The sequence below is a fragment of the Malania oleifera genome, chromosome 9 (assembly GCF_029873635.1).
Source record: "Malania oleifera isolate guangnan ecotype guangnan chromosome 9, ASM2987363v1, whole genome shotgun sequence".
Lineage (NCBI taxonomy): Eukaryota > Viridiplantae > Streptophyta > Magnoliopsida > Santalales > Ximeniaceae > Malania > Malania oleifera.
In genome coordinates this window covers 56,244,870-56,316,958 of record NC_080425.1, presented here as the reverse complement: position 1 = coordinate 56,316,958, position 72,089 = coordinate 56,244,870, and the positions used below count along the sequence as shown (strand labels likewise).

The following is a 72,089-nucleotide window of genomic DNA, read 5'->3' as shown; positions in this document are numbered from 1 at the left end:
AATTGGTAACATCAGAAACTTATAGTAATCTTACTATATACTCAATTCTATTTTTGGGATGTGTAATTTTCCAAATCTTAATTAGTGATAATTTAATTGCAAATCAATCTTTAAAAATTTTGGGATTTTACCAATTAATCAAATAATCCACCAATCCCTGAAAGTCGTTATCAATTCTTAATGTAACATGATTCAACTTCCAATGATTAATGCATAACCTCAAGATCCCATTATATCTCTTAGTGAATAACATAGGTACAACCTATAATGATATACTAGGTTGAACAGATTCCTTGTCTAGAAAATCTTCTAGTTGCACCTTAGGTTGCCTTAGTTCAATTAGTGTCATTCTATATTAAGCAGTTGACATAGGCTCTGTTCCTAGCACCAAATCAATATTAAATTCAATCTTCTCTTGGAGGTAACCCCAATAAATTATTTGGGAAAAATATCTAAAAAATCATCACCTATGGGTAAAGAAGTTGGGATTCGTTAACTCGTATATTTCTTTCATTGCTACTACGAAGCCCAGACATGTGCCCAAATTCTATCCTTTCACAAGCACTCAAGATGTCAAATATGAGAGTTTGTTAGTTGGAAAGAAAACCCTCACTCCATTTGGATCTTTGAGTACTATTTTCTTTTAAAAACAATCAACTAGGTGTATGATAAATAGTTAACCACCAATGGTTAGCCTCATCTTTAAACAAAGAACTTGCAATAGTGACTCATACTCATCAAGAACCATACCTATTGGGACATCTCAGACCAAGATGTGTAATCATTAGCCTGTCAGATCAAATGTATAAAAGACACTTGAAACTCTTATCATAACTTTGTAATTCGTTTGAGTAAAAATTATTTAAGCTTCTAAACATTCTCTAAAATTCTAATCACCCAATTCCTTTTTATTGTCTAACTAATAGACATACTTACACTTTTAAATCAAGGTAAGGTATCATTTTCCTACCAAATTGGTCCCTAGATTTTTTTTTTCCTTGCTTTAAACAGTTTTTAAGACTCAACTTCTAACCTATGGTGGCACACATTGAATATCAAAACATAGTTGGAAAATATCCTCAATGAAAACACGGATTGCAATTATGGCAAATCTAAGTCCTGATATATTGACTTCAAGTCAACCATTACCTTGCTCCAGTGATTGGAAAAATATGCAATAAACACATACCTTGGTTTTTGGTGCAAAATACAATACTAATGAAGTTGTTTAGTCAGTTATGATCAGTGATTGGACGTTGTCTAGTAGCATGAATCTTGTGTGAAATGGACTAGGAAGGAAAGAGTGACATTTATTTGTACTAGAGAGTTGCTAAAGGTATAAGAATCAGATTCTGAAGGTGGCTTGAAAAGCCATAATCAATTGTAGACGATAACAGAAGATTCCACATTAAACTGTATACAAATCAAATCCCAACTGAGTCGATGTTTTAAGCAGTTAAATGGGTGTCCCATTGCCAAGTAGGATTCGCACGGATAGAGTTAAAAAAAAAAACTCCAGGTCCTAGCATACATGGTTTTCCTTCTGGATAACAGATTGTTAAAGATCCGAGTATCATTAGGATTTTTCTTCTAGATAAAGATGACTATGTTAGGTGTTATTTGATTCATAGGATCCTTCGGAAGACTTGGCAACATGATGCCCATGACATCTTATTCCCATGGTTGGTTTTTCAGGTTATGGTGATGACATCACTTCCTAGGGTATAAAGAATTCCTACAAAACATAAAAGTCCAATTGTTGCCCACTTAGTATCTTATAGTCTTATGGGAATCTTAATTTTAGGATTAAACTGTCTCCACTATTTTGACCAACTTATGGAAATATGAAATTATGTAGTTGATGCACATTCTCATCGACCCATCTTTATTTTCCCCAAACAATATCGGTGCTCGCCAGGGTGACGCACTGGCCAAATAAACTTCTTATCCAATAGTTCCTGCAACTGTTCCTTCAACTCTTTTAGTGTTGTCGATGTCATTCTATATGGAGCTTTAGAATTTGGTGTTGTCCCAGGAATTAGATCAATAGCAAATTCTACCTCATGTTTAGGAGGTAGTCCCGGCAAATCCTCAGGGAACACATCAGGAAAATCCCTCACTACTAGGATATCCTCTATCCTCAACTCTCCTACTGATACCACCTTCACACAATCCAAATATCCCTGGCAAACCTCTAGCAATAACACCCTTGCCTGAATGGCGGGTAAAAATTATGGTGTGGTGTGCATATATGATCCTACAAGTCTATACCCCTATCCTCCTGGAAATCTGAATACTACCTCTTTCTGATAACAGTCTATACTGGCGTAGTTAACAGCTATCCAGTCCATCCTTCCAAAATTATCTCAAACGCATGAATATCTAAAATTACCAAATTAGCTGGTAAAGACCTCCCCTGAATTCAAACAGGAGAGTTCCTGTCACGACATCTCCTGCCGTCTCATCATCTCCCGATGTCAACGCATAGACTTGTGCTGGGGTGGTATTCCTATGTTATCTTCCTCGGGGTGTCTGGCGACCTCCTCAGTATGGTCTAGGAGCAGGCGTAAAACTGGTGGTGCTCGGTAATCTCTCACTATGTGGCTAGGCTGACTGCATCGATAACATACCATCTCTTTGACCCGACACTATTCCGAGTGTCTCTTATAGCATATAAAACAAAGAGGGGGCATTAGTCTATCTTGTACTACTTGACCTCCCATCCCCTGTCTCTGACCTCCTCTGCTATCCTGCCTCCTCCACGATCCCTGGCTGAACCCTACCTGAAAATCTAGAGGCGCGGGCCTCTTCCTCTAACTCTATGCCGCATCACTTCTCTATAGGCCACTCTCAATCACTGTGGCTCTATCAACTATCTCCAAAAATTTTGGGCCCGAAAGCCTACAACCTGCTCATAAAATCCCTGACTTGTGCCCTCCCCAAACTTCCTCACCTTCTTTCCTTATCTGGCACTAAGTGCGGAGCAAACCGAAACAACTCAATAAATCTAGCTACATGCTACTGTACCATTATATAACCTTGCGTCAAATGCAAAACTCTACTACCTTCACATTTCTAACGGTAGCGGGGAAGTATTGCTCGAAGAAGAACTCTCTGAAGTGGCTCCAAGTCACCGCTATAGGCTCAGGTCTCTGCTCCTCTACTAGTTTCATTGATCTTCGCCAACATTTGCTTCCCCAGTCAACTTGAATGCAGCAAAGGATACTTTCTACTCCTCAATACAAGGGAGCACTGGCAACATGTCCTCAATATCCTGAACCCAATTCTTACCCACTAATGGGTCGGCCCCTCCGAAAAATGACAAGGCTTCATATGCATTAACTACTCAATCGTGCAGCTCCGTTCCCCTAAACTCATAGTCATTTCTATCATCACTTGTTGGGTGACGTTGCGTAATACCACTAATACACTTAGCACACTAGGATCCAAAAATAATCTTCTATGACCATTCATTTTATCATCCTCAATCCCAAACTAGGATTCAGTCCTACCACTCAAAAACAAGACCCAACGATAGTTTACCATGGTTTTCTTGAAGTCGTCACCCTAAGAAAATCACAGAAACAATCACGGAATTTCCTGCCTCCAAGTTGTAAGATAGAACCCTAAATTCCAATCTCATCCTCTAACAATAGCTAACTTATATCTCAATCTACACATTTCCTATTCTCCTCACAATCCATTCCTATACTCTAGTATTGTATTCCACTGTTTACTAAAGTCTACAGAACCTTGCAACCTAGGCTCTGATACCAAATTGTAACGACCTGATTTTTCATGCCATTTTATTTTTTTCTTTATATATATTTAAAATTTTCACTGCTCTGATACTCTGTAATATAATCCATAACATCATCACGGTCCAAGTGAGGACCGTGGAACCGGTATATTGATATTTTACCTATGCAGCGGAATACAAAAATGCACATAAACACATTATATACAATACTAGATGTCAGTACTTCCCCAAAATATACATACAAAATCTTACCCAAAATGCCCCACCCAATCACCTAGGGGCCACTAAAAAATGTCTCTCCTAAAATACTCACCCTACAGACTGAGCGGCACAAGATCCCTTTTATCTCTGTGCCTAATCTGCTCGCCTACCTGGATCACCTGAAAAATGTTAAATTACTGGGATGAGATAACTCTCAGTAAGACAAAATATGCTATTACCAGTGTGTAGCAGATGAGTTTGCATAACGGTAATATTTGATTTAAAAGTACTGTATGTTGTAAACAACTAAGTCTAAGAAACCACATATAAATAAAACACAATATAATTCCCACCTATGTTGCTTAACATAAACTGTTTCCCTGAATATTCTATTCAAAATACTTTTAATATCTGTAGGTATGACTGCGGTTTCTGTAAATCTAGATAAATAATAATATCCGAGAAAAATTCCCTGGATGGATAACTAAAAGTCATGATTTAACCCCTCATGACAGGTTAGTGCGGCTCATAGACGATACTTAACACTGGTCGGCCGACCAGGATAAGTCAACTGAACTCCGATTGTCAAATCGGTCACCTCAACCCTAACTGACGGGGAGCCTGTCCACAACAATGGCACGATCGACTACTAAAAATTCACATACTATCTGAGATATGTGGTTACACTCTGAACTGAAATAGCAACGGTACCGTGCTCTACTAACTGAATCTGTCTGAAATAATTCATCAGGGATCTGATATTGTATAATACTAATATATATATATATATATATATATAATTATCTTGTTATTTTATCATGATTCCAAAATAACCATAACATTATAAATCTGATTTGAAATGCTGAAATATCTGATTGAAATAACCGTAATATCTTATTGGAATATCTAACTGAATAATCTATAATGTCTGAGTGTTATGGTTTTGGAAATCATGGAATTCTATAAATGCTGTAAAATATCTGTAAAATATCTGTCTATATATATATATACTGTAATTTATAATTCTATAAAATTTGGTACAACATATTTATGTGCAAAAAATACTGTAAATTATAGTATTCTGAAAGACTACATAAATTCTGAACTGTCCTGATATTAACTCATGCCACACAACTAAATAAAAACTCTCTATACTGAAATCTGTATTTTCTAATGATAAATATAATTTATACCCCATAAAGCATATCCCAAAAACACACATACATTACTGATAATATTTCTAAAAGTTCTAGCATAACATATTTCCCTTACCTGGCAAACTAAGCTTATCTGCTAATTCTAATTCACACCCACGGTGTTCATAATTCTAAAATCCTGAAATTATACACACACACACACACACACAAATATATATATATATATATATATATATATATATATTTCCACGTCAATCAACTGAAAACCCAAAATAATTTTCATACTTATGTTTCCTGAATTATAAACTGTTCATCATCTTACCTAAGTTCCTGGGAACACCCTTTAGGTTTCCTAACTTGCCTGCAAGGATCCCGAAATTATACCCACGACACTCACCCGAACCCTGAATTCAATAACCTAGTTCAATCAATTTAATCTCAAATAAAATATTATTTTAAAATTTTCTAGGTCCATAAACTTCAAATAACCAATTTGTTTAATTCCGTTAATCTCACTCTCACTTTGGAGTGGTGCCTAGGACTCCCAAATTGAAAATTCGCTCTGGCCAAAATGTCGACGATCGAGACTAGGACCCCGTGGTGGTGCCCGATCGTCAATTTAGCTGAAAATTTAAGGATATATTAAGAAAAGAGAGAGAGTATACTTTTCCCCACGAGTGGTGCCTACGCCACTTTTACGACAAATCCACTCTGGTAGAAATGTCAACGACGGAGAATGGAGCCCACTGGTATTTTCTGATTTTCGATCGTCCGAATATTCGTTGAAAAAATGAGGAGAGAGGGAGAGAGAACGAGGAGTGAGAGAGACGAGATTCAGAGGGGGCTCTGTTCGCAGAACAAGATTTCAATTGAAATCTCATAAGCTTCAAAGCTTCCTAATACCTTTTTGTTATATATATATAGACATTTACATATCACTTATCCTTATACATATATCTTTCATTTTATTCATTTAATTAATTCAATTTAATAATACTTAATTAATTAATTAATTCATAATAATAATACTTTATTATATTTTTTATAATTTAATTAATTAATTAATTTTTATTTTTTTTACATTTCCAAACATATCATTTTCTGGGACGTTACATGATGAGTTCATGAGGTCTTTTCATAGTTGTTTTCATTGCTACTTGGTTCAGTGGATAGGTCGCCTTGAATTAGATGCTACATGACTTATTGAGGATAATGTTCGTGACAACGCTTCTAACTTGTTGAAGTCATATTTACAGTCCTACTCAACAAAGAAGTGTTCCTTTCAGCCTGGGGAGAATGTTGGAGGACCTTCTGTATCCCTTAGGTCATCTATTCGACACACACATTTTAGGTGTAGGTTTTAGAAGATTTAGGAAAGGTGCATGGAGGACCTCTTTGTATTTTTTTTTTAAGAGACTTCTTTTTAGTATTTGTAATTATGTGTTTAGCTGGGTCCTATTTGTAAATATGTGTTAGTTGTAATAGTTGTTTAAGTGTTGGACATGCTAGTGGATTTATAGTTATTATTTAAATCAAATTATAGTTTCTCTCTCTCTCTCTCTCTCTCTCTCTCTCTCTCTCTCTCTCTCTCTCTTCTAATTCTTCAACATTTAAGTAATTCTATTCTAGCATGCTAAATATTGAGTGAAAATTTAAGATAAAATCACAATTAACCATGAAAAAAAAGTAATAACAATAACTATATTCAAAATTAAAAAAATTTGTGAAAAATAATTTTTTATTTTTTATTTTTTATTTCCTAAATAATTATTTTAAAAAATTAAGCTTATTTTTAGATTTTTCAAAATTCATAATAAAGTATTAAAAATAAGTATTTGTTTAGTTGTGTAGTTATTACTTTTTCATTTCTAAATTTCAAAATAATTATAAAAATAATAATTTTTTCTCAATTTTTAAAAATTATATAAGGTATTATTTTGGGATTACGGAGGGTTTAGATTTGGATTTGTGTTGATTTCAAAAAAATTCATTACAACTCAATACCATTTTCACTACACAATAAGAAATCCAAAATCCAAAAAAATAATAATAAAAAGGATGATTCTCAACATTCCTACATAAATTTAAAAATTTGAAAAACTATGTCTGTTACCTAATTATTTTAAAAAATAAAAATATATATTTACATAAACAAGTAATATGAAAACCTTTTATTTTTATTTTTTAATACAGATGTTGTCAACCTAAAAAATTAAATTTTTATAATTACTTTTAAAAAATAAAAATTGTTTTACTTGAGCCTTATTATGAATAATGGCAGCTTGAGTGATGACGTGCCAATGTTGGCTGCCACATATAAGAAAATTAAAAAAGGAAATGACAGATGCCCATGCAAGATGTCACATATAAGAAAAGTAAAAAAAAAAAAATAGTTACTTACTCCTCCACTATATAAGAGCTGAGAATGCGAGAGATTTGTGAGTAGAAGAAAAGTAAAGCAAGTACAAATTGAAAGAAAAGAACGGGGAGAAATATAAAAAATATAAGAGAGATAAAAGAAAGTTTGATGGATATATATTTTACAAGGTCAATTATATAGTATTTTGTAATACCTCCTAAATAGAAATTTTGATCACATCCACCCGTGGAGTAGGTATATCCAAACTACAAAAAAAATTCAGTCTCATCTCTATTTATTTTTTGTTTATCTCTATTTATTTTATTATTAATTTCTACATCATTTATAACACATTATCAGTACAAGATTCTAACCAATTGACACGTTTATTTAATTTTTTTAACCAACCAATATATTTCTGTATATTTATACTGCCTTAATGGGCAATTTTATTTCTATATATTTATACCGCCTTAATGGATGGTTTTATTTCTGCTTTGCCTATATATATTTAAAGCATCAATTTCCAGAAGAGATGGTAAAATAGTCCTCCTGAAGAGGCTATATAATTTAATCTCCAGAATAGATAATGATTTCTGCTTTGCCTATATATATTTAAAGTATCAATTTCCAGAAGAGATGGTAAAATAGTCCTCCTGAAGAGGCTATATAATTTAATCTCCAGAATAGATAATAAATATTTACTTCTTGAAGAGGCTATATTTTTAATCTTCCAAAAAGACGTTATATTTAACCTCCAGAAGAGGTGGTAAATTATTACCCAATTTAATATTGTAAAATGCAATCATACTCCTGAAGAATACAAATTGAGAAAAATAAAATAAAATAATGTTCCTCAAAAAACATATTTAAATAATCCCAGAAGGATAAAAATTTTATATTATCCCAATTTTATTTTAGTTTTATATTTTGTTTTTCTAAATTGCTTTATTATTGTTAATTTATTCAGATGTCGAGCCTAAACAAAGTAGAGTTTGTTTCCCTTAACATCAAAGGCAACAACTATCTATCATGGATTCTTGATGTAGAAATCCATTTAAATGCAATGAATTTGGGAAATACAATATTAGACAGAAATATCGCATCCCTGTAGGATCGCCCAAAAGTCCTAATTTTTATCCGACATCGTTTAAAGGAAGAATTAAAAACGAAATACCTCACTGTTAAAGACTCACTTGTCCTATGGAGAAATTTAAAGGATAGGTTTGACCATCAAAAGACAGTGATTTTACTAAAAGTTCGATGTGAATGGTTGCACCAAAGGTTGCAAGATTTTAAAACAGTTAGCGAATATAATTCATCTTTACATAAAATTAGCTCAAAACTAAAATTATGTGGAGAAAATACTACTGATGAAAACATGCTAGCAAAAACTTTTACTACTTTTCATCCCACTAATGTGCTCCTACAGCAGCAATATAGGGAGAGGAAATTTACTAAATTTTCCAAACTTATATCATGTGTTCTTGTCGCTAAAAAAAATAACAAGCTTTTGATGAGAAATCACCAAACATGTCCAACTGATTTGACCTCATTCCCTGAAGTGAATGTAAACACATCTCGTGGTCGAGGACGAGACCGCAAGAATGGTCGTGAGTATGGTCGTGGCCGAGGTCGAAATAATTACTGGCATCGATGTGAGATAACAAACCCCCAAAAGAGGGATGACCCCCGGAATAGGGATGGCCCCCAGAAGCAGGAAAATGATCATAATCAGCGACCTAGACATCATGAAACTAAATTTTACAGATGCGGAGAAAAAGGTCATTGGTTACGTACCTATCGTACGCCCAAATACTTGGTAGATCTATAGCAAGCATCTATAAAAGAAAAGGAAAAGAGTAAATAAGTTGAAACAAATTTTACTGATAATGTTATTCCAATAGATATTAATGTTGAACCATCAAACTCTGTATATCTTGATGTTGTTGATTTTCTTATGAATCAAGATGAAAACAATGATGTAATAATTTAAAGTAAGCAATATTATGTGTGAATTTATTATTTAAAATATGTATTGTAGTGTGGATTGTCCTAAAGTTTTGAGCGAGTCTAAGATGTTTACGTGTTGACCTCATAGGTCATACCCGGTTTTGATAATGACAAATACTCAAGTATTTGATGGCTATCCAGTTTATGTGCAGTTTTATATTAGCAGATACATTGATGGCATATGAAATAAAGTTTGAAAATCCTGAAGAATATTTTATATTTTAATTTATATCATTATTCAATTCAGGTCTGTAATAGTAATTATAGGAAAAAATGTCTGTAATAATCTCTGCATATCATACATATAGGTTTGTTGTAAGCTCATAGACCTTAGAAAAGACCTTAGGTGTAACGCCCCAGACCCGCCACGTGGGGCCCAGAGTGTTAAGAGACCGACGCGCGTCTCAGATACCATTCACGTAGTGGAAACATAATAAAAATAACCTCAAACATAATATACCAGAGTTCTATATTTAAACATTAACAAAACTTATATCTTATAGCCATATTTACCATATTACAAAACCTGAAAGAAATATAAAGAACTATAAAAACAAATACATATCCGTTCTAGTTTCATTCACAAAATTACCCGCCCTGGAGCTATCTAAGCTCGATCTCATGGATAACCTGAAAAGATTTAACATAAGACGGGGTGAGACACCTCTCAGTAAGGAAAAAATAGTTTACAATAGTGTGTGGCTGAAGTGTTTATCATACAATTAAAATATTCATTTAAAGTGTACACAATTCCCAAGAAGCCCAGATAACATGCCCATAATCACACAGGATCAGCGTCTTTATCATCCAATCACATACCCATAACCATCAGTATTTTAATGTTAATTTTCGAGAATAGGGAAATCTACTCGCCCATACAAGTAGGTTCCCTCTGCTCTAGTGCTAACATTAGGGCACTCACCTTTCTCAGTAAGCCCTCGGGTTATGTATCCAGGTAAAATAACCGAGAATGGGGAAGATCGCCCGCCCATACAAGTGGCTTCCCTCTACTCTAGTATCCACAAATAATTACCAGAGTACTCGCCTTTCTCAGCAAGCTCTCGGGTGGAGTAATCTACCTTACCAAAAACACTTAATTAATTTAATAGCTTACGTTGCCGATCATATTTGATTCATAGGACTCCACACATATAACATAACACAACCAATCCACACAGGATCAAACACAACATAAATGTTCACAATGGACAAATCAAACCACAGCATCAATGTCCACACAAGACTAGTCCACACAGGACAAATCAACCCATAGCATTAATGTCCACACAGGACAAATCAAACCACAGCATTAATGTCCACACAGGACTATACAAACCACACAGGATATAAGACAACACTTCATCCATGGTAAATAGGTAAACAACCTCCTCATACCACTGCCAATGTTTACCTCTCAATATAAGCGTCCATATAACGACCTCCTCATACCACAACCAACGTTATATGAAGGTTATACCAAGTACGATACAACGACCTCCTCATACCACTGCCAACGCTATATCGTAATTTACATGAACCATAACCGAATCAACAAAAATCAACCGTTCAACATACCCAAGATTTCACCACAATATACCCAACATCAGCATATTCAATCAACTAGAATTTCACAATCAATCAATATTCACATTCTCAACAATTCCTCATTCCACATTATTCACAATCATTTATTTATCAAAAATGATCTCAACCACATGGTTTTTCCCAATATAATTTATCTATCTAAAAACAACATTTTCAATACCAATAAAATTTAGAAAATTATACTTGTATATATATAGAACTTCATAATTGAAATTAGTTGTTTAAAATTATTGAAAGCCATTATAAAATATTTCCCCTTACATGCTCCTCAAAATTCGACCCAAAATTAACAAAACAAGACCTTGAAATCCAAAATTCCAAGTTCCTCAAATCTTAGTATAATACTCCTATAGTACTTCCTAAGCTCCAAAGGACAATATTTGTTAAGGAAATTTCAAAATAATTCACTTACCTTAGTTTTGGGATGTTTCCCAAACTACTTAAATCAAATATCCACTCCGCCTATATTGCAGAGAATCTTCCTAGGAGTCTTGTGGTAGCTTCTGATCGTCGAACCGAGCTAAATTCGGCTCGAAATCAAAGAGAGAAGGTGGTATGGCCGAAGGCTTTAGAGAGAGAGAAGGGAAACATGCAGAAATTTCGCATTGGAATGAAAGGAATCCATTATTTATACTCAAGGATTCATCAACGAGACACGTCGATTCGTTGACAAGTCCTAGTACACAGTTCGTCGACGAGACAGCCAACTCGTTGACGAATTTCAATCATGCAAAGAACCCCTCTCGGTAATTCCTCGTCGACGAGACATGTACCCTCGTCGATGAGCTAAGAAGAACATTCGTCGACGAGACCAGTCTATTCGTCGAAGAATGTTTGCTGCCACCTTTCAAATTTGTTCTTCCTTCCCTTTCTAACTTCCTTATTATCTTAAATTATTTAAAAAAAATTACCCAAGTTGTTACATTTTCCCCCTCTAAAAAGAATTTCATCCTAGAAATTCGTTAATCACCCGTTTATACACCAAAAGCTAACTAACCACATTTTTACGAATTTCAAACAATTCAAATATATACAACATCAAATCACATAAATTCAAACAACATTAATGCACATACTAACATAAACGTATTACCTGGGCCTTTAGTCTTTCCCTCCTCAGGTGTACCCAACATGTAGACACGCACCGGGCCTCTGCCGCCACAAGGCGCCGAATTGTTCCTTTGGTTCTGGTTTTGGTTCGGGGCTGGTGCATTATTTGGCAATTCTTGACATTCTTGAGCTATATGTCCCTGTTTGCCGCACCTATAGCATATAACGCTCCTACCCCTGCATTCTCCCCAATGCCGTTGATTACACCTAGGACAATGGAGGCGTGACGAGTTTCCCTGTCAACCCCGATCACTTCTTTCTAACCCCTGGCCTACTGCATCTCTGTCTCCCCTCCACGACCAATGTCTAACCCCTCCATGACCCATGTCTGACATTTTTTTGGGATCGTGGAGACACAGGTCTCTTCCTTCGTTCTGATGCCTCCGTACCTTTTTGCAGACTTGACTCTACCACCGTAGCTTTCTCCACCAACTCCATGAAATCCTGAATCTTCAAACACATCATATGTTCATGGATCCTCTGATTTAGGCCCCTCTCAAACCACCTCGCCTTCTGATATTCATTTGGAACCACAGAAGGTGCAAAACGGGATAACTCCAGGAATTTAGCAGTGTACTGCTAAACAGCGAGGCACCCCTGAGTCAAGCTGAAGAATTCTTCCACCTTTGCATTTCTAGTGGTGGTAGGAAAATATCGGTCGTAGAAAACCTCCTTGAAGCGAACCCAGGTCATTGCTATTGGTACCGCTCGCTGCTCCTCTAATAGTTTCATTGCACGCCACCACCGTTCAGCTTCTCTAGCCAATTTGAAAGTGGCGAAGAGGACCTTTTGCTCCTCAATATAATTCAACAAAACAAGAATTTTCTCCATTTCTTGCATCCACATCTCAGCCTTAATTGGATCGGTGCCACCCTCAAAAGACAAAGGTTTCAGATGTGTAAACTGATCAATGGTGCAGCCCTGGTGTACCGGTGGATAACTTGTTCCCCCAAAATCCCATCTCATTTCTTCCCTAACTTGACGAGCTATTCCTCGTAACAATCGAGAGGTGTCAATCTCGTCCCCGTTGGAGGCTCCCATCTCGCTTCCTCCTCCTTCATCCACACCCATGCCTTTAGAATCCATCTCTAAATATATATATATATATATATATATATATATATATATGTATATATATATGAAAAAAATAATAATTTAGAATCTCCACATCTTTATATATTTGACATAAACACCAAAATGTAAAATCCAAATTAATATACATATCCTCAATCAAACATCCAACATTTATTTGTCCATAATCATCTAAACTTTCAAATTTACATTCCAAATCTCAGTTTCACAACTCAGAAACATCACAGTCGATGGATTTACCATGGTTTTCTGAAAACCGTCGACTGATTCAGAAAATCACAGAAGTCTGTCAAAAGATTTCTGCCTCCAAGCTACGAAACAACCTCAAACTCTTGTCAACACCCTATTCTACCCATTCCTACTGTTATTCAATTCAAACCTATACTCTGGTATTAATCCTCCTAAAGTCTGCAAGACCGTTATTCAATTCAAACCTATACCCTGGACCCGCCATGTGAGGCTCGGAGTGTTAAGAGACCAACACGCGTCTCTGATACCATTCAAGTAGCGGAAACATAATAAAAATAACCTCAAACATAAATACCAGAGTTCTATATTTACACATTAACAAAACTTATATCTTATAGCCATGTTTACCATATTACAAAACCTGAAAGAAATATAAAGAACTATAAAAACTAATACGTATCCGTTCTAGTTTCGCTCACAAAACTACCCGCCCTGGATCTATCTAAGTTCGATCTCATGGATAACCTGAAAAGATTTAACATAAGACGGGGTGAGACACCTCTCAGTAAGGAAGAAATAGTTTACAATAGTGTGTGGCTAAAGTGTTTATTATACAATTAAAATATCCATCTAAAGTGTACACACAGTTCCCAAGAAGCCCAGATAACATGCCCATAATCACACAAGATCAACGACTTTATCATCCAATCACATACCCATAACCATCAGTATTTTAATGTTAATTTCTGAGAATAGGGAAATCTACCCGCCTATACAAGTAGGTTCTCTCTCCTCTAGTGATAACACCAGGGCACTCACCTTTCTTAGTAAGCCATCGGGTTATGTATCCAGAAAAAGTCACCAAGAATGGGGAAGATCACCCGCCCATACAAGTGGCTTCCCTCTACTCTAATATCCACAAATAATTACCAAAGTACTCGCCTTTCTCAGCAAGCTCTCGGGTGGAGTAATCTAGCTTACCCAAAACACTTAATTAATTTAATATCTCATGTTGCCGATCATATTTGCTTCATAGGACTCCACATATATAACATAACGCAACCAATCCACATAGGATCAAACATAGCATAAATGTCCACACAGGAAAAATCGAACCATAACATCAATGTCCACACAGGACTGGTCCACACATGACAAATCAAACCACATCATTAATGTCCACATGGGACTATACAAACCACACAAAATACAAGACAACACTCCATCCATGGTAAATAGGAAAACAACCTCCTCATACCACTACCAATGTTTACCTCACAATATAAGCATCCATATAATGACCTCCTCAAACCACTGCCAATGTTATATGACGGTTATACCAAGTATGATACAACGACCTCCTCATACCATTGCCAATGCTATATCGTAATTTACATGAACCACAACCGAATCAACAAAAATCAACTGTTCAACATACTCAAGATTTCACCACAATATACCCAACATCAGCATATTCAATCAACCAGAATTTCACAATCAATCAATATTCACATTCTCAACAATTCCTTATTCCACATTATTCACAATCATTTATTTATCAAAAAAGATCTCAACCACATGGTTTTTCCCAATAAAATTTATAAAATTATACTTGTATATATATATAGAACTTCATAATCGAAATTAGTTGTTTAAAATTATTGAAAAGCCATTATAAAATATTTCCCCTTACCTGCTCCTCGAAATTCGACCCAAAATTAACAAAACGAGACCCTGAAATCCAAAATTCCAAGTTCCTCAAATCTTAGTATAATACTCCTATAGTACTTCCTAAGCTTCAAAGGACAATATTTGTTAAAGAAATTCCAAAATAATTCACTTACCTTGGTTTCGGGATGTTTCTCAAACTACTCAAATCAATCCACTCTGCCTGTATTGCATAGAATCTTCCCAGGAGTCTCGTAGTAGCTTCAGATTGTCGAATCGAGCTAAATCCGGCCCATAATTGAAGAGAGAAGATGGTATGGCCAAAGGCTTTAGAGAAAGAAGGGAAACATGCAGAAATTTCGCGTTGGAATGAAAGGAATCCACTATTTATACTCAAGGATTTATCGACGAGGCACGTCGATTCGTCGATAAGTTCTAGTACACAATTCGTCGACGAGACAGCCAACTCGTCTACGAATTTCAATCATGCGAAGAACCCCTCTCGGTAATTCCTCGTCAACGAGACACGTACCCTCGTCGACAATTTAAGAAGAACATTTGTCAATAAGACTAGTCTATTTGTCGACGACTGTTTGCTGCCACCTTTCGAATTTGTTCTTCCTTCCCTTTCTATCTTCCTTATTATCTTAAATTATTTAAAAAAAATTACCCGGGTTGTTACATTAGGTCCCTACACAAATGCACAAAATAGTCCCCATAATCACTTATAATATGAGGGGAATAAATTGAAGTGTAAATTGACTTAACAGAAAAAAAAAAAAAAAAAAATGTGAGATGTCGGGGGACCGAACCCATTATGTTCAAAACACATCGAGTGCTTGAACCATGGTATTAGAATTTGTGTATTCCCAAGAGGGGGGGTGAATTGGAATTTTAAACTTTTTTCTCCTAGGTTAATCTATGCAATTTCCAAATGCATAGATAAATATAATATGAAAATTAAGTCATACGCATCATCCACCCATAACATACATGTGCGGTAAATGTAAAGTGCGGAAATGTAAGCAAACACACGATATGTTATTGGGGTTTGGCCAACTGTGCCTACGTCCCCACCTCAAGCTCGCAAGCAGGAGGATTCCACTAATAGCTCACTTAAGGGTGGAGCGACACCGTATACAACCAGGTCAAATTAACACAGGGCTGACCTCAACCTTAACCAGGTCAATTAGCGGGGCTGAGCTCAACCTACACGCCTTAACAGGACGACGCACCTAGCTTTCCTAACCAGGTCTAAGCCAATCTGAGACTATTCCAGGGCTAGTCTCCTTCTTCAGGCCCGTGCCTGAAAATACAACCAAAGTGTATTACAATGAAATGGTACAGTGATTGTGCTTTCAAGTAAAGCAGATAAGTACCCAAATTCGCGCAATAATATACACCACAAATATGATTCAGTATGTAAGCTCAATGTGGTCTAAGATGTCAACTCTCAAATAGATTTACTATCGTTGTAATGAGTGCGTGAGAGTGCAAACTTAAATTATCTTTGTATCACAGGATATTCAATCTAAGTGCTCAAACAAAGATATTATCCAAACTTCATATATTTCAATCAACAAGTTTTCTCAATACATATATGTATATGAAGCTCTTAACAACGTATAAATTTGGTTTGTAAAAAGGATACTCAATCTTTGTATTCAGCAAGGGATATATGAGTTAACGAATATTGCAACAAAGATTTTATCACACTAGCAAATATCTCATCAAATATTTTCAAGATAAAAACACAGTAGATATTTGAAAATGTTTTTGCAACCAAAATGCAATTACCAACTTCTTAAGATGTTGCAACGAAGGTGCAAATCTTAGAAGATCTATCAAAGTCTTCTTAGGATAGACTTATTAACAAAGTCTCCTAAGAATACTTAGGTTTAGCTCTCAATCAAAATAACTCAATCAAATATGAATGGGAGAGCAAACCTATTAAATTTAAACACTCAAAACCAACTTACAAATGATGTAGGCAATATAAGAACGTAGGATTGAGTGTGTGGAGCTTGGAAATGAGTGTTATAGGGTTTTGGTTTTTCAAAGAATTTTCCCTAATCAAAGTGACTAATCCCACACTAATTTTCTCGAATGAACTTGTATATATAGGCAAGGGAGAAAATATGACCATTGGGGACCTATTGGGTATTATTAGAAAGGTTTAATGACATTTAAGGCATTTTAACCTTGTTTAGAAAAATATTAACCACGGTAAAAATTGGACCAACCGGAGAGGTCCGGTCGACCAGAAATGGTTCGGTCGACCAGGACTCAAGTGGCTCGGTCGACCAGGGGCATTTTGAACTGAGTGGTCGGATGACCAGGCAAGAGCGATTTTCCAAAACTCCGAGGTTTGGTCGACCGGGGCCTTTTTGAATTGCATGGCTCGGTCGACCAGACCGTTAGGAATCCTCCTAAGACCCCTCGGTCGACCAGGTAGTTGGAGTACAAATCTAGTCGGTCGACCGGGAGGTCAAACTATTGACTCCCAAGTGGTTCGGTCAACCGAAGTCAAATGACCTATAAGGGCTCGGTCGACCGGGCCTGGGTCAAATAGTTGACCCGGACCGGTTTCGGTCGATCGGGCCAAATTGAACTGAATTGGCCGGTCGACCGAAAGTGCACCAAGTGTGCATTTCGGTCCCGTATCTACCCAAACAATTCCTATTCAAGTGCCTAACAAATATATGTGAATATGTGTGTGTTCTAAGGTCACTTGGGGTCCAATTTGAAAGCACCGAAAAAATTCGGTGTCGGTCGACCGAAGGGCACTCTAAGGTCTTTCTACAGTCCTTTCTCATTCATGGTTCGGTTTGAGCTTACGTAGTAAATCATACATGTGATGTGCGTGAGCTTATTACAAACCGAATACCCTAATTACTATTACAGACCAATATAAGTATATTACAAAGAATATGATTTGGTCTTCAAGTTTTTCTTGCTTTGTGCACATCTTGATCTTATCATTCTTGATTCCTGCACAAAACCTCAAACGTTCATTAGATACAATGAGTATTTGTCATAATCAAAACCGGGGGTGACCAATAAGATCAACACATGGATCGGTCAACAAGTTGACCAAAGTTCGGCAAATCGAACTGAAATAAACACACTGTCCACGGGCGACCGAACTGCTGACGTGACCCTTTTCACCAACTCAGCCAACCGAACATTTACGTTTAAAATGGCCCTGGACAACTGAACACTTGAATTTGGTTAACCGAATGATAGACCAAGCAACCAAAATGCGGACAGAATGAAATCACCTTAGTTCAGCATACCGAGCCCTGATTCAGACACCTAAACAATCAAAAGAGCCTTTTTTTAACTGAGTCTATTCGAGCGACCAAACCATGGTTCAGCCACCCAAAAACTCTTGGGTTGTTTATTTTTTATTGAGGTTAAAATTGGTTAAACGAGGTTATTTTTTTCTAAATGGCTTTTAAACAATTCTAATAATGCCCTATGAATCCTTAACAGTCATAATTTGGGCGACTTCTATATATAGGGCCTCATTTGTGCAGATTAGCAACAAATTAGAGAAATAATTAGCAAAAAATCCTCTCAAACTCAAAAATCTTTTCTTGCCTATTCTTACTCAAAACCTCTCACATATCCATTCCTTTGATAAATCCTAACATTGTGAGAGTTTTTATTGTGCTATTGCTTTGTTATAGTTTGCTTAATACTCTCAATACTTTGATTATTGATTGTTATTATTTTTGGAGAGTTAAGCAAAGAATTATCCCACGAATTTAGATTTGATAAATCTTGTGCTGGTAAAACTCAGTAGCTTGAGGATCTTTGCATTGTTATTGAGGATTTTTTCAAACAACTCTTGTGTTTATTTCATTGAGGAAAATATTTTGAGTTGGTTTAAATGTTTGATTAGCATCTTTGAAACCCTAATCTATTATTGAGATGTGTTATACTTTGTTTCAAAGAAATAGCTTGTTAGAACACTCTTGAGCATATTTGTGATTATACTTTGTTAAGTGTTTGCTTGCACAAAATCACATCACTAAGCTTACAATTTCCTATATTATTGATGTGTGGTTGATTAATTACATTTGGTACATACCTGCTTGATTGAGAAGCATAACCAATGTACCTAGTTTATTATTGAGAAATATTATTGTATTTCAGGGGTGGCCCGAGGGGGTGGTAATCCAACCTGGTAAGGATTGTATGTAAATGTTAAGGTTAGCTTTATGCTAATTGACCTGGTTGTTTAGGTGCCACTCCACCTGTTAAGTAAGCTTATAGTGTAATCCTTATGTTTGTTAGCCAAGACGGGGATGTAGGCAGTTTTCTGAACCTCGATAACATTTTTTGTGTTGTGCTCTTTACGGCTTTATTGTGCATGCTAGGTTAAATTTCTAGTGTAGTTTAATTTCCACTGAAAATATGTACACTGATTTACTTTATACGCATTATATTGACGTTAGGCTTGTGTAATACTACTATTAGTGGATTGACTTAGGGAACAAATTTTAAAATACCAATTCACCCCCCTCTTGGGATTACAGTAAAGATAACATTTGGTATCAGAGCCTAGTAGCTTAGACTTAATAGTTATTTTGCAAAATATCTAGATGGCTCATAGCACTGTAACCCCTTTCCCTGAGAGACCCTCTTCCACACGCCCTCCGATTTTTAGTGGTGTTAATTACACCTTCTGGAAATAAAGGATGCGCATCTATCTTCAGAACACTAATTGGAAGGTGTGGAGAGTTGTCTCTAGGGGTAATTATGTTCCTATGAAAATAGAGGGTACAACTAGAGTTCCTAAAACTGAGGAAAAATATAATGATGATAATATGAAAGCTGTTAGTTTGAATGTCACTACTATGAATATTTTGTATTGTGGTCTTGATGTAAATGAATTTAATAAAGTTATACCATGTTCATTTGCTAAGGAGATACGGGATAAGTTAGAGGTCACATATGAGGGTACAAGAGATGTAAAAGATAGTAGGATTGATATGTTGACCAGTGAGTATGAAGCATTTAGGATGAACACTAGTGAGTCCATTCAGAGCATGTACACTAGATTCACACACATCATTAATTCACTCCATGCATTAGGTAAGACCTACCCTACATATGAGATGATTAGGAAAGTCCTTAGAGACTTGCCTCCTATTTGGGAAGCTAAGGCTATAGCCATTTCTCAGGGTAGAGACCTTAAGGCCATGAAATTAGATGAGTTGATAGGTTTACTAATCACTTATGAATTAGCTATAACTGAGAGACTTAAAGAACATAATAGGTTGAAAAAAGTGACTACATTGAAAACTTCCACTAATACATCTATTGAGTGCAGCGAACCTGATTCTGAAGATGATACGGCCATGCTAACTAGGAAATTTAGTAGATTCTTTAGGAAGAATAGTAAACCATACGAAAGGTATAGGGATTCTGCATCTAAGAAGGGAGAGTTGAGTAAAAGAAAGGAGAAATCAAATGCTCCTACGTGCTATAACTGCAACAAGGTTGGGCGTATCAAGTCGAATTGCCCCTTACTGAAAAAGGAAACTAAGAAAAAGAAGAAAACTATGAAAGAAGGCACTTCATGGGATAAACTAAGTAGCAGTGACTCAGATTCAAACCACAGTGATTCAGAGGTTGCTAACTTGTGCTTGATGGCACATGGTGATGAGGTATTGTCTTCTTGTTCTTTATCTTCATATTATTCTTCTGATGATGATTGTGATTCTAATACCATGCCTACTTTTAGACAATTGCAAGTTGAATATATTCATGTGTCTAAACTGTTAAATAAAATGACCAAAGAAAATGATGCTTTAAAAAAGAAATGCAAAAATTGGTCAAAATTGTTTGAAATTCAAAAAACCTCTTATGCTTCAATTCTGAAGGAAAAAGATTTGAAAATTGGTAAACTCGAGAAAAAATTGGAGGATAGCTCCAAAATTGTTTTTAAATTTATCGAGGGCCAACGTAATTTTGAAAACTACTTGGAGCCTAAAGAAACTCTCTTAGTAAAGAGGGTCTTGGTTTTAATGGTGTTGAAAATGTTAGACAACCTAATCTTTATTTGGGACATTTCACACGTGAATCAAAACCTAAAATCCCACCTAAAAATCCAAGGTGTCGAATAAATTGTTTTAAATGCAAGCAAATCAGTCACATTCAATTTGATTGCCCACTTATTAATAAACATGTAAAAATTAAAAAGGTATGGGTAGTTAAGGGTGATCCAGTCACTAACCCCCATGGATCCAACAAAATTTGGGGACCAGCATCAGTTACTTAGTCTATCTTGCAAGTGTGTTTGAGATCGTCATCGTCAAAGGACAGGTGGTACCTGGATAGCGGGTGCTCACAGCATATGACCGATGATAAAGCGAAGTTTGCATCCATCACTCCCAAGGATGGAGGGTACGTGACGTTTGGCGACAATGCAAAGGGACTCATCATCTGCGTAGGTAAGGTCGGTAAGGATCCTTCCCTTATTATTAATAATGTTCTATTAGTTAATGGCTTGAAGCATAATTTGTTGAGTACTAGTCAATTGTGTGATAAAGGCTATAAGATTTCATTTGAAAATGATAAATGCATAGTTGAAAGTAAATCAGATCATAAAATTATTTTCACTGCAGATCACCATGAAAATGTATATACTACTACTTTTGATAATCTGGTTTCACAACAAGTGACTTGTTTTTCTGCAATAAATGAAACTAGTTGGTTATGGCTAGGCGCTTAGGATACTCTAGCATGGACTTGTTGTCAAAACTAGTGAGAAAAGACTTAGTGAAAAGCTTGCCTAAAATATCATTTGTGAAAGATAAAATCTGTTAAGCATGTCAAATGGGTAAGCAAACAAAATCTAGCTTTAAGAAAAAGAAATTTATATCTACCACTAGACCTCTTGAAATGCTTCACTTGGATTTATTTGGTCCTAACTCTGTGCAAAGTCTAGGTGGAAAATCATATGTTTTTGTTATTGTTGATGACTATTCTAAGTTCACATGGGTGCTATTTCTCTCACATAAAAATGAATCATGTGAACGGTTTACTAAGATATGCAGGAAAATTCGAAATGAAAAAGGCTATAAGATAACTCACATAAGAAGTGATAAAGGCACTGAATTTAAAAATGATGACATAGAAAATTGTTGTGACCTAGAGGGCATATCACACAACTTTTCTGCACCTAGGACCCCTCAACAAAATGGTGTGGTAAAAAGAAAGAATAGGTCATTGCAGGAAATGGGTAGGACTATGCTGAATGAACATAAATTACCTAAATATTTCTGGGCCGAAACTATAAATACTGCATGTTATGTCATGAATAAGGTGTTAATTAGACCTTCATTTAATAAAACCACATACGAATTGTGGAACAACCATAGACCTAATATTTCCTATTTTCATGTTTTTGGTTATAAATGCTTTGGGCTTAGGGATAATAAGCATCTAAGCAAATTTGATTCTAAATCTGAGAAAGGCATTTTCTCAAGTTATTCTCTTAATAGTAAAACATATAAAGTTTTCAATAAAAGAACTTTAACTGTCATTGAATCTATTCATGTTGTATTTGATGAATCTAATCCATTTTCTAAGAAAGATGATAAAGATGATATTGACATTACAAAATACTTAGACAAGTTATCTATTGAGAACAATATGAATGAAAATTCAAAAATAAATGATAAATCATCTGAAGATAATCAAAATGAGAATGAAGCTCAAAAGCTACCTAGGGAATGGAAATTTATTAGGAACCATCTTATAGATCAAATCATAGGTGAACTATCCCGTGGTGTAGCCACAAGATCTTCCTTGAAAAACCTAGTGAGTCACTCTGCCTTCTTGTCCCAAGAAGAACCTAAAAATATTAAATAAGTCATAGAGAATGAGTCTTGGGTGATGTCTATGTAAGAAGAACTTAATCAATTTGAAAGAAGAAAAGTGTGGACCCTAGTTCCTAGACCTAATGATCATACAATTATTGTAACCAAATGGGTATATAGAAATAAGAAGAGAAAATGGGATAGTAATTAGGAATAAGGCTAGACTAGTTGCCCAGGGTTATAATCAGGAAGAGGGTATAGACTTTGATGAAACCTATGCTTCTGTTGCTAGAATTGAAGTTATTCGTGTGCTACTTGCTTATGCGGCTTTTAAAAACTTTAAATTATATCAAATAGATGTTAAAAGCGCGTTTCTTAATGACTATATTAATGAAGAAGTGTATGTAGAACAACCATCTGGTTTTGAAAATCATATATATCCAAATCATGTATACCTGCTATCCAAAGCCTTGTATGGATTGAAACAAGCTCCTAGAGCTTGGTATGAGAGGTTTAGTGGTTTTCTACTAGAAAATGAGTTTACCATGGCAAACTTGACACTACACTTTTCATCAAATCTAAAAATGATGATCTGCTTATTGTTCAAATTTATGTTGATGATATCATTTTTGGAACCACTATGAGTTGTGTAATGAGTTTATCAAATGCATGCAAAGTGAATTTGAAATGAGCATGATGGGTGAACTTAGTTTCTTCCTAGGACTTCAAATTAAACAAGCTAAATATGAGACTTTCATTTTCCAATCCAAATACATTAGGGATTTGCTCAAGAAATTTAATATGAAAGATAGTAAAATTCTTGGTACTCCTATGAGTTCTTCTATCAAATTTGATAAAGATTAGCAAGGAATTCCCGTTGATGTGAAATTGTATCGTGGCATGATTGGGAGTGTTCTATATCTTATAGCTAGTAGCCCTGATATTATATTAAGACCGCTCCTAAGGAATCTCATCTATTAGCAGTAAAACGAATCCTTAGATATCTAGTTGGAACCATAGAGTTAGGATTATGGTATCCTAAGTATACGACTTTTGAGATTGTTAGTTATACTAATGCTAACTTTGCCGGTAGTAAGGTTGATAGGAAGAGTACTAGCGGCACTTGTCAATATTTAGGACAATCTCTGTTTTCTTGGTTCTCCAAGAAACAGAACTCAGTGTCTTATCCACAGCCGAAGCAGAATATATTGCGACTAGTAGTTGTTGTGCTCAAACTCTATATATGAAACAACAACTTGTGGATTTTGGGTTGCATTGCGACACAGTACCGATTAAATGTGATAATACTAGTGCAATCAATATATCAAAGAATCCTATCTCACATTCACGAACTAAACATATTGAGATTAGACATCATTTCCTTCGTGATCATATGTAGAAAAAGGATGTGGCACTTGAGTTTGTGTGCACAAATGAGCAATGGGCAGACATTTTCACTAAATCACTTCCAGAAGATAGGTTCATACAGATTAGACGTGAGCTAGGTCTAATGCTCAGTAGGGAAGTGTAATGACCCGAAGAATAATAGTATTTAAATAATGATTAAGAAGGTGGAAAATGGAAACAAAAAGAGAAGGGGGCAGTAAGCCATGTCGACGAACGCTTTGACGAAATTGTAATTGGGCTCGTTGACAAGGAAATGCCAAGAGAGGTTTTGGGCAGTCTGAATTTCGTCGACGAGGAGTGGGTTTCATAGACAAAATTATTAAAGGACTCGTCGATGAGATGACGTAACTCGTTGATGAGATGACGTGACTCGTCGACAAGATGACGTGGCTCGTCGACGAATCCAGCCCTATAAATAGTGAAAAACTCATATTTTTTATGGAAATTCAGCGCAGAACCCTCTTTTTCCTCTCCCATTCCGTTCCCTCTCCTTCTCTCCTCGATTTTGGGCCGAATTTTCGCCAGTTCAACGATCTGAAGCCACCACGACGCTTCTAGGAAAGTTCTCTGCAAATCTGCCGGAGCGGATCGTTGGTGGGGCTGAGTTGGAAACCATTTCAAATCCAGGGTAAGGTTTTCTACTCACTATTTGAATTCTTGACAGTTGTAGAAAGCGTAGTACGCGTAGAAAATACTAAACTTTAGTTCTAGGAAACGTTGTTTTCAGGGTGTTAAATGGGGAACCTTGCGGGTGCAGAACAGATTTTCTTAGGGGCTTTTCAGGACACAGGTAAGGGGATAAACTAAGCTAGTATTTTATGAAAGATATGTATATTGTTATAGCATTTGATTTCAAGAAAATAAATATAATTATATATGATTTATATTTGGGAAAATGCAGTTGAAAGTGATGATATGTTAAATATACGAAAAACTTGTTTAGTATGGCATGAGTAGAAATTAATATAAATACTGTTTTCTGGGAATGTGTTAATGATACGGATTTTTATAATGGAAAACCGGCGTATGGGCCAAGATTTTGATATATTTGTCGTTGTACGGGCCAAGCTATGTGTATGATTTGTCGGCATACGGGCCAAGCTATGTGTATGATTTGCCGGCATACGGGCCGAGCTATATGTATGATTTTTCGGTGTACGGGCCGAGCTATGGAAATGATTTGCCAACGTACGGGTTGTGCTATGATTTGCTAGCGTATGGGTTGAGCTATGGTAAAATGTGAAATACCGGCGTACGAGCCGATGATTTTCATAATATATGTATATATGCTAAATGATATGATTGATTTGAAAATTAATGATATGAAATATCCATGTATCACGGTTTCAATATATGTTATATGGTATCAGAACCTGGTTGGCTTGGTTTAGGCTAGCACTTGCACGGTACCGTTGCTATGTATCCATGGTCATCATGATCATGATATCTATGTTAACGCCACTGTACAGAGTGGTGTGAGATTGGATGGTCGATGTGGTTTTAAGAAGTGTGTGAACACCCCTGGTATACAAACTAGGTCTGGCAGACCCATTAGACTTACAAACTGTACTTTTGACTTGGCAGTGGTCGACCAACCATAATCAGGTCCTGCCTTCGAGCCACACAACCCAGTCATGTGGGGGTAATACATGACAACAGCGAGCTAACATACCAGGATTGTTTTTGTATTACTATTATATGAGATGATATATGTTTATGAAAATGCAATATGTTCTACCATGTGTTGATGATATATATGTTTTCCCAGATCTGACATAACAGTTTACTCAATATGTTTTGTATGGTATATGTATAACACGGAATACTCATGTTGTCATACACTAGTATTAGCTTATTTCTCTTACTGAGAGGTGTCTCACCCCAAAATTTTATAAACTTTTTAGGAGCCCCAGATAGGAGAGCGAGAAAAGCCCCGTTGATCTAGTGCTGTTTGTCTGCCCTCTTTGAAGGGTAAGTTTTAGTAGGGACAGTTGGATTTGGTGGGAAGTGTCCCTAGATCTTATTTTTGGGATGTATATACTGAAATACAGTGGATATAGTGACTCTGGTATTTATGGTATTGTGATGTATGGTATAATGAGATGTATATGATTATATGTTTCCTGCTGCTTAGGCTTCTGCTATATGTTCCGATATATCCATGGTACCCATGAGTCTAGATGGGCTATGATCTGCCGAGCTTTGTGATATTATATTTATTGTATAAAAAAATTTGAAAATTAAGCAGGCCACCACAGGATGCCTCCTAGATATTTGATAGATTGCATGAACTTAGGGGGAGCTTTCTAACAATCTTAAGTCTAACAATTGATATAACAAGTATCACTTTCAATCTTTCATTGGTTTAGACTTTATGAATTTGGTTGTGTTTTGAAATGCATAATCTTCATATCTATTGCATGATGATGATTGTATATATGTTTTATGTCTTGATCATACTGGACTGCTCGGGTTAAGTAGTTGTGGTTAAACTATTAATTTTTAAAACTCAAAACAGGTCATTCTTATACAGGTATTTTTGGGAATATGTCTTATTTTCAAACGGTATGCTACCGAAATTTCTAAAAAATTCCCAAATCTGTCTTCTATATTAATGCATCATACCCAATGTCGATGACTCCACATTTTATATGTTTCATAGCCCTTTTTGCTATTGGCAAAAGGGGGAGAAAAGGTAAAAATTGGGTACTTAAAAAAATTGGGTACTTAAAAAATGTTTGTATTGACAAATCCTTAACATTATGCATATTGCTAGGGGGAGTCTTTCAAGGCTATACCCACTTTTTGCATGGTGTATTTGTCATCATCGAAAGGGGGGAATGTTGACCTCATAGGTCATACCCGGTTTTGATAATGACAAATACTCAAGTATTTGATGGCTATCTAGTTTATGTGCAAGTTTATATTAGTACATACATTAATGGCACATAAAGTAAAGCTTGAAGACGCTGAAGAATATTTTATTTTGTAATTTATATCATTATTCAATTCGAGTCTTTAATAGTAATTATAGGAAAAAGGTCTGTAATAATCTCTATATATTATGCATATAGGTTTGTTGTAAGCTCATAGACCTTAGAAAAGACCTTAGGTCCCTATACAAATGCACAAAATAGTCCCCATAATCACTTATAATATCAGGGGAATAAATTGAAGTGTAAATGGACTAAATAGAAAAAAAAAATGTGAGAGGTCGGGCGACCGAACCCATTGTGCTCAAAACACATCGGGCGCCCGAACCGTGAACCGGTCAACAAGTTGACTTGAGTTCGGCAAATAGAACTGAAATAAACACATTGTCCACGGGCAACCAAACACTTAAGTTCGATTAACCGAATGATAGACTAGGCAACCGAAATGCAGATAGAATGAAATCGCCTTAGTTCAGCATACTGAGCCCTAATTCGGGCACCCGAACAATCAAAAGAACCTTTTCTTTAATAGAGTCTGTTCAAGCGACCGAACCATGGTTCAGCCACCCAAAAACTCTCGGGTTGTTTATTTTTTACCGATGTTAAAATTGGTTAAACGAGGTTATTTTTTCTAAATGGCTTTTAAACAATTCTAATAATGCCCTATGAATCATTAACAGTCATAATTTGAGCAACTTCTATATATAAGGTCTCATTTGTGCAGATTAGCAACAAATTAGAGAAATAATTAGCAAAAAATCCTCTTAAACTCAAAAATCTTATCTTGCCTATTCTTATTCAAATCCTCTCATACGTCCATTCCTTTGATAAATCCTAGCATTGTGAGAGTTTTTATTGTGCTATTGCCTTGTTATAATTTGCTTAATACTCTCAATACTTTGATTATTCATTGTTATTATTTTTGGAGAGTTAAACAAATAGTTATTCCACAGATTTAAATTTGATAAATCTTGTGTTGGTAAAACTCAGTAGCTTAAGGATCTTTACGTTGTTATTGCAAGATTCCTATAGCAATATTTTTTGTGTGCAAAATATTTTACAAGTTATAATTTTTTCAAACAACTCTTGTGTTTATTTCATTAAGGAAAATATTTTGAGTTGGTTTGAATGTTTGATTAGCATCTTTGAAACTCTAATTTATTATTGAGATTTTTTATACTTTGTTTCAAAGAAATAGCTTGTTAGAATACTCTTGAGCATATTTGTGATTATACTTTGCTGAGTGTTTGCTTGTACAAAATCACATCTCTGAGCATACAATTTCCTATATTGTTGATGTGTTGTTGATTAATTACATTTGGTACATATCTGCTTGATTGAGAAGCATAATCACTGTACTTAGCTTATTATTGAGAAATAATGTTGTATTTCAGGGGTGGCCTGAGGGGGCGGTAATCCAGCCTGGTAAGAATTGTATGTAAATGTTGAGGTCAGTTCTATACTAATTGACCTGGTTGTTTAGATGCCGCTCCACCCGTTAAATGAGCTTATAGTGTAATTCGTGTGCTTGTTAGCCAAGGCAGGGACGTAGGTTGTTTTCCGAACCTCGATAACATTTTTGGTGTTGTGCTCTTTATTGCTTTATTGTGCATGCTAGGTTAAATTTCTAGTGCAGTTTAATTTCCGTTGAAAATATATATATTGATTTATTTTATACACATTAGATTGACCTTAAGCTTATGTAATACTACTGTTGGTGGATTGACCTAGGGAACAAATTCTAAAATACCAATTCACCTCCCATCTTGAGATAACAGTAAAGCTAACACTATGGAAGAAGTTTGTTTAGCTAACAGTGCTACAACACACACAATTCTTCGTGATAGAAAATATTTTCATCATTTAAATATATCCTCAACGAATGTTAACACAATATCTAGGTCTACAAATTTAATTGAAGACTCTGGATGAGCTAATATAAAGTTAGCCAATGGTACTTTATTACAAATCCATGAATAAAGTAGTACTTTATTACTCAATGGGTATCACATTGAAACCATAAATGAAGGTAGTAAAGAATTTCTTTATATTACTTCTATTATTTCTGGGAAGAAACAAATTTTAGAAAAACTGTCAACTCTACCTTTTGAATTATATTAGATAAAGATTAAAGTAGTAGAATCATATAATGTCTTGCACCAGAAGTGCAATGACCCAAAGTTATTTACACTTTGGCATGATGGTCTTGGACATATTATTGATGTAATGATGCAAAGAATCATTGAGAATTCACATGGTCATCCACTAAGGAACCAGAAGATTCTTTTGTTAAGTGATTTCATGTGTATTTCAAGGGAAATTAATTGTCAAACTGTCTATTTCAAAAGTAAGTCTTGAATCTCTTAAATTCTTACAAAGAATTGATGATGATATATGCGGACCAATACATCCATCATCTGGATCATTTAGATATTTCATGGTTTTAGTTGATGCATCTACTAGATGGTCACATGTTTCTCTGCTTTCTACTCGTAATATTGTTTTTTCTAGACTTTTATCTCATTTAATCAAATTACGAGCTCATTTTCCCAATTATCCAATTAAATCAATTCGTTTGGATAATGCTGGTGAATTTACATTCCAAAAATATGATAGCTATTGCATGTCACTTAGAATAGATGTTGAACATCCTATTGCTCATACTCATACACATAATGGTTTAACTGAATCTTTTATTATGATATTTCAACTCATTGCTAGACCAATGATTATGAGAACCAAATTGTCTCTATCTGTTTGGGGACATGCTATTCTTCATGCTGCATGTTTAGTCCATATAAGGCCAATTGCTTACAATAATCTTTCACCTACGCAACTAGTTTTTAGGCAACAACCTGATATTTCTTATTTAAGAACTTTTGGTCGTGTTATATATGTTCCTATTGCCCCTCCTCAAAAAACTAAAATGGGTCCTCAACGTAAGCTTGGTATCTATGTCGGTTTTGATTCTCCTTCTATTATTAGATATCTTGAACCTTTAACAAGTAATTTGTTTAAAGCACGGTTTAAAGATTGTCATTTTGATGAAACAATATTTCCTATATTAAGGGGAGCAAAATCAGTACTTGAAGCACAACATAAAATCACATGGAATGCCATGAGTTTATCTTATTTAGATCTCATACAAATCAAAGTGAACTTGAAGTTCAAAAGATTGTACATTTGCAAGGAATTGCAATTCAGTTACCTGATTCTTTTACTGATACCAAGGCTATAATAAAATCTCATATACTTCCTGCAAATATTCCAGCATCTAATTGATGTCCCTGAAGGACAACAGCCAGCTAATAAATCTAAGACGCAAGTTAAACATGGAAGGCCTATTAGTGCAAAAGATAAAACTCCTCGAATGAGAAAATTGAAATTTGTAAACACTCCAGAAGAGGTTACAGAGGTAAATAATCCAATCGACATTCACAAACCCATTTCTCTTGAAAATGAAATCTCTATTATAGAATCTCTTGAAGAGAAATCTCCTCCACAAGAAGTACCTCCAAAAAAGGAATCTCCTAAAGAGAAAACTCCTAAAGAGACATCCTTTGAAAAGGGACAAACACATGGAAATAATAATGAGATCTCAATACATTATACAGGAGAAATGTGGGATAGAAATAAAGTTGTTGTCAACAACACATTTGCATATACAGTTGCTACTAACATTACCAAAAGTAATGAGGATCCTGAAGCTAAATCTATTAATGAATGTGGATATAGAAGTGATTGACCAAAATGGAAAGACTCTATTACAACAGATATAAACTCTCTATTAAAAATAAAAATTTTTGGACCCGTAATCCAGACACCAGAAGATGTCCAACCTGTTGGATATAAATGGGTATTTGTGGGCAAGCGAAATGAAAATAATGAAATTACTCGATGTAAAGCAAGACTTGTGGCACAAGATTTCTTGCAGAAACTCGGAATTGATTATGAAGAGACATATTCTCCCGTAATGGATGTAATCACTTTCAGATTCCTAACTGGACTAGCAGTCGCTGAACGACTGAGCATACATCTTATGGACGTAGTAACATCATACTTATATGGATCGTTGGATAGTGAAATTTATATGAAAATCCCTGAAGGATTTGAATTGCCAGAAGCAAAGCTGAGTAATTTATATTTAGTCAAATTCCAATGTTCCTTATATGGATTAAAGCAATTAAGACACATGTGGTACAATCCGTAACGACCTAAAATTTCATACCATTTTTTTTCATGAATATACTACAAAATAAAATACTCTGATACCCCTGATAATATTTGCTATAACATCTCAAGCCCTAGGTAGGCATTGAGAAAATTTCTGTTTACAGAATAACATACCTATACAGCGGAAAACGTAAAGTCATACATCCATAATTAAAATACCATAATCCAATATTTTCTAAAAGTATACATACGTAATTACACATCATCCCAGTATCATGTACCAAAAACTCCTAACTACTGTTCAAAAATACAATTTCCTAATAACACTTACACTACAGGCAGGGTAGTGTGAACGACTTCTCCACCTACAAGCTTGATCTGTTCGTCTAGCTGAATCACCTGAAAAATGTTAATTTACTAGGATGAAACAATACTCAGTAAGAAGAAATATGCTACTACTAGTGTGTGGCAACTAAGTCTACATAAATAATTTATTAATACATAATTGAACTGAGATATCATATAAATACTGTGCAACTCACACCTACATGGCTTAAAATACAATTGTATTATCTGAGTTTTCCATTTATCCATACTGATAAGAATATAATATATCTGTTGTTCTTCGATAAATCTGTATGTATATATATATAATATCCTTGGAAATCTGTATATCATGATTTAACCCTTCATGACAGGGTTGTGCGGCCCGTAAGCTGGACTTAACTCTAGTTGACCTACCAGGATAGGTCACATGAATACTCTATCAATCCTTAGTCCAGCCTTCTCTACAATCTCTCCAAAGGCACGGTACTAGTATTTACCTCGTCAAACCGACCTCCTCAACCCAAGATCCTGGGAAGATTGCAATCCCTCCACACACTATTTGAGATATGTGGTTGCACTCTGATCTGAAAATAGCAACAGTACCGTGCTCTGCTGATTAAATCTTTTTGAAATAATTAATCTAATTGAAATAATTCATCAAGGATCTGCTACTGTATAATACTAATATATACATATATATATATATATATATATAATTATCTTATTGCTTCATCATGATTCCAAAATAACCATAACACTATAAATCTGATCTGAAATATTGTAATATCTGATTGAATAATCTGTAATATCTGAGTGTTATGGTTTTGGAAAATCATGAAATTCTATAAATACTGTAAATTATCTGTCTGTAAAATATTTATCTATGAAATATATCTGTCTGTATAGTATCTGTCTGTCTATTTGTAAAATATATCTGTCTATATAATAAATTATAAAACATATTTCTATGCTAAAATACTATAAATCATGATATTCTGAAAACTACATAAATATTGTACTGAGCAAATACCTACTCATGTCGCATAAATAATAAAACTCATATTCTGAAATCTGTAAAAGTGTATAGTTTATACCTTGTATCTTAATAAACAAATACTATACCTTACTAATAAAATTTTCTGAATTTACTAGCATAGCCCCTTACCTTGACTAACTGAACTCGCCTGCTAATTTCCTAACTCACGCCCATGACGTCCATAATACCAAAATCTTGAAATTACACATATATAGATTTTCTTGTCAATCAATTGTATTTCCCAGAATAATTTCATACTCATATTTCCTTAATTATAAACCATTCATTATCTTACCTGGTTTCTTGGGAACGCCCTCTAAGTTCCCAAATCTTCTGCAGTAAAAATCCCAACACCTTGAATTCACAATACCCACATAAATCATCTCAAACACCATTGTGACAACATCTACTACTAAATTTGGGTTCAGAAAAACCTACAAACCAAATAACCCTTAAATAGTCTACCTACCCTAATTTTGGGATGATTCCCAAATTTCTCAAATCGAAATTCTGCTCTGACTAGGTTATAGGGAATCTACCTAGGATCATCGTGGTAGCTTCTGATCGTCGAACTGAGGAGAAATGGGGCCGAAAATATAGATAGAAGTGAGAGAAACGGAAACCTAGTGAGTGAGTGAGTGAGAGAGAGAGAGAGAGAGAGAGAGATTTTGCTGAATTTTTCGTCAAAAATCTGATTTTTGCACTTATATAGATGGCTGGCCACGTGTCCTCATCGACGAGCCACGTCGCCTCATCGACGAGACCAAGAAGGAGGTTCGTTGATGAGCATATAACCCTCATCGACAAATCCCAGGCCCTGAAATCAATCACTTCGGTAAGTTCTCGTTGACGAGACACATGTCCCCGTCGATGTGCCCAAAAAGACTGCTCGTCGACGAATGCTCTGCACTCATCGACGAGACCCTACTGAGTCCCCCCTTTGAAATTCTCTTTTTCCTCCTTCCATTTATTATTTAATTTCTATAATTATTTGGGTTACTACATTCTCCCATCCTTATAAAATTTTGTTCTCAAAATTTGCTATCTATGTTATTCATTGTCCTCTGAGAAAAATTGGCTACTTATTTTATTACTGACCCTCACTTATGGCGAAGGAATACCGTGGTTACATTTAGGATTCTGGGAGATTACAAATATATACATAAAATAAAATTCTCCCAAATCCAAGATACTAACTGACCTTTATTCCACTATACCACTTATACATCAACTATTCTGTTCAATATTAAAATAAAACTTACTCTATCTGTACTTCTGTTGTTCCTTCCCTGACTATTACTTATCCCCACTAAAAAAATGTGGGTATTTCTATCGTATCTCCTCTTCTAACTCCCACGAGGCCTCTTCCACTGCATGATTTCTCCACAAGATCTTTACTAATGGAATGTTCTTAGTACGCAATTCTTGCTCTTTTCTATCTAAGATCTGCACTGGCGTCTCCTCATATGTTAGTGTATCTCTGAGTTCTAACTTCTCATAGCTAATTACATGGGAGGAGTCTGGGACGTATTTCCTCAACATGGTGTATTCTGGATAGAGCTGGTGGTAAAGCTAGCATGTAGGCTACTGGACCCACTCTTTTTAATATCTCGAATGAGCCAATGAACCTAGGGCTCAGCTTACCCTTCCTCTCAAATCTCACAACTCCTTTTAATGGTGCTACTTTCAAAAATACCAGATCTTCAAGATCAAAGTCCAATTCCCAACAACGCGTATCAGCGTAACTTTTCTGCCGACTCTAAGCTGCACTGATTCGATCTTTAATTAGTCAGAATTTATCGTACGCCTGCTGCACCAACTCTGGTCCCAGAACTCGCCTCTCACCCATTTCATCTCAATATAAAGGTGAACGACACCTCCTACCATACAACGCCTTGTAATGCTGGCCTGATAGCTGTTATGATAGGCAAACTCAACAAGCGGCATTCATTGGGTCCAACTACCCCCAAAATCCAATATGCATGCTCGCATATCCTCCAATATCTAGATCATTCTCTCCGTATAACCATCAATCTAAGGATGATATGTCATACTGAATGATAACTGAGACCCCAAAGCCTCCTGCAAGCTCCTCCAAAATCGTGATGTAAAATGTGGATCACAATCTGAAACGATGGATACTGGCACTCCATAGGGTCGAACAATCTCTTGAATGTAGATCTCTGCCAGTCTGTGCATAAGGTAGCTAACTTTAATAGGTATAAAGTGGGTTGTTTTTGTCAACCAGTTAACAATCACCCAGATAGCATTTTGACCATGCAGTGCGCGACGGTAACCCAGTGACGAAATCCAGGAATATATGATCCCACTTCCATTCAAGGATGTGGAGTGACTGCTACTGTCATGTCGGCCTCTGGTCCTCAGCCTTTATCTACTGGCACATCAAACACTGCTGCACGAATTCAGTTATCTCCCTCTTCATTCCACTCCACCAGAAAGTCTCTCGAAGATCCTAATACATTTTAGTGCTACCAAGATGTACTGTGTACAAGGATATATGAGCCTCCTCCAAAATAGTCCTCTTGATCTCAGCATCCGTAGGAACGCACAGTCTGGTACGGAACCTCATGGATCCATCATCAGAAATGCTGAACTTTTCTCTCTATTTGTCCTACACTTTCTCTATCAACTCTGCTAGTTCTACATCATTCTTCTGGGCAGTTTTAATTTTCTCCTGCAAGGTAGGTTGTACCGCCAAGTTGGCAATGAATGCCTGGTGATCACCCTCTATCAGCTCCACACCTAACCTCTTCAAATCCATCTGGATAGGGCGTTGAATCTTCACTGTTGACACTGCTGCTCTTGTTGTTTTCCTGCTCAGTGCATCAACTACCACGTTTGCTTTCCCTGAATAGTAGCTGATAGTACAATCATAATCCTTGATGAGCTCTAGTCATTTTCTCTGCCTCATATTCAAATCTTTCTGGGTGAAGAAATACTTTAAACTTTTATGATCAGTGAAGATCTTGCATTTCCCATCATAAAGATAATGCCTCCAGATTTTTAAAAGCATACACCACTGCAACTAACTCTAAATCATGCATAGGGTAGTTCTTTTCATACTCTTTAAGTTTTCATTATGCATAAGCAATAAATCTTCCATGTTACATTAACACACATCCGATTCTCTTCAAAGATGCATTACTATATATAATAAATCTTTCATCCCCTGATGGATGGACAGTAGCGGTGCAGTGATCAACCGCCGCTTTAACTCCTGGAAGCCCTGCTCACATTCATCGGTCTAATCAAATTTCACGTTCTTTCTCATGAGTCGTGTTTGTGGACCTAATAATCTAGAGAAGCCATCCACAAAATGTCAATAATACCCTGTCAGACCTAGGAAGCTTCTGACCTCATGAACATTCACTGGTCTCACCCAACTCACTATTGCCTCTATTTTACTCAGATCAATTGATATACCGTCCTCGGAGATCACATGCCCGAGGAAAGTAACTTGCCTCAACCAGAATTCACATTTCTTGAATTTAGCATACAATTTCTTTTCCCTTAGCACCTGCAAAACCAGTCTCAAATAACCCTCGTGCTCCTCAAAACTCTTCGAGTATACCAGTATATCATCAATAAAAACTACAACAAATCCATGGTAAATTCGATCTCTCGATCTAGTGGTAAGCCAGGTAATTTTTCTAGAAATACATCTGAAAATTCTCTAACTACTAGAATATTCACCAGTTTCAATTCTTCCTTCGGAAACTTTTTTATGTAAGCTACATATCCTTAACATCCACCCTGAATCAGTCTCCTCGCCTGAATAGCTGACACTAGCTGTGGCGAAGCATGCACACGTGAACCTACAAATCTATATTCTTGCTCACCTGGGGGTCTGAAAATCACTTCTTTCTGATAGCAATCTATGCTGGCGTGATTAGCTTTCAGCCAGTCCATACCCAATATTACATCAAATCCCTGCATGTCCAGTACCACAAGATCAGTTGGTAGTACTTTCTCCTGGATACCCACTAGAAAATTTTTAAATACCCTCCTATATCTCATTACTGATCCAGTCGGCATAGCAACCAACAATTGAACATCTAACTGTTATGCCTCAATCCCAGATAACTTCGCATACCCCGACGACACAAAAGAATGAGTGGTACATGTATCAAACAAAATAACAACTTTATATGGTCAAGCAGTAATAATACTTGTCACGATGTCTCCATCAGCCTCAGTGTCTCCCGGCGTCAATGCATAGACTCTCGTTGGTGTTGTATTCCTCTGTTAGGCCTCCACAAGGCACCTGGTAACCACCCTGGAATGGTCTATAAACTGGTGCTTGGGTCGGTGGTCCCTGACATGACCAAGACCTATGACCAAGTCTCCCACAACGGAAACAGACATTCTCTCTCATCCTACACTCTCCTGGATACCTCCAGCCACATCTGGGGCAAATGGGGTAAGGCTGCTCACCCTGAAACCCATGGTGTCTTGTCATCTGTCTCTGGCCTCCTCTGTACCGATCTCCTCTCCATGGGACTCGGCTAGAACCCACCTGAAATCCTAGAGGCATGGGTCTCTTCTCTGGCTTGGTACACCTACATCTGTCTGCTCGCTCTTATATGCTACGGTGGCTATGTCAACCAACTCAAAGAAGTCTTGTATCTTTAAAACCACCACTTACTTGTATATGTCTTGCCTCAATCCCCTCTCAAACATCCTGACTTTCTTAGTTTCATCTGGCACTATATATGGAGGAAATCATGATAGCTCAATGAATTTCGCCGCATACTGCTGAACTGTCGATGATCCCTAGGTCAAACTCAGAAATTCCTATACTTTAGCTCTCTAACTGTGGCAAGAAAGTATCTTTCGAAGAATATGTCTCTAAATCGAACCCAGGTCATAGGCGCTAGTATGAGTCTCTGCTCCTCCAATAATCTAATAGCTATCCACCACCTCTTATCCTCCCCTGCTAACTTATAATGGCATAAAGAACCCTCTGCTCATCTGTGCAGTGAAGCACTACCAGTATTTTCTCTATCTCCTGCATCCAGTTCTCAGTAACTGCAAGATCAGTTGCTCTAGAAAACGTTGGAGGATTCACTTTTGTGAACTTCTCTTTCATGCACCCCTATGTTGTAGATGGACCTCCCTGCTCCCTAGAGCTTCATGCAATGTCAACCATGACCTACTGAGCTACACTACATAATACAGCATCTGAATCCCCACCTCCTACACCAGAAGGCCCTACTCCATCGTCACCACTAGCGTGTGCGCTACTTCCTCCAGGGTCCATCCTGCAACACACCAAATTATTCTGAGATTCCAACCCTCATAATTCTATTCTAACTAAAATATTCCCCAGACATCCTATCACTAATTTAAGGTCTAGTCTTACCATATGGAAAAAGAAACCGACGATAATTTACTATGATTTTCCTGAAATCGTCACTAAGAAAAATACAAAAACCACCCCGAAATTCCTTCTTCTAGACTGCAAAACAGAATCCTAAATTCTCATACTAGTTTCCCAACATTAACTCACTAATATTCTGTTCTATCCTCCTTAAATTTCATTCCTATATTCTGGTATTGTTTTTCGCTGCACTCTAGATTCTACGGAATCTAACAACCTAAGCTCTGATACCAAAATGTAACGACTTGAAATTTCATACCATTTTTTTTCATGAATATACTGTAAAATAAAATACTCTGATACCCCTGATAATATCTACTATAACATCTCAAGCCCTAGGTGGGAACTGAGGAAATTCCTGTTTACAGAATAACATACCTATGCAGCGAAAAACGTAGAGTCATAAATCCATAATTATAATACCATAGTCCAGTATTTTCTCAAAATATACATACGTAATCACACACAATCCCAGTATCATGAACTAAAAACTCCTGAGTACTGTTCAAAAATACAATTTCTTGATAAGACTTACCCTACAGGCACGGTAGTGTGAACGACTTCACTACTTGCGAGTCTGATCTGCTCGTCTAACTGGATCACCTGAAAAAATGTTAATTTACTGGGATGAGACAATGTTCAGTAAGAAGAAATATGCTATTGCTAGTGTGTGGCAACTAAGTCTACATAAATAATTTACTGATAAATAACTAAACTGAAATATCATATAAATATTGTGCAACTCACACCTACATATCTTAAAATACAATTGTATTATTTGAGTTTTCTATTTATCCATACTGATAAGAATATAATATATCTGATGTTCTTCTGAAAATCTATATATCATGATTTAACCACTCATAATAGGGTTGTGCGGCCCGTAGACTGGACTTAACTCTAGTTGGCCTACCAGGATAAGTCACCTCAATACTCTACCAATCCTCAGTCCAGCTTTTACTACAATCTCTCGAAAGGCATGGTACTGGTATCTACCTCATCAAACCGGCCTCCTCAACCCAGGAACCTGGGGAGGTTGCAATCCCTCCATAGGCACGGTAGACGGAATCCACACACTATTTAAGATATGTGGTTGCACTCTAATATGAAAATAATAACAGTACCGTGTTATACTGATTGAATCTTTCTGAAATGATTAATCTAACTGAAATAATTCATCAAGGATCTACTACTGTATAATACTAATATATATATATATATATATATATATAATTATCTTGTTGTTTCATCATGATTACAAAATAACCATAACACTATAAATATGATCTGAAATACTGTAATATTTTACTGAAATAACTGTAATATCTGACTGAATAATTTATAATATCTGAGTGTTATGGTTTTAGAAAATCATGGAATTTTGTAAATATTGTAAATTATCTGTCTATAAAATATTTATCTATAGAATATATCTGTCTGTATAGTATCTGTGTGTAAAGTACATTTTTGTCTATAAAATATACTTGTCTGTATAATATTTGATAAAACATATTTCTATGCTAAAATACTGTAAATCATGATATTCTAAAAATTACATAAACACTGTACTGAGCAAATACCTACTCATGCCACACAAATAATAAAACTCATATTCTGCAATCTATAAAACTGTATAGCTTATACCATGTATCTAAATAAACAAATACTATACTGATAAAATTTTCTGAATTTACTAGCATAGCATATTTCCCTTACTTCGATTAACTGAACTCGCCTGCTAATTTTCTAACTCACCCCCACGGCGTCCATAATACCAAAATCCTGAAATTACATATATATATATATATATAAATTTCCCTATTAATCAACTGTATTTTCCAGAATAATTTCATACTCATATTTCTTGAATTATAAATCATTCATTATCTTACCTGGTTTCTTGGGAACATCCTCTAAGTTCCCAAATCTGCCTGCAGTAAAAATCCCAATACCCTGAATTCACAATACCCATATAAATCATCCCACACACTAGTATGACAACATGTACTACTAAATTTGGGTTCAGAAAAACCTACAAACCAAATAACCCGTAAATATTCTACTTATCTTGATTTTGGGATGATTCTCAAATTTCTCAAATCGAAATTTTGCTCCAATTAGGTTGTAAAGAATCTCCCCAGGATCATCGTGGTAGCTTCTGATCGTCGAACCGGGGAAAAACGGGACCGAAAATCTAGAGAGAAGTGAAAGAAACTGAAACCTAGTGTGTGTGTGTGTGTGAGAGAGAGAGAGAGAGAGAGAGAGAGAGAGAGAGAGAGAAAGATTTTGCTGAATTTTTCGTCAAAAATATGATTTTTGCATTTATATAGATGGCTGACCACGTGTCCTCGTCGACGAGACACGTCGCCTTGTTGACGAGACCAAGAAGAAGGTTTGTTGACGAGCACATAACCCTCGTCGACGAATCTCAAGCCTTGAAATCAGCACCCTCAGTAAGTTCTCGTCGACGAGACACGTTTCCCCGTCGACGTGCCCAAGAAGACTGCTTGTTGACGAACGCTTTGCGCTCGTCGACGAGACCCTGCTGAGTCCCCCTTTGAAATTCCTTTTTTCCTCCTTCCTTTTATTATTTAATTTCTATAATTATCCGCGTTACTACACAATCGATTAAGTGAGTATCTTGTGAAAGAAGAATTTATAAATGATCCAATTTGTCCATGCGTTTTTATTAAAAGATCAAAATTCGGATTTGCTATAATTGTTATTTATGTTGATGATTTGAATTTAGTTGGAACTTCTGAAAAGCTCACTAAAACTGCTAAATATTTAATGGCGGAATTTGAGATGAAAGATTTGGGAAAGACAAAATATTGTCTCGACCTACATAATGAACATGTAAATGGCGGAATTCGTGTTCATCAATCTAAGTATACCAAAAAGGTATTAAGACAATTTTATATGGATAAAGTTCATCCTTTGGGATCTCCAATGATGGTGCGATCACTTGATGTTAAGAAAGATCTATTTCGACCTCATGATGAGAGGGAGGAATTACTTGATCCTGAAGTACCATATTTAAGTGTTATCGGCTCTTTGATGTATCTGGCTAATTGTACAAGACCTGACATTGCATTTGTTGTAAATTTACTAGTAAGATATAGTTCTGCTCCTACTCGACGACACTAGAATGGAATTAAACACATTTTACGTTATTTGAGTTTGATTCCAAATCTCAACTAGTAGGATATGCAGATGCTAGATTTCTATTCGAACCTCACAATGCTAACTAGGCATGTATTTCTTTATAAAAAAACTACTATATCTTGGAAATCAGTGAAATAGACGATTAGAGCAACATCTTCCAATCATTCTGAAATACTAACTATCCATGAAACTAGTAGAGAATGTGTGTGGCTCAGATCAATGATTTCTCATATCCAAAATAATTGTAGTCTTCAATCAATCAAAGATATTTCAACAGTTTTATATGAAGACAACACCACATGTATAGCTCAATTGAGAAGATGATACATAAAAGATAACAATGAAGCATATCTCTCATGAATTCTTCTATACACATGACCTCCAGAAGAATGGTGATATAGATGTTCAGCAAATCCAATCAAGCGATAATTTATCCGATTTGTTAACCAAAGTTTTGCCAACTATTACATTCAGGAAATTGGTTCATTTCATTGGAATGAAACATCTTAAAGATCTTAACAAAAGGAGTCAATATATGAGTGACAATCAAGGGAGAGTATTATGAATAATGACAGCTTGAGTGGAGGTTGCCAACTACCAATGTTGGCTGCCACATGTAAGAAAAGTAAAAAAGAAAATGTCAACTGCCCATGCAAGATGCCACATGTAAGAAAAGTAAAAAAAAAAAAAAAAATAGTTACTAGCTCCACTATATAAGAACTAAGATTGCAAGAGAATTGTAAGTAGAAGAAAAGTGGAGCAAGTACAAATTGAAAGAAAAGAACGGAGAGGAATAGAAAGAATACGAGAGAAAAGAAAGCTTGAGAGATATATATTTTACAAGGTCAATCATATATTATTTTGTAATTCCCCCTAAATAATGAAATTCTAATCCCATCTGCCCGTAAAATAGATATATCTGAACCACGTAAAAAATTCGGTCTTGTCTCAATTTATTTTCTATTTATCTCTATTTATTTTTTTTATCAATTTCTGCATCATTTATAACAAGCTTTTATTTCTTGTTTTTTTTTCCAACCAAGGATGTAAGATCAAACCAACCACTTGGTCCACTTTGGATTGTTGGATGTCTCATTTCATATTGTTAACACGATCAAAAAATGATTACATTTGCATGTCATAGCAAAAGCCACCAATATAGATCTTCACGACCATCCTTTTCCAATCACATTTCCCCCAAATCAAAAACAAAAACATAGAGAAAAGGGAATTGCTTTACAGATATCTAACGGGCACAAAACCAAAAAATACACAACCAAGCCTTGACCCTTCGAACCCTCAAATGGGATTCTGCAGAACATCTAATATCAAGGGAAATATAGCCACAGCATCCACTAAATCTCGAGCTCCATACTCTAGCTTTCCAAACAGAGTCGATCAGATTTCCCCCCACCCCCACCCCCCCAAACACCTTAAAAATAAAAAAACAAATAAAAACCAGAGTACCCTTGATTTAACAGCCATTAGTCAGCACAATAGGGCATCCAGCAGAAGAAAAGTCCTACCAGAAAGAAAATACACGTAAAATCAAAGGGTGGACAATATTAGCCAGAAGTCTCCTCTGTAATAACTAAACCAGAGTTTCAGAATTGAGAGATGAAAGAGTTGGTATTTAACATAAATTTAACTGAATTAAAACACTCAAAAATAAATAAATAAAATAAAAAACATACTACAGGGCCAGGAAGGGGAAATGCAAAGAGTTCCAATTAGCAGATCAAACCTAAGAAGAGCACGAGGTGTGTAGCCAGACCCTTACTCAGCTGCCCCTTCCTTTGCTTGCATGTCAAGTACTGGCAAGTTGAAATGATCGACAGTGGCTCCATAACCGGTGGCAGGAGCAGCAGATTCAGGGGCCACTGGAATAGCATGCTCAGCTCCTCCACCATTATCCACAGGAGGATTGAATCCTGTAATCTGAGGCTCTGAAATACCATTTACTGGGTTTGTCTTTACGATCACAGCTTGCTTGGCTTCTGCATCTGCTGCCACTGGCTGCCACTGAGCTTCAGGTACCATTGTAGTAGCAGTCTGGCTACCATATACATAAGTTTCCAAACCTTGAGGCATGGGATTTTGTTGAAATTGGGCATTTTGTTGAAATCGAGCATCTGAACCTGCAGCTGGTGGCAGCGCTGCTTGGTGAGCTTGTGGAGGCATATAAGCCCCTGGCGGGGGGAATGATGCTTGAGGACCATATAACGCCTGTGGAGGACCCTGGGGAAGAAAAAGAGCTTGTGCAATTGGGTTAGGCGGGTAAAGGGCCTTAAGCCCCATTGGACCATACATTGCTTGATGACCTTCAAAACGTTTAAGCTTAGAAATGTGCTTTTTACCAGCAAGATGGCGGTCAAAGATCTCCTGTGTGTCACACTTGACATTGCACAAGTCACAGATTAGGGGAATAACCACTTTAGGTTTCGGAGGTTCCATTGGTCGCCTGGGTGCATCAAAAGTTCTCATACGCTTCCCTCCCCGACCACCTCTCATCTTGCGCTTCATGCCACGACGCCAGCTATCAGACTGATCCACCCAAGGTTTCTTCACTTGTGAATCGGAGAGCTGCTCCTGAGGGATTTCAGCTTGTTCCGCTGTATCATTTTGCTGCTCAGTTTCTGTCTGAACTTCTTTTGAATCAGCTTCGGCAGGCAAACCTTCTGGAAGGGTTTGATTGGTCTCTTCACTTTCCTGGTTATTGTCAGGCTGCAAAGTGACTTCTGGCTTGGAGTCAGCTAGAGGATTTTGCTCAGTCTGAGCTTCAGCTATTGGTTTGTTAGCATTTTTTGACTCTTCTAACCTCTGCAGGTTCTTTTTATGCCGCTTTCCATTCTTGTGCTGCTCAAGAATTTCCATACTCGTGCAATCAACCCTACACAGTTCACACCACACAGCCTGTGGAGGTCGCTTGTTTGAAGCTGCCTTCCCTGATGCTAGTTCAGATACTGCCTCTTGAGGTGTCTCCTCGCCTACAGCTGGTGCGGATTCATCCTCCTCTTCAGTCGATCCTCCATCTTCAGCGGTAGGTGGGCCCAGTTGAGAAGATGTTGATGCACCATGTGATGGGAAGCGCTTTGAACCACCCCGACCATGACCCCTTCCTCTCCCTCTCCCACGAAAAGGTGGACCCGAGCCACCTGATCTGGGATTTGGAGGGCCAAAGTTTCCACGACCACCACCCCTAAATGGTCCACCACCCCTTCTACCACCACCCCTGTATGAAGGCCGACCAACCTGAAAAACAGCTCTTCTAAGGTTTATGGCAATATTGCAGAGATCAATTAAAAGTGCAGATCTAGAAGAAAATAAAAAGGATTAAGAATAAATGCTCGCTAGTGACGTGGGCAACACATTAAATGCAGATGAAATGGACCATACTTTCAGTACAGCACCTCAAAAATGCTGCAGGGCATGCTTAAGCCTTTAAGGACCTTATGATCTACATTGTGAAAAGCAATTGGAACAATCCAGACCAGGATTAAGACCTAACACCTGGTTTAAAAATTGAACATAAGTATTTGAACATATAACTCTTCCTGTCCCAGTTCCACGATAAGCATCAATTCTACTCCTCAAAAAGGTTGAAGACATCCTACCATGGTTTGTAATTATGTCTCTTCCAGTAGGAGCATAGATGATTCACTAACTGGTATTAAAGCATCTTTTCAGCTACAAGGGAAACTTGCCTGAGATTAGGGCAACTTGAACCTAGGACCATGAGGGAGTACCAAGGCCTAAGTGAGAGCTGCCACCACTGGGCCAACCCATCTCATCACAACTCAGTGTTCCTGAAACACCTATCAGACGAGGAACCATAGATTCTAGGTCTAACTTCAATGCATTTATAAAAGGAGGCCTCAGAGAGTTTGGACATGATGCAACACAAATTTATTTCGAATACAACAAAATATGACATATATGCAATTGAAAATAAGGTGAAAATCACAATAATATCATCTCCATGAGCTGTTTTAAGTGTGCATCAAACAAATTTCAACTTCACGAACAGACTGCACAAATCAACATTAGCACAACGGGCAAGAAAGAAAATATGCCCAGAAATCAGAAATGGCCCACACAAGCATGTTTCTCCAAAATTGAAGTGGTTTCAAAGGGAATATCTCAAGCCCTCTGAGAGGGTGACAAAACTCTAGAATTAGTTTGATAAAACCACAGCAAAGTCTCTCAAGTTAAACTGCATCCAATATTTCCATAATAAACAGCCTCATTTTACTAACCAAACAAGTTGCACTGACTAATTTCAAAAATAATGAGTAGGACTCGCATCATAAGACAACTGCATCAAAATTGTAGGGTGATGATTGATTTGAGGGATTCACCCCTACTAACAAAACCCCAACCCATCCAAAGTAGATTTTTTTTTCCTTCTTTCCTTAACCAAGGGTCTTAGAAGCTAAAACTAGTCACCCCTTGCACTTGCACATTAACTAAAAAGCAACAAAAGTTAAAATTGAGCTTGGTAATTAGAAAAGGGGGCTTTAAAAACAGAGATGAAATCAGACGCCTTTTTTTTCAAGCAACATAAGAATAACAATTCATCAAAAAATCTAATCACTAAATTAAGCCCATGCATCGATAGAAAGACTGTTCAGCAGGGATTTCCAACACCACCACCACCACCACCCCCCCCCCCCACCCAAAAAAAAATAATAATAATCATAAGCATCCCCTTCTGACTGGGAACCACCACCAGGATATAGCGAAGCCAAACCGCCCCGCCCCACAACAGCAGCCAACCTACTAACCCAAAAAATAGTTCCAACTCCAAACCATAACCCCCACGCCTTGCCCTTTGTTTTCCCCACCATCTAGTACTATGCATAATTATCATGGTAACAGCAAGACAAACATGGGAGCATTTGGAGTCTTCTCTAAGCATTTTCAGAATTTGAAAACACTCTAGAACAATGGATATAAATATTTTCAGGTAGAGAATACATCCACGATCCATTTACCATAGGTTAATTTCACATGTAGTAGGAATCTCCAAGGATTCCCAAAGATGTTGAGAGAGAGAGAGAGAGGGAAAGTGGGTAAGGGAGGCAGATGGACATGGAATTATGCCAAGATAATTCGGTTCAAATCAGACTATAATCTCGTCATAACAATTTTGATTAACAGAACAGTCAGTAAGAAAGACAAAAAGCAAAATTACAAGGGCTAAACGTTCTTTGAAACCCTCTGAGCTAAAATTATCTAAAAATATGCCTAAAATGTATAACATAGTTACCAGAAAACATTAATATGCAACGAACTGTGAAGCGGTGCAAGTGTTCTGAAACATGGCACATTTTCCTTTCAGACAGCCAAGTCTAGCAATCCAAAGTTTTAGTTTAAAATAATATGGCATATTTTTCTTGTAAAAGTGGGGCAGTATCACATTATATTTGTTTTTTGAGCATTACTAATTTTCTTGCCCTCTTTTAATTTAGAAACACCTCACCGTCCTGTTAGGACGTCCCATGTTTCACCTATATGAGCACACCCCAATGTACTGCATTTAATAATGTGTGATGCACCACGATACTGTTCCCATACCTCAGACTTGAAAGTTTTGCATTCTAGAAAATCAATATATAAAGACTTCCTAGAAGGGAGCAATCAACATAAACATCATCAAGATCCCAATAATTAGAAATCAGTAATCACTCAAAACAAACAACTTGAGCTGTGATTTCCAAGAACACACCCTGATACATTTTCTAAGATGATATTTGCTCATTATTTGATATTCAAACATGCCATAACCAACTAAAAGTTTGATCTGCAATTTTCTTAAGAATTCAGGGGCATACTACACCGTATGAAGGGGCTACCCAATTATACAAAGTCCATTTACCCCCAAAAAATATATTCAATTTAACAGGAAATTATTTCCTTGACTCTTCTGTTGTAATCTTTGGCTATATGATCACTATTTCACTTCGATCAAAATAATGACAAACAAAAGAATAGAAAAACCAACCATTTCTCCATATCTTCACTGCATCCATCTTGCTCCAAAAGGTTATGCAGCATGAAGAGATAATGTCTTGCACTCCACAAGTACTCTCAAATAAAACCCTGAACAAATAGTCACCTAAGTCCAAAAGATAACAAAAAAACTTGTTCAAGTCAGACCCCTCACAGATGGTCTCCATAATTTCCATAAATTGAGAACACATCGTGATACATTTTCTAAGATACTGTTTGATCGTTACTTGATTCTCAAACATGCCATAATGTATAAATATTTCTCTGCAATTTCCTTAAGAATTGCAGGGCATGCTACAACATACGTTTGCCCTGGTATAAAGGAAGGCTACCCAATTATAAGTGTCCATTTACCCCAAAAATATTCAATTTAACAGGAAAAAATTTAAACACTACTCCGCATCTCTGTTGTTGTAAACCATGGCTTTATGATTACTACTTCATTACTACCAAAATAATGATAAACAGAAGCATAGAAGAACCAACCATTTTTCTCCATATCTCCTTCTGCATCCATCTCGCTCCAAAAGATTATGCAGCATAAAGGGACAAGATCTTGCACTCCACAAGTACTCTCAAACAAAACCCTGAACAAATAGTCACCCAAGTCCAAAAGACAACCAAAAAAACCTTGTTCAGATCATACCCCTTAGAGATGGTCTCCATAAATCCATAAAAGAGATCAAGAGCAAAGTGAATGTGCTCAGCAACAAGGGGAATTGTTCTGTAAGAGTGAAAAGATGAAGCAACTGAAATCAAATTTTAGAAAACTGGACAACGATCTCATCTGCGATGCGCATATGTTTGAGTAAATGAGCCCACAGTTCAGCAAATGACATGGAATTACAACAAAGGAATGGCATGAGCTGCACCCAAATCAAATGATGAGCATTGAACCCAGTACTGTGAGTTAATACTAAGATCAACCCACTAAAATGTTTGGGAAAAGAAGCATCAATTGATTTGAATAAGCCCATTAAGGGTAGATGGTACACCAAGGGGCTCATGAGAGCTTCCAGTATAGGATAAAACTGTCAGATGATAATAAAATTTTCAAGACACCTAAATGGTACATATCCTATGGCTACATTCCCAGGTGATGATATCAGAATATATGTGCCGATTATAATCTTGAATGAATCACAAGGATTACTTAACCAAGCATAAAATCCAATGCAATTTGTGTCTAGAGCACATATAGTCAATTTAGGTCCAAACATATTGCCAAGAGCCCCTAAAAGCGCTACAGAAAGTTCACCATAATGAAACAGAAACCATCTTCTTAATAGTGGTCAAAGAATCTCAACAACAATAGCAGCAGCAAACACCTTAAAATTTTAAATTTCCTCATAAGACAAAAACTCTAAAAGCACAGCTACAATTAAACAGTAAACAAACATCTTTAATAAAAAAGAAAAAGGCAACTATAAAGAGTTAGCTCTAAAAAGGAACAAGATGTTTTTTGATATTTACAAAATTGCCACTCATTCCTTGGTTCTGTCCTTTCACACCACCAAGAGAAAGGAACTAGTACATCAAGAAATATGTCAGCATCAACATCAGTTGACCAGCAGGCAGATATTCATGGAGCAATTTCCTTTACATCTCTATCTCCATTGGTATACACCAATGATATAGTATTTCCTTGAAACCAGGCAAGGCAAATAAAAAAAATACTGGGTTCAAATCTCACTTAAGATGTGAGCACTACATGCTTGAATAACAGTAAGTTGAATACACAAAGCAGCAAAAGAAGTCCTTCTCAAAAAGAGAAAAAGATAGAAAAAAAGAATGAAAGAAAATCCAATAAGAAAAGTGCAATTACAAATGCTGACTCTCAAATTGAAAATTATAACACAAAACAAACATGAGTTTGAGTTCTTATATTTTCCTAGAGAAATCACAAATTTTAATTGTAGTTTACGTGAACCTTTTGTACAGATTTATTTTCCATGCACCAAGATGTCATTTTAGTAATTTCTCAATGCGGTTGATTTCTAGAACATTTCCCTGTGCAAGGCTACAGGACAATTAGCTTAGCGCTTTTTTTAAGCCAACATTTCTATTCAAATTTCCAACATTGATATCCTCAAAAACGGTGTCAACATATATAAGTCAAGGCTTTAAATATTGATTACTGAATCATTTCCAAAGTACCTACATAATAACCCTTCTATTGAATTGTCAATGAGGTTTGCAAAAACATTGCTTTAAATTATTCAATATTTTGGACAGCTGCAATAAAAATTTCTCACAATCAAATATAAGCAGCAGCAGAAATTTATTCCAAACCAGCTTATGGGAGGATAATAGGCAAGTATTAACACATATCATTGTAAATTGTCCAATCCAAGACAACTGCTAACAGCTCAAGGCAAAACCAGTTTTTTTTTTCCAAATTATATGAAATTAAATTATGACGTAAATAGGCTAAGTGGATTGACTTGCCTGATACGTAACCTAGTCCAGGAGGAAACATTCAGACAATATTAACCCTTGAGTTATAAATACTAGCATGAACAATGTTTGCACCAAAAACAATGATTTCTGCAGAAAAATATCCATATTAAGACTTCTTGCCCATAACAAACATCACATACAACAGTAAACACTTCATGTCTGACAAACTATCAGAGTACACAATTGACAGTATCCATTCCATAGTCCTCCGAGTTCTAGTATTGTCATCATATATTTTCCCCATTATCATATTTTTTAATTATCAAGTTAGCATGCATTCAAGCATGAGTCTATACTAACCCACAAATTGCAACCAACAAAACTATCTAAATCAAAAAAGGGTTCCCATGGTATGGTCAGACCTTAGCAACGATTTCAAAAAAAAATATATAGCCCAACAATCACTAGAAATTTTCAGGTACTAGTAAATTGTCGTCATGAAAAAAATTCCCCAGTCCTTAATCTCATACAGCAAAAATGCACTCAATACCCAAAAAACCTGAGATATGCATCTACTAGAAACCTTTTGTAATAACAAAATTGCCGAATTGAAAAGGCAGGAAACACAGAGATAGAACTGTTGTTCACATTTCTCACTAAATTGAACACAGTGGCATTCTAAGATATACAAGCAATCTCCAGAAAACGTAACCATGCAACTAGAAGATGCAAGCAAACTCTCCTGAAATAAATTAGGAACAACAAAAACAGGTTAGAAAAAAAGAGGAGAAAATTAATATCTACAAGAAATAATATCACATATGTTATGCAGCATATGAGTAATCTTATAAATATAAGCATGTATATATGTAGATTATAGCATAAGAGAATCCAAAGCACGCTGTTTATCTCACGAAATATCATAAAATTATCACATCATATTATTTTCATGCACATGAAATAGAAAAATTTTACACCAACAAACAAAGACAGTTATTAAACTAAAATAGAACAAGTCTTAATTTTTCTTCCCAATTCACACGATAACAAAGCACAGCAGCACCATTCATTCAAGACCAATATTTGTGGATGTAAACCACTTGACAATGGAATAATAAAAAAATTATGCTAGGATATACAGACTGAAGGTATCAAGAACCAGAAGGACCTATTTTTAAACTATATGCATGCCTGCCATGCAAATCCATCACATGGAAGAAGAGACAAGAAACGTAATACTCTTTCCTTCTTTAGAAGAATATTGTTGATTTTTGACACCTTCATTGTGTATATCCAGAGCATGATTTAGTCACTCTCATTCATCCGATTGCACATCCACTAGTGTTCACAAATAGAGATTATAAGTATAAAAAGGCCGTACCCAGTGCACAAGGCTCCCACTTTGAGTGGGGTCTGGGAGAGGTGGATGTCGGCAAGCCTTACCCCCATTTTTGGAAAGGCCACTCCCAAGTCTCGAACCCGAGACCACTCGTACCGAGGCGGAGGCACTTGCCATCCAAAATAAAGTTGGAAGTCGGACTTCAGCAGTCAGAGACTGTTGTTGAAAGGAAAAATCTAGACATGAACTAGACTTGCTCTTATTATTAGTAGTTGTTCTCTGTTCTTGAGTATAAATGTCTAGATAGCATAGTGATTGTGCAGCAATTATATGGTTCTTCCCAACCACAATGTGGCTTGAAGTTGCTAGTATATGTTATACAAGTGGTTATATGTTACTCCTCAGCATCTTAAATATTTTCAAGGGCTGGTTTGGCTCCATAATGGATGATGAAAGACAGCCGATAAAAAGTCGCAGATGTGGCTAATGAAAGGTGGTTATGAGACTGTTTGGTACTTCAACTGAAGAGTAGGTAGTATTAAGTCAAAAAAAAAAAGTCAAACATTTAGTAAATAAAACCACAAAAGTGTTGAAGTTTTCACAATTGACCGAGATGAAGTGTTTGCAGAAAAAGCTCCCGTTGGCTTGTAAAAGAATCTTCTGAGCTTTTAAAAAACACCTGAAAAAAAAAAAGAAAAAAAAAGAGGACAAATTTTCCTTTCTGGAAGCTGCTAAAATGTTAAACTCAAACAGCACATACACATAGCTTCTTAAAGGATGAAGCAACCCCACAAAAATAGGGCCAAAGTTGCCCCAATTAAAGTGTCAAGAATCAAATAGAACCTTACATGCAGATTCTCTAAGTTCATTCCTTGTGAGGGTCATAGATGTGGATATTTCTAAGGTTTCAACTGCATTAAAAATAGCATGCTTCTTTTAATCTCCAATTTTTTTATGATGGCTTTTTTTCAAGCATCCACCATGGAGCAAACTCTCAGCACCTTGAGCATATTTTTTTATCTTTGAAATAGTGTCAGACTGACAACTATAAACATTGAGGAGATTAAAATCTAATCCTTCACAATCTTCCAGGCATCAAAACAGCCAATGGCCTTTGGCCTACCTTAATCTCTTTCTTAAAAAGCAAACTGTTGGCTGTGAAGTTCTGAGAAGCTCCCTGCTTCCTGTTAAAGGAACTGCATTGCTGCCGGGCATAGGACCATGCTTATCAGGTTGTCCCTATCCAACATTCCTACATAAGAAGCGTACAATATTAGTAATAAGTAGTATGTTCTTTTTCTTTTTTTTTTTCTTTTTTTCTTTTTTTTTAGGTTGGGGATGGCCTGTGTGATTTCAAAATGATCAAAGGTTTAGGAGGAGTTTCCTTTCAATGAGATCGAATGGGATTGGGCTGCCCCAACCCAGTCTCACCTCATTACCATCCCTGAAAATGAAGGACCAAGTATGATTTCCTAAATCATCCAATGCCTCTTTTCTTTTTCTAATGAGCAATCACGATATAATGGCAAAGGATGTGCCAGTTGTACACAAGAGTAAGCATCCTCCTAGGTAGTTTCTGGGATAAAAATGAAGCAAAAACAAGAAATTTATAGGGAAAAACAAGAAAAAACCCTATGAGAACCAGTAGTTTGATATACTCTCAAAAAAATCAATACATCAGCCTTTGGCTTTTGGCTCCAGTCAAGAACTCCTGACAGTTACATCTCAAAAACTCCAAGAAATAATGTCACATCAAAAGGCAAACAAGCAATGATCAACTAGATTGTTTATAAAAAAATAAGAAAAAAATTGCTTATCGGCTTCACAAATAATGCATTAGCTAGGGAGACTCCAATTCCTTGTAACTGAATTACACATGTTAATTACCCATAATCAGTGACATTAAGAAACAATTAAACCACGTCTCATTAGAAAAAGCATATATTAACAGTTTTGAGGCAAGCAATAAAAGGATCAGGGAAAAGCAAGTTAAAGGGCAGTACTTCATTTGCAGCATTGCTGATTGATGTTTCAGCAGCAGATCTTTGAGGCAGACTAGAAACTTTGTTGTTTTTTAGTCTAGTTGTTCAATTATATGCTTGGAAGTTGAGTCATATGTTGGTTATAGTTGTTCAATTATATGCTTGGAAGTTGAGCGACATGTTAGTTTTAGAAATTCCTTGTTTCCCAAGAAAGTAGTCCAAGCATGATGGTAAGCAAGGAGCCTATTAAAGGGTTAGTTTTTTAATTTTTAATGAGTTCAATGAGGGAAAATTTTGCTTCATAGTGCTTTCCCTTGACAACATGGATTTCACGGTTGCTGTGAGTGGATTTCTTCTTCTTCTTCTCTCAGTACAGTTCATGCACACTGTTTGCAGCATCCTAACTTCTTTTCCTTCTCTTCACAACCATAATCACTATTCCCACTTCTACTCTATTAAAAGCCCTCCCTAGCTACCTAAAATCCGAATCTTTCTATTGCTAGAATTTCCAGCTACCAATTCCATTTATTCCAACCCTTTGTGATTAAAGCCATGTAAAATATATCCCTAGTAGACTTCTAAAAGCTGGTACCGCCTTATACCATATTTAGATAAGTAGAAACCTCAAAATCCCTTATTTTCCCTAACCCAAGCACTGCTAAACCCATAGGCAGATCTCTCCCTACTCTATCTTATGTCAGTTGGTATGAGAATTGTGGTTGAAACCGTGTCTACAAGAAGCAGTAGGCCTGCAAGGACTACAAAAATGTTCATGGATATATTAATATAGTATGGAAAATACTGCACCCTCAAAGACTAGTGAAGATTGGTTGCAGACTGTCATATATCATAGTCACATGCATTGTGCAAAACAAGCACGTAACATCATTATTGACAATGGCACTCTAATGTTGTTTCGAAAGTCATGCATTGTGCAAAGCAAGTATGTGGCATCATTATTGACAATGGCATTCTAATGTTGTTTAGAAAGAGTTTGTTGAAAAGCTACAGCTTAAAAACGAAAAAGCATCCCCCATATCAAGTTTCCTGAAATGATGCCATCATTTATCATTATCGTCTGCCATCAATGCCATGTTGCTTTTATAGATTGCACACTAGTGGGATGAGATGTGCTGTGAGGTCAGTCCTACGAAGATAACATATTTGACTAGGAAGACCTTGGCTGTACGACAACAGGAGAAGGAAGAGCACATGCTGCTCCGGAGTGTAATGGCAGATTTGTCACCCACAGTCCTCTAAATATTGCGGCTGGGCACACTCAACATGCTGAAATCAAAGCCAAGTGACTGTTTAGTTGTGAAAAATAATTTTCATTTTCCATTTTAGTTTTCCAAAAAGTTGCAAAAAAAATAATAATAATAATAATTTTTCATTTTTACAATGTTTGAATAAAATAAATGAACAAAAACAGTTTTGGCACAATTTGCTTATGGAAATAGCTTTGTTTTTACTTTCTAATTTTCCAAATAATTACAAAAAAGCCACCTTGTTTTCCAATTTTCCAAATTTATGTAGAAAAGTTGGAAAACAACTTTTTATTATTTTTCTAGATTTTTTTTTTATAAACAAAGAATTGTATTAAAAGAGAGAAGAAAATGCACATCAAAAAATTAGACAGAAACAGGAAAAGAAAAAAGAAAAGACATGGAGAATAAGAAACCCTCCCTTTACATCAATGTAAACTAGTTACAAAAATGCAATTTAAACAGAGGACCAAACTCAATATAACAAGGCCAACCAATCCTAGCGCAAGACTTGCATAGAAACATGATGAAAAAAAACCATTTGCTTACGCCCACAGCAACGCAAGATGTACCACTCGACTTCAAGGCAAATTGTTAGTAGTAGTCACACTTTTGAATATTCTAGTTTTCCTTTCCAAACACACCAAATAATAGCCATAATGATGCAATGCCATTGAGCTTTCCTGTCCTACCCTTTGCCAAAACCCCCAAAAAGTAATGGTATAAAAGACCATCAAAGTGTATGGACAGACCCAATTTTCACCAAATATACCAAATAACTTATTCCAAATAGCCAATGTGAAAGGGCAATGAAGAAAGAAATGCACACAAGTCTCTTCACTTGTCATGCAAAGGGCACAAATGTTGGGGTACAGGGCTTATTGGGTCTTCTCTTCTGAAGCAAATCATTGGTATTAATTTTTTCAAGTATTGCAGTCCAAAATGAAAGCTTTTATTTTTTAGGGAGCTTTAGCTTTCCAAATCAAAGGATACAAAGCAAAAGGATCAGCAGCAAAATAACAAGTCCAGTGGGTAAAAAAGATTTACAAGAGAACTCCCCAAATCTCCAAACCCTATTATCACTCCCCAAATGAACATGAAAAGAATCGAGCAACCTGATCAAGAGGACCATCTCATTACTCTCTTTCTCATTTCGATTTCTCCCAAAATGGAAGTTCCAAGAATTCCCATCTTGCAAAAGAAGAAAAGAATAAAAATTATTTTTCTAGATTTCTACTCTTACTTTGCATATGAGAGTATGAAATTTGGACCTTGGACTTTAAATTGTGTGGATTATGCAGAGTTTCTGCCAAACCCACACAAATTCAAAATTCAAGTCCAAAAATTCACAATTCCAGATATTACATCATATAATTTCTGGAAAATTGAAAAACAAGTTGTCTTTTTTTGTAATTATTTGGAATCTAGAAATACAAAATGGAAATCTAATTTGCACATTTAAACAAAAACTATTTATTTTCCTATCTTTTTTAATATGAATTTTGAAAAACTAAGAAGTAAGCTAAAATTTTTATAATTCTTTGCAAAGTTAAAAAATATAAAATATAAAATGTTTTCCACAACTAAATGGGCCCTAAGTTGCTTGTAAGAGTAAATAAAAGCAAGAGGCATCAGAAAAGGGAGCCACAAAGAGCTTGCCTTTTCATTCACTACAAGCTCACTATACCAGCCGGTAACCTCAGTAATCCCCTACTCTTTATTGATCTAAAATGGTGCAATTGAATTTTTAAACACTCTCATGTTCCTTTCTTTCCAACTACACCAAAAAATTGCAAAAGGGATGAGAGAAAATGCCTTTCTAGTCTCCTTTGTTGCATGAATCACTTTCCAAGCCCAAAGCTCCCCACAGAGTTGACGGTAGCCCACATTGTCCGATCAAGGTCAATGTCATATTCCAAAGGTTCCTGGTCTAGGGGGCAATGAAGGAGGATGTACTCAATTGATTCTGCATCGACCATGCATAGAAAACACCTGTCAGTGACAATCAACCCCCTTCTCTGCAAGTTGTCAAAGGTGTAGATATTTCCATGTGTTGCCTCCCAAGAAAAAAAAGCAACCTTAGTAAGGGCAATTGCCTTCCAAATTTGTCCATGGGGAGTTAATATGATTTAATTCCAAAGGAAAGAGTTTCCTATAGAAGGACCTGACAATAAAAAAAGTCCAATATGGATGATAGGGAATGTTTTGGTGCCAAAAGTTGTAAAAGGTTGCTATAGAAATCGATGAGCTGATGGAGTTCCCAACCTGCCATGCCTCTAAAAAAAGGAATATTCCATAAGACCCCCTGATCTGAAATTTGAGGGTGATGACTGATGAGGGCTTCTTTGTTGTAGGCCAAGTTGTAAATGGTAGGAAATAAGACACTAAGAGCCTCTTGGTCGCGCCACACCTCATACCAAAAGGAAATGTAGTCCCCATTCCCAACTTGAAATCTAATAAAAGGAAAAAAAGTCATTCCAGCCTTTCCTAATGAATTTCCACACCCATACACCGTATGGTCCTCTACCAGTAAAATTGAAATTACATAAATGAATTTGGACAGGTGTAGCATCAATGATCTCTAATCCTCTCAGTCATGACAACTATCAATAGAAGAGCGGGATTTTACACCGTGTTATTAATTTTATGTTGCAGCTGCATTAACATGTGAAGACAGCTTCACATCACATTCTTCTTGCCTTCAATGATGAAGACCAAGTGGTATCAATACCAAAGATCCAATCTCTAAACTTGAAGGCACAATCAAGACAAATGGTGTGCTACTACTTCAACATTTCAAATGTTGAAGATGAGCTTCTGCTGACCAGGAGGAAATGATGCAAGCAAAAAAACAACCAAAGGAAAAGCAAGTTAAAGATTGCATTTTCTTATTAGAATTATTTTTTGTTGTTTCTAGGGCATTAGAACTTATGGGTAGAGTTGTAATTAATGATGCAAGCAATAAAACAACCAAAGGAAAATCAAGTTAATGATTGCATTTTCTTTTAGATTCACGGGCATTAGAACTTATGGGCAGAGTTATAATTTTCTTTTTTAAAGTTAATTTCGTGGGTTATTTGTGGGATGGTTTTAAGATTCCTTTCATGATTCTGATGGTCCAATTATAATATCATACACTTGGAATTGGAAGACATAGGTTCATTTTAGAAGTTCCCAATTGAGTTCTAATATGATTGGTGAGGAGGAGAAATGAGTGGAAGAGAAGGGAGTGGAAGGAGGGGTTTAAATACCTTTGCTTGGGAATTTGATTTTTTAGAAGGGGAAGGAGATCAAAATCTCCTCTTCATTCTATTCCATTCCCTCTGAAACCTCCAAAATATAAAACCCTCAAACTCAAATGCAATGTGGGAGTAAATTTAATGATTGTTATTCATAAAGTAATTTTCAAGAGTACTTTTAGTGAGTCCAGTTGTCCAACTAATGCTTGAAAGTTAAGTGATAGCTTGGTTTTAGAAGTTAATATTGAGTTCTAGTGTGATAGTGAAGAAGAGAAGAAAGAGGAAGTGAAGGAAACGGAATAAGGGGTCTAAATACCTTTATTTGGGAGTTTCATTTTTTAGGAGGGGGAGGACGGTAAAAGTTTCTCTCCATTCCATTCCCTCTAAAACCCCCCAAATTGGGGGTTTGGTTTTCTAATTGAATGTGAGAATAAATTATTACCCTCCAGTCCCATCTATGTTCTAACAGAACATTTAAACATGGAGAGGTAACTACCACACCCTTCCCTCCCTTTCCCTTCCACTAAAAACCTTCCCATTCCATCCCCTTTAAACTCCCAAACAGAGGGTAAAAAGGTTGCAGCCTTTTAATTTTTAAAGAGATGAATCAATAAGAATTTTCCCGCAAAGTGTTTTCTCGTAGCCGGGACGATTTCATGGTTGCTGTCAGTGGATTTCTAATAAACCCTAGTTGGATTTCCTAGGTTCTATGCTGCTGCTTCTTATTCTCTCAGTTATTGAACACATGCACCATTCTTAGCATCATAAGTTCAACTCTTCCCTTTGCAACCCAGATCACTATTCTATTCCATCTTCTACTCCATTACGAGCCCTCCCTGACTAATTAAAATCTTTTTTCTTGCTGCCAGAATTTGCAGATACCTGTTCAACCATTGTCGTGAGTCGTGACAAATCCCCATTTAATTCCAACACCTAGAATTTTAAACACTGGTCCTACTTTCTACCATAATCACAAACTCTAAAATCCTTAATTTTCCCAATCACAGACACTCCTAAGCGTGCAGTCAGGTCTTTCCTTAATCTGTCCTGCGTCACAATTAACAGCACGGGGAATGAAAAAGTAAGTAGTGGGCGGAAAAACCAATTACAAAGCAGAAAGGTGCAAGTGCAAAGGATAGGGTCGGGGGAAGAAAATGAAATAAGCAACAAAACCCATTAAAGACCAAGTGTAACACCAAATCAAACTCAATTGATAGAAAAAATAAGACTACACAACCACCGAAGCTAATCCTAGCAACAAAAGTTACAAAACCATCAAAATCCTAAGAGCATGCCTCCAAAAAGCAGCTGATTCAATTAAAAACAACCTACCGGTGGGCGCATTGGACCAGGTCCATGCATCGGCCCAGGCATCGGAAATGGCCCAGCACCAGGCCCCATCATCGGCCCATAGCCCCCTGCCTTTGGTTGCCATTGCCGCCCCTGCAACCCGGCCATGGCTCGCTCAGCCGCGTCCATTGTTCCGGCAAACTGCGACAGCTGGGACAACGCGGCCACTGCCGCTGCTGCTGCAGGATTCAGCCCTGGGGGAATCTGCTGCTCCCCCGTACCCTGCGGATAATACGCATTCTGCTGATGCTGCACCTGAACCTGCCCATGTGGCACCCCCGCAGAGGCGCCGCTGTCCATGACCCCCGCAGCTGCCGGCGCTGCCACCTCGTGCGGCATAGGAACCCCGGGTGGCTGGACCGGGACCGATTCAGGCTGGGAAGGCTGCTGATGCGGCTGCTGCGGGTACGCATTGGCATAATCGTGCTGATAATAAGGGTACTGATGTTGTTGCTGTTGCTGTTGTTGTTGCTGCGACTGATTCTGCTGTGGCTGGTATTGATGATAGTATGAGTAATAGCTTGACTGATCGTAGGCTTGAACCTGAGACGGATCGTAGGTTTGAACCTGAGACGACACGTAATCTACCTGTTGCTGCTGCTGTTGTTGCTGCTGCTGAAGCTGCTGCTGTTGTTGTTGTTGTTGTTGTTGTTGAAGCTGATGTTCTTGGAACTGTTGATGGAGTTGATGAAGCTGTTGCTGCTGGGCTTCGGGAAGGGAGGAGAGATCCATAGTTGGAAGTATTGAGGGAAAAAAATTTGTTAGGGTTTTGCGTATTTCCCTCTTTGGGGAAATCGGATTCGGGAGGGAGAGGTTGGGGCGACTTTGGGATTTAGGTCATGGCCGCATGCGTTGGTCTGGATGATGCGAATCCGATCCAAGACAACGAACTGTGACCGCTAAGCGATAATATTTACTTAATTTGTAATCAAAGAATGAGTCTGGAATTTAATTTTAAAATTGAGATAAATACAAAATTTAACATAAAATTGTACTATTTAAGCTCAAAAAAATTTATTTTCCAAAACACAATGTTAAAAATAATTAATTATTAAATATAAAAATATGTATTTGTTTTTATTTTTTATCAAAAGGGGCAAATATATTGATCAAGAATATACTCACTGTACAAGGGGGGGAGAACCCCTATCATGAAAAAAAATACAAGGTAACCCGGGCATATCTAGGGGCCAAACTCGCCATTCAAAAGTAAACATTCAAAGTACAAGTTAATTCATACTCATAAGTTCTCTAGTTAACAAAATACAAGTTATATTTGTCAAAAATAATTCTAAAGACATGTCTTTGGATCACCTAACGAAGTTCTCAGGAGATATGTCAACCCCTTCAAACTTCTTCCTGTTTCTAAAATGTCACAAAAAGTACACAGTAATAGCAAGTCCAACTCTCCTTCTAATTGTGTAGTATCCAGTTCCTTTAACCTCTTTGTGGAGCTATTTAATAGCAGCTTTCAAAGAAGTCATAGCTCTATTTAGTCTCAGCCACTCTCTAGGGTGTTAAAATTGATTGAAACACAAATAGTGACTTATGACCTATCGTTTAAATCAAATTTCGATTTAATATAAGGTAACTCATTAATAAATGAGTAAATCTAAATTTAATATAAAATAACTCGTTAATAAACGGGTAAATCAGGACTAACCCACTTAATAAATGAATTAGGCGGGCTCAGGTCAGCCGGTTTAACTTATTATATATATATATAAACTAATAAAACCTAAGTCCCCAGTCCCCGATTCCCCGTCTGGATTCTGACTGGAGTGGCCTGCCGCCGGTGCCTATCTCCCTTGATCCCATTCACATCTGCTAACTCCCTGAATCTCCCATAGCCTCACGACCCTCACTTCCTCAGCTCACGGCTCTCTCACACAGCATCATAAGTCACATGCACTCGGCACTGCATAAGCCTCACTCTCGGCGCTGCGGTAGTCGGCACTGGCAGAACTCAGAAGCTTCACTCCCTGCTACGCAGCTATGGTGCTACCCAGACGTCGCCCAGCAGTACCCCCCAAGCGAAACCCGACAGGTGACGGAGATGCCTCACTTTCGGATCTGCATAAGCCTCAAATCTCCGCTCCCGATTCCCTTGCAGGTTGCGGCAGGACACACCTAGTCTTCTACTCTTCTTGTTTACATTTTATGTTTTTTTACTTAAATATTAATAAATAAAATGAAGAAGAATGAGTGTTGGTTTTTTTTTTTTTTTTTTTTAAATTATCATAAAATTTTAAAATAAATAAATTATATTTTTAAATAGGTGACCCATTTATTAAACGGATGGGTTTGGGTTTACCTAATAATCACTAGTTAATAAACTAGTCAATCCGAACCCGAACTTGTTTAACCCCGACCCATTTATGATCCGTCTGAACTCAGACCGTTAGTCCATTTTGTCACCCCTATGTGATGCACCCAAAATTGATGGGCATGCCTATAAGGGCAGATAGTTGTAAGACCAACATTGGACAGCATTTTATGTCTCGCCTAATGGCTTTCAGGTTATCCATTACCCTCAATACGGTTATAAGAACTACTATTGATGTCATTCATAACCACATTGAATCATCCATACCCCCTAAGCATAATGGGGAGTCACCACCCCCTAAGAATAATGGCATGCTTATAAATGTCAAGTTGAAGGGGAGTCTACCTTCATCACTATAAAAGGGGGATCTTAGGAGGAGGTAAGTGTTTCATTCTCACTCACTTTTCATTAACTATTGTAATCTGAACGTCTAATTCCCTAACTTAGGCATCGAAGTGATCCTTGAAGTACACCCCAGGTCCTCCAAATCATTATTGTTTGATTCCTTTCAAGTGGTCATGATTGAAGGACGATTTAACAAAAGTCGTACGATTCTTGGCAGTAACAGTTGGCACTTGTTTGTAGGAACTCTTTTGAGATTTTCTATCCTTGACCATGACCACATCGCATAACTCCAAATTAGAACCCACTCGAGAAAACCAATCATCCCAATCAATTCATTCCACTCCAATAGATAACCCAAGTATGGCACTGAAAGATTTTCTAGCCTTCCAAAAAAGGTAGAAAACATGTTCACTATGATCTTGCATAAAAAATAAATTTTTTTTTTTTAAAGGATCATGGAGAGCATGATCCGAAGGCTAACTAGATAGAAGCAACGTCTGACGAGAGGGCAGTTGCCCCACAAGAAGTTGTTGTGAAAACCTTAAATCTAGTAAAAAATGTAGAAGATGCAAATAGTATGGGCAACTTATAAACTCATGGCGTGCAAACCTCAGTGGCGCGAATCCCAATGATGCAAATCCCAATAGTGCGAACATGCATAGACCAACAATAGCCTATATGATGAGCACGGCTCATGACACCCCGAAAATATGCCCAATTGATTAGCACAACTCATGAGGCAACAAAGGTGTGAGCACAGCTCACCCATAATAACCCATCTAATGAGCACAACTCATGAGGCCTTGAAAAATTGCTCACTTGATGAGCACGACTCAAAAGGCAGATAGGAGTGAGCATGACTCACCAGTAATGACTTATCTGATGAGCACAGCTCATGAGACCCTAAAGGCTTGCTCACTTGATGAGCACAACTCATGAGGCACAAAAGAGTAAGCACGATTCACTTGTAATAGCCCATCTAATGAACACAACTCATGAGGCTTTGAAGACTTGCCCACTTGTTGAGCACTGCTTATTATGCAACAGAGGAGTGAGCATGACTCACCCATAATGGTCCATCTGATGAGCACAACTCATGAGGCAACAAATGAGTGAGCATGACTCACCCATAATGACCTATTTGATGAGCACAGCTCATTGCACAAAGGAGAGGGCACGACTCACCCATAATGACCCATCTGATGAGCACAGCTCATGTGGCCTTGAAAACTTGTGCACTTGATGAGCACGACTCATGAAGCATAGAGGAGGGAGCACAGCTCACCTGTATTGGGCCATTTGATGAGCATAGCTCATGAGGCCTATAGACCTGCCCAAAAATTTATTACCGCTCTCGAATAAAAAGAAATTTATTTCAAAATTGGTACATCCAAAATTGACGGCTATGCACATAGGGGCAAATAGTTGTACGACCAACATTTGACAACATTTAATGTCTTGCATAACTGCTTTCAACTTATCCATAACCCTTGATATGGTTACAATAACTACTATTGATGTCCTGCATAATCACCTTAAGTCACCCATAACCCCTTTAAGCATAATGGCGAGTCACCCATAACCCCCTAAATATAATAACACGCTCATAAATGTCAAACTAAAGGGAAGTCTACTTTCACCACTATAAAAAAGGGATCTCACAAGGAGGTAAGCATCTTATTCTTACTCACTCTTCATTTATTGTTGCAATCTAAACTCTCATTTCCTAACTTAGGTGTCAGAGTGATCCCCTAAAGCTCTGGGTCTTTTAAGCTATTATTATTTGATTCATTTCAGGTGGTCATATTCGAATGACGATTTAACAATAGTCGTATAATTCTTGGCAGCAATAGTTTGAATTTTTGTTCATGATGAAAATAAATAAAATGACAATATAAGTTTTTGATTTTATTGTTCATAATTCTATTCAAAATTTTTAGTATTACATCATATTATTTTCTCTCTTCAAAATGTATAATTTTAATATATATATATATATATATATATATATTGATATAAAAAAACAAATCATTACTTTTTGAACACTTTTTAATATAGTAATTAACTTTATTCATATTGTTTTATAGAATAATTATTTTATTTTTGTTGGATATGTAATTTATAAGAGATAAAAATATATTATAAAGTCAATTGATTTTCTTAAACGCTACAATATCAATAAATAGTAATTAATATTTAAGGAATTTAGTAAATTCATATAGTTGAGGAATACTGAAATAAAACAAAATTTAACGTTTCCTTTGGCATACGAGTGATATGTTATGTTCTTCAGTCTACAACACTTCAAATAATTTGACAATTTTTTTTAAAATTAAATTATTAAAAATAATAGAGTATTTGCTTCTCAAACTAAGATAAAGTTAGTTACAAACAAAGATTATAATATATTTAATATAATAGTAAATAAAAAATTGAATATGCTCTTTTTATAAATAGAATATTTTAAAATTTAGAAATAATCTAGAATATGAAGAAATATCCTTTATTTACTAGCCTTTGAATTTGTCTGAACTTTATTGGTAATACCATCTAATATTTTAGAGTTAAAAATTAAAATTATCACAAAATTTTATAAATGCAGACTAAATTAATATTTCTTATTAAATTTAATTGAATGAAGAAAAAAATAAATTAAAAAATAATATTATTTATTTATTCCAATAAAATGTTAAAAATATTTACAAACTAAATCAATAAGCACTATGTTTTTAACTTAAAATTTACCTAAAAATTTGCACTATGTTTATAACTTCACATTTACCTAATAATTCATTGACCTCATGTTTTGGAGAAGCGTTGGATTTAGAGTTTTATTAGATTTGGATAAGATATAATATAAAATTATGTTAACATTTGTCCAAATCCACCTAAATCTAAATTCAAGGTCTGAAATTCATCCTCCTATCGTAGCATGAGAGCGTAATAAAATGTTTCAATAATTTTTTTCTTTTTTTCACAAAATGAGAGAACCTTTTTTTATTAATAACAAGTGGAAAAATATAGTACATGACAAATATTTTAATAATTAAAAAAGATATCATGCTATGCAGGGGTATAGGACTCATATTGGTTGGTTCGGTGATAAAAAATAGAAGACGATATTTTTTGATTCAAGTGTCAGGAGAATCAACCAAATTGAACTACCATTACAACCAAATCAAAAGTACTTTAATTCAGTTCAAACATCCGAAAAATCAAAACAAACGATTAAAATCAAACTTCTACAAAAAGTCAAACATTCCATGAACCGAATTTCCTCCTACAAACCAATTAAATTGACTCACCCAAACAAAAATTAAAATAAAAGTTACTTTGTACTTAAAAACTGTTTAGTGTTTAGTGCTAAAATTAAGGGCAAAAGCATTTAGCACTAAACACAAAACAGTTTTTAAGTACAAAATAACTCTTATTTTAATTTTGGTTTGCGTGAGTCAATTTAATCGGTTTGTAGGAGGAAATTTGATTCATGGAATGTTTGGCTTTTGTAGAAGTTTGATTTTAATGGATTGTTTTGATTTTTAGGATGTTTGAATTGAATCAAAGTACTTTTGATTTGGTTGTACTGGCAGTTCAGTTTGGTTGACACTCCTGACACTTGAATCGAAAAACAACGTCTTCTATTTTTTTATCACCAAACAAACCAATTGCATAGTCCTATACCCATGCATAGCACGAGATCTTTTTTAATTATTAAAATATTTGTCATGTACTATATTTTTCCACTTGTTATTAATAAAAAAAGGTTTTCTTATTTTTTGAAGAAAAAAAAAAAGCAATACTTATATCAAATGAAATACAAATTACAACTTACAAATTGTTCAAAATATTCTAAGATGACTAGAAAAACTGGAAAGTAAACAGAACGAACTCCATTTCCGGATCCTTCACAACTTTTCCTCTTTTCTTAGAGAAGTAATCTTAGATGAAAAAAGTGATAAAGGAACTAAATTGGTGATTTATACTCAAATTTAGGAGTCATATATAGACCCCGAACTTAGCCCAATATGAAATTTAGTTTCTTAACGGTATCGACACATGGTGTCGACAAGAGAGGATGGGAGACAACAGAAGACTCCACCACAAACTTACAAAAGCAAAATTATGATGTCTTGTGATACTATCCCCAAAAAGATCTCCGCATGCTTAAACTTGTTAAATGTTAATGGATTGACTTTTGTTTACTAGTGGTAAGTTTCAAGAAAATTGCTTTTGATTTTCTGCCATTATTTCCACCTTTCCAAAACATATCAAATTTCAATTCCAATAATCATTAATCTTTGATTTCAATAAAATCCAATCCCCTTCCTTTGATTACTAATCAAGTCTTCCATTATTTTCATCTTTCCAAAAGCATATCAGATTTCAATTCTAATCATCATTAATCACTTATTCCAATTAAATTAAATCCCCTTAATTCAATTTCTAATCAAATCCTTCCATTACTTCCATATTTCTAAAAGCATATTGGATTTCAATTCTAATCATCATTAATCCTTGGTTTCAATCAAATCAAACTCCTTTAATTTGATTGCTAATCAAGTTTCCATTATTTCCGTCTTTCCAAAAATATCAGTCTTCAAATCCAATCATTTTTAAATTCCTTGATTTCAGTCAAATCAGATCCCATCATTAATTTGATTACCAATTAAATTTCTCCTTTTTTTATCTTTTCCAAAACAATGGTTTTGAAATCTGATTATCTTTTAATTCATCGATTTCAATCTTCTTTTTCCATTTTCTCATTTGTTAAGATTTCAAATTTTAGGCTTTCCAGAGACCAATTTTTTTTTTTTCATCTTTTAACTCTATTATGTGGACTTTTGGACGATGATCTTTGATCGGATGACCAAGGGTTCCTTCTTCCTTCTTTTTCATTTTGTTTAAAGCGTACACACACACACACACACTTAGAAGATAATCATTCTTAGAAAGAGTGTTGATAGGAGTGCTAGTTAACTAATCTCCCTTATAATGGTTGATCAATCACATTCTCTACGCACAAGTGCACTCCTAAATCTTTTTATTTGATTGGTAAATCTCTTATCCCTCGTTTGATTTATAGAATAAAATTTATATAGAAAAGGAATCAAATAGAAATTACATAGAGTAGGAATGGAATTAGTATTGGAATGTCATTACTATATTTGGTTAGTCCCATAGAATCACAATTAGAATGCAATTTCTATTCCTTTTCCCACTTTTACTATTCCTGAAATAATAATTGGAATGGAATGAAAAATAAGTCAGTTTTCAAAAATGCCCCTATTGTAAAATTATTTATTTTAACAATATTTAATTATATAACTTCAATTTAAGCTATAATTTAAAACTTTACCATAAAATAAGTATAGGCTATAATGAAATGTTTAAAGGAATTATGTTTGAAAAATGTTTTTAACAAAATGTTTATATAGAAACTATCACATCACATATATGTTACATGTTAGTTTCACGTTTTGATTTAAATTTTGACATTGTACATATAAATTGCACAACCATGATTTTTATTAATGAAAAAAATGGGCAACATCTCTTTTTAAATTTTGACTAAATCACATTGTTTATCCCGCTTGTGATTATATAATTTCTATAAAAAATGACATCATCTTCTCTTAAAAATTGATATTCCACTTGTAAATTACAAATTGTCATCTTGCTAATCAAACAATATTTTGATCTAAACTCACAATAAACATCAACCATAAAGCATCATTTACTACAAAATCTTCCCAAATTTCAATTGCAAATTACCATAAGCCATCATTATGGATAATATATTAAATTGTAAAAAAAAAAAAACCATAGTAGTATCCAAAATAACAATCCAAGATAACAAGTTTTAAACTTCAAACATGAGTAAAAATCATCTACTCATGACCCAAGTTTTATATATAAGTTATTAATAACTTTCATGAAAAAAGTGACTTTTAAACATCCAAACCATCCATCCAACATCATATTTTGGCCTCCAAGCATCCCTCATATCTAGTTAAACTGGTTATCATAAGGTATGGCAAGGAAAATGTCAATTGACTCCAAATCATGATAAAGTATACTTCTAGATTTTTAACGCTCCATTAAAGTTAGGTTACGCAAATTTGCAATTTCTTCCCCAATTTGCTTTCTTTTAGCATCTAATTTGTCTTTATACTTTGTCAATGCATTAGAAAAAATCACACTACTTTATTTCATTTTTTGTAGCTAAAATTATTACAACTTTAATCAAATCCAACTCACCATCATCACTTCTAATTCTATTTCTCCTCTTCTTCTTTCTTGAATTACTTGTAGTGTTTGGATGAGCATTCAAACTTTCATATGCGGTCAATGAATTTACTCCATCATCAAAAACCAAATTAGTATCATTAATTTCATTCTCTAATAGTGGTTTCATGCTTCTTTTAGTTATTCATCTATTCAACCATATCAACTGATCCTTGTGCATCTTTTCCAATTGCACGATCCTTACCAAATATGATGTATAGTTCCTCAAAGAATAGGAATGGCATATTTTGATATATATCCCTACATCCTTATGCTCTTGTAAATAAAAATAAAGAATATGTGTTGGAATTGGTGTATTCCCAAGAGAGGGAGTGAATTGGAAATTTAAAAATTTTCTACTAAGTTTAACGTCCAGCAGCAGTAATACACGACCTAGGGTTTGTCTATATAATTATAAATCCAATCAATACATGTACAACATATAATGAATCAAGCATACAACATACATATGCTGAAAATTAAAGTGTAGAAATTTAAGTGCAGACACAAGATATGTTATTGTGGTTCAGCAACTGTGCCTACGTCCACGCCCCAAGCTAACAAGTTAAAGGATTCCACTATGACTCACTTAACTGGTGGAGCAGCACCTAATACAAAACCTTACAGGATGGTGCACCTAGTTCTCGTAATTGGGTCTGAACCAATCCGGTGCTCTCCTAACCGGGTCTGAGCAATTCCGAGACTATTCACAGGGCTAGTCTCCCTTTTCCGATCATATGTCAGAAATACAACAGATATAAAAATTTACGTACAAATAAATTTGCTTCTTACACAAACAGATATGTACCATTATGCAGAATACAATCAATGCACTCACAAATGATAAAGATTAAATGCTCACGTGAGATTTGTTCTAAACAAGTTATTTACTCATAGTGATATATATACACATACATATGTTGACTCTACGAGTATAATCTTGTTTTGATAATGACAAATCACTTGGTATTTGATTGGTGCGTTGAGATTATGAACAAGAACAATATTTAGCATGCACGGAAGGAGATGAAGTCGTGGAAGCCACGAGGATTAAAGCATATATATATATATATATACCCTGGCACAAGCAATGGAACTAAGAAGAGTAGAAGAATGAAGATGCAAACATCTTATGCAAGCATCAAGTTCAAGTTCGTCATGGGAATGGGTATTTAGAATTGATGTATGTGCATATTTTATATGATATAGCAAGAAGCTCAAAATATACCATACACATGCATCTCATGAACACCTTCTAGGGTTAAATATGAATTTAGAAACTCTATTTAAAACCCCAAAAAATGTTTTATGAAGAAGCAAAGTAAGAAAGCAAAAATGGGTTTTGAAAACAAAATAAAAAAAGCTAAAGTTAAACTGCCCAGTCGACTAAGGATTATCCTCAGACGTCTGAAGAGACAACTTTAGACGACTGAAGAATTTCCTCAGAAGACTGAAGATTTAATTTAGTCAACTAAAGATTTAACTGATGAAACACAGAACAGGTAGAATGACTTCAGAAGACTAAACCCTGAGTTTAGTCGTCTGAAACAAGGACTTCAGAAGTCTGAACCTAAAGTTCAGTCATTTGTGTCTAGTTCAATTTTTCAAAACTTTAAGGAACTTCAGTCATCTGAACCTGAGACCTTAGTCGTCTGAACTTGCGGAAACTTGAAAAATCTGATCTTTAGCGAGAGAACACGCGAGTTATTTACTTAATCAAGTTGAACCAATGGTCAAGACTTAACCTAGGGCTGAAAACACTTATAAAATAAACCTCTAAACCCTAGTGCCTCACTTTTTGGATAATATTGAGAGACTTTAACATATTGTAATACAATTGCCTACACTCCAACTTATACTCATCAAGTTTAGACAAATCATCTTAGCTTTTCAAAGGGATTTCATTTACACATTTTGAAAGCAGACTCTGGTGATTGAGGCTTGGTAAACAAGGGATTGGTTTGCTTTTTCAATATATAGATATCTTGAAGATTTTCATATCTCATACTCATACATCTATTACTCTTATTGAAAAAGAAAACACCTTGTGTTGTTAAATAAAAAATTATTTGTGAAAGGATTTTCTAAACATTGAATATTTGGCGATTTTCAAGTTCTTATTTTCATTCAAAGACTCAATATTTTGTTATTATGAAATCTACTTAATTGAAAAGTCTAAAGGTTCTTAATATATATTTGTGAGAAATATTGTTAGGATAAGTAGTGTTTAAATCTTCGCAATATTCAAAGTCTTTAATTTATTCAAAGATTCAACTTTACAAATTATTTGATAGCAAGAATATAGATCTTCATAATATTCAAGACCAATTTTTTTAATAAGATCACATTCAGTATTCTTGCATCTAATAAGTTGAACTAAAACCCTAAGTTCTCCAAAGCATCTACTTATATAATTATTTTGGGAGATTTGATCAAAGGGAAATTTTGTGAAACATATCATTCATATAACGATTACATCGTTACAGACATACTGAGCTTCAAGTTTTATCATATGAATATATGTTAGGTTTTCCATTGTACTCACTACCTTTGTTAGAAGCAATATTGAGTTTTTGCAGATTTGAAATCTTATATTGTAATCACGGTTCGGGTTGTGAACCGGGTAAGGAGGAAGTTGTACCTCTTGTAAGCAGCGGTTGTAAGAAAAGCTTCGTCCCGGTTAAAGGAGCAGGGATTTATTGGAATCCTTGAGTGGGTTGCTCAAGGCAAGGACGTAAGCCAGGTTGGTTAAACCTTGTAAAATCGTGTTTGCCTTCTCTGTTCCCTTATCTTTTTAATTTCCGTTTGTATTTCATTATCAACTTTCATGGTTGTATGTTGATTTATATTATACACACTTGATAACTAATTGGGTAAAATAGAATTTATTGAGATAATAATTTGAATTAATTTCAAGTCCTTGCAATTAATTTGTTAAATATTGAAATAGGGATTAAGTGGTAAAATAAACTTAAAGATTTTTAAAATACCCAATTCACCTCCCTATTGGGATTACACCTGAATTAACATTTGGTATCAGAGCCTCATTGCACTAGACTTAAGCGTTTTTATAAAAGATCACGATGACTTACATCGGTGTAACCACATTCGGTGAGGGACGATCTTATCTTAGTCCTCCAATATTTTACAGTGAAAATTTTTCAGCTTGGAAACTAAAAATGAGTGTTTGTATAAAATCAATGGATTGGAAGGCCTGACAGGTAATAGTTAAAGGAATTTGTGTGTCTACAAATGAAAATGATACTAGTTTAATACACGCAAATTCAAATGTCATGGATATGCTTTATCGTGCTTTAGATTCTAATATTTTTCATGAATTTATGGCATGTACATGTGTAAGAGATATTTGGGAAGAACTTGATAGGAAGTATGGAGAAACCAAGGAGAAAGAAACCACCACTCCGGCAATGTCAAGTTCAAATGATCAAAAGTGGCAAATTGTAAACAAAATAAGTTAGTCGAGGAGGAGGTATATGTATCTCAGCCTATTTATAATGATTCATTCATTTATTCATGTGATGATCTTTGTGATAAATCTTGTGATAAATCTTATGAAAAATCATGTGATAATGTGTTAAATCATATCTTGATAATTCTAATAATGATTCACGCAGTGTCACTTGTGACAATATTGCTATTGATGCATGCAATAATTCAAATGATGGATATTATGACAATTCTTGTAATGAATCATGTGTGGAATCATCTGTTGATAATTCCATTAATAATGCATGCAATGGTTCATGTGATGTGTGCTGTAATAAATTTTGTGTTGAATAACGTGTTGAATTATGTAATGAAAGCATGCCTTCATATGGAGATCTGGAAAAAGCTTTAGTTAAAATGCATAAGCTTCTAGCTAGGATATCTAAGAAGAAAATGTGTTTGAAAAATGAAAATGAAAGGATAGCTAAACAATTAGAGGAATTAAAAGATTATCATGCTATTTTAGAAAAGACGAAAACCATGAAGATTCTGAAAATCACCTGTTTAGATAGAAAAATAAATGAACATGCTGAAACAATTTCCAGGGTTACAAGCGAAGATAGTTCAAATAAACCCTTAGAAGTTAAAAGAAATTATATTTCCAAAAA

The 72,089-nt window shown here is 35.8% G+C and overlaps 1 protein-coding gene across 2 annotated transcripts; it reads right to left on the bottom strand.

Annotated features, from left to right (window-relative positions):
- Positions 1-42,996: 42,996 nt before the first annotated feature.
- LOC131164431 (RNA polymerase II degradation factor 1-like) lies at positions 42,997-59,938 on the bottom strand. 2 transcript variants are annotated; one of them, XM_058121610.1, is made up of 3 exons: positions 59,001-59,938; positions 43,789-44,683; positions 42,997-43,669 (listed from the first exon to the last, which is right to left on the bottom strand). In XM_058121610.1, the coding sequence occupies exons 1-3, from the start codon at positions 59,748-59,750 to the stop codon at positions 43,488-43,490; spliced, it is 1,827 nt and encodes a 608-aa protein (XP_057977593.1). In that variant the 5' UTR covers positions 59,751-59,938; the 3' UTR covers positions 42,997-43,487. The 2 variants fall into 2 exon arrangements, with proteins under 2 accessions (XP_057977593.1, XP_057977591.1); XM_058121608.1 differs by having other exon boundaries at positions 42,997-44,683.
- Positions 59,939-72,089: the final 12,151 nt, after the last annotated feature.

Coding starts and splice junctions, on each gene's coding strand:
- LOC131164431 (XM_058121608.1), bottom strand. CDS start 59,750: ATGGATCTCTCCTCCCTTCCCGAAGCCCAGCAGCAACAGCTTCATCAA. Junction 44,684..59,000: donor CTGGTCCAATGCGCCCACCG/GTAGGTTGTTTT, acceptor GCTGTTTTTCAG/GTTGGTCGGCCTTCATACAG.